The following is a 64,157-nucleotide window of genomic DNA, read 5'->3' on the forward strand; positions in this document are numbered from 1 at the left end:
TGCATATAATTGCAAAAAACCCAAATAACTTTAATCAAGCACAAAGAAAAACTCACTTAAAATTCCACCACCCTAGATATCCCTGTTAGTTTTGGTGAACAGTTTTCTAGACATCTCTGTTTGCATATATCTATATGTTACTTTACCCTAATGAGATGTTACTCTGGGTGTAGTTGAATATGCCTGGATATGCTTGCTTTACTCAATAATATGTCAGTAAATTTTCATATACTGAAGAGTGCATGTCTATTAATGTTTTGAAATTGTTTTAAATGGTTTTACTTTATCTTATTTATGTACAAAAAAAATTGAAGGGGCAAAAGCCATAAAAATGTGCCCTCACCATACTTTGTTTTTCATTCTTTCATTTTTTTCACAAATATTTGTTGAGAAATTACTGCTTTCAAAGTTACCAGGAATAGAGAAGACACCCTAATGGTGAAATTCAGTCATATAAGAACAACAAAACAATAAGAATTTAATATAATAGTGATATGTAGAGTGGCTGCAAAATCTTTATATGTGATATTGCATCCCAAATCTAGTTAAAGACATTGTCAAACAAAGGCACTCCTAAGTTTTGTTGGGATAATTTGCCCCCTGGGAGCAGCAGTCAGCTACAGGTGTGGTTCACAGGTAGCTGTAGGAAGATTCTAGGTAGGAGGCAAACTCTGGAGATATTGGGCAATAAAACTGCAGAATCAGAAAAGCAACGGCCTCTCTCCTGATATGACAGTCTTACCAGGGGGTCCTTGCTCCCAGAGCTCCCAAGATGGTTGTGGGCCACTTCCAAGATGGCGGCAAGCCTCTTGTTCTCTGACCTGGGGTTCGTGGCCTCATGGATTCCAAGGAACGGAATCTTGGGCCATGTGGTGAGTGTTATAGCTCTATTAGAAGCTGTGGGTCAGGCCAGGCATGGTGGCCAGGAGTATGGCGTGAACCCGGGAGGCAGAGCTTGCAGTAAGCTGAGATGGCACCACTGCACTCCAGCCTGGGCAACAGAGCAAGACTCCATCTCAAAAAAAAAAAAAAAAAAAAGAAGCCATGGGTCACAGAAGAGAACCGTGGAACCCAGTGACTAGTGTTCAGCTCGATTAGGATGAACCTGGGCACTTAGCCATGCAGGAACAATGGCAAGCCTTTAGCCCAGTCCAGCACAGCAATGGGTGCCTCACTGGATCAGGAGCACAGCAGACACCCTGTTGGATCCGGAGGGGTGGAAGTCAGTGGTGGGTCTGCAACAGCGACAAACAGCACTGGTGGACGGTGAGCGAAAGCTCAGCTCGAGCCGTAACAAACACGGACCAGAAGAGTGTGCAGTTGCAAGATTTAATAGAGTGAAAACAGAGCTCCCATAAAATGGGAGGGGACCCAAAGGGGGTTACCATGGCCGGCTCAAATGCCTGGGTTTATATCCCAATCATTGTCCCTCCCACTGTGCTCTCAGGTGATAGATGATTGGCTATTTCTTTACCTCCTGTTTTTGCCTAATTAGCATTTTAGTGAGCTCTCTTTACTACCTGATTGGTCGGGTGTGAGCTAAGTTGCAAGCCCCGTGTTTAAAGGTGGATGCAGTCACCTTCCCAGCTGGGCTTAGGGATTCTTAGTTGGCCTAGGAAATCCAGCTAGTCCTGTCTCTCAGTGCCCCCTCTCAACAGGAAAACCCAAGTGCTGTTGGGGAGGTTGGCTGACAACTGCTCTAACTGCTTCCTGTTGAATTGGGGCATAGTAGGGGTCATGCAGTTGAGATTTCCTCGGGAGGGGTGCCTTCGATGTCATCAACATTGGAGCATGGGCTAGCAGGCCAGTCCAGGGGTCCATGGTAGATCTTAGTCATGGACTACATCTGGGGCTCCATTTGAAGAACCATTTGTAGTTTTACATCTTCAGTTCTGGAACAGACAAACTTAACAAGGAGGTTACAGATACAGGAATTGAAATGTATGACCTGCAGTGCAGGGGGTTCTTTCTTTGGCACACTTCATAGGTCCTGACTATCTGCTTGATAGTTTTGAAAAGGCCTGGTCCTGTAAATAATGATTTGGCCATCTGATGGGTGCTATCAATGCCTAAGTGAAAAGTTTGGTGAAGGGTTTTAAGTAATTTTCACTGGTTAGCTGCAGGCAGGAGTATTTTTCCTTCTTTGGTGGCTAGCCTTCCTGAGGGGAGGAAACTATGTCCTCGTGAGTTTCCCCATCCTATTTCTTCTGCTGAGTACTGGGGCTTGGTTTCCCGGAGGGGATTACCCCATGCTAGGGGTCCTTCTATAAGCATTTCTAATGGAGCGTCCTGCCTTGAGGCTGTTTTTGCTTTAATATCCGCTTGGTGATTCTCTTTTATTTCCCTTTCCTTTCCTTTCTGATGACCCCAGCAGTGTAAGACTGCCACCTCTTTAGGTTTCTGTACAGCCAATAATAATCTCCTAATGGCTTCCTGTTGTTTGATAGGTGTTCCCTCAGAAGTTAGGAATTCCCTTTCTCTCCATATTGCTGTGTGGGCATGGAGGACTAGGTAAGCATACTTAGAGTCTTCTCTCTTTTTCTTCTCCTAATTTTAGTGCCTGAGTGAGGGCTATTAGTTCTGCCAGCTGAGCACTAGTTCCTGGAGTGAGGGGATTACTTTCAAGTATTCCATTATCACTGACCACTGCATACCCCGCTTTTCAAAGTCCTTTTTCTACAAAGGAACTTCCATCAGTATACAAGTTGAGGTCAGGATCAGTCAAGGGAACCTCTAGAAGGTCCCCTCGAGTGGCATAGGCTTGAGCAATTACCTGTTGACAGTTATGTTCTATCTTTTCTTCATTGTCTGGAAGAAATGTGGCTGGGTTAAGAGTTGCACAAGTACGCAGTCCCAGCACTGGCCCTTCAAGTAATAGAGCCTGATGTTTAGGTAAACGGTTGTCTGACAGCCACAAGTCTCCTTTAGCAGTGAGTATGCCATTCACATCATGAGATATCCACACAGTAAGATTTCTTCCTTGTATTATTTTAACTGCTTCAGATACTAAGACTGCTACTGCTGCCACTACCTGTAAACAGTGAGGCCAATCCTCTGCCACTACATCAATTTCCTTACTCAGGTATGCCATGGGTTGCAAGCTGGTCCCTCAGACCTGTGTAAGGACTCCTAGAGCTATTCCTGTTTTTTTCTGTGACATATAAAGAAAAGTCTTGCCCTGTTGGCAAGCTTAACACTGGGGCTTGGATTAGGGCCTTCTTTAGGGCCTGGAAAGCCGCTTCTACTTCAGGAGTCCGTCTTACTAAATGGGTGCTGGCTTTTTGAGTTTCCTTAATTTGTGTATATAATGGCCTGGCTATTTCACTGTACCTGGGAATCCATATTCAGCAGAAGCCTGTTATGCCAAGGAATGCTCTTAGTTGCTTTAGGGTTTTGGGATGAGAATAAGCCAGTATAGGCTGGATACATTCCTCACAGAGGGCCCTGGTGCCTTTGGATAATTTTAGCCCTAAGTATTTAACCTGCTGTGAGCAGAGCTGTGCCTTTGGTTTGGAAACCCCTTAGCCACAGGAGGCAAGGAAATTTAAGAGTGTTTGGGTGGCTTGATGGCACAAGGTTTCTGAACAGGCAGCTAAAAGTAAATCATCCACGTACCAAAGGACAAGAGCATCCAGGTATGAGAACTGGCTCAAGTCTTGGCTAATGCCTGGCCAAATAGATGGGGGCTATCTCTGAACCCTTGGGGCAAAACAGTCCAGCTGAGTTGAGACGTTGGGTTTGAAGGATCTTCAAAGGCAAACAAGAATTGAGAGTCAGGATGTACAGGGATGCAGAAAAAGGCATCCTTAAGGTCCAGGACTGGAAACCACTCTGCTTCCTTTGGTATTTGGGAAAGCAGAGTATAAAGGTTAGGTACAGCTGGGTATAGAGGAAAAACGGCCTCATTGATAATCCTGAGATCTTGCACTAACCTCCACTGTCCGTTGGGTTTCTGTACTCCTAAAATTAGAGACTCACAGGGGCTACTGCATGGTTTTACTAGGCCTTGGGCTTTTAGGTCCTTAACAATCTTTTGGAGTCCTTGTTGGGCCTTGGGTCTAAGGGGGTACTGCCTTTGGTAGGGAAAGGAGGTGGAATTCTTTAGTTTAATTTGAACAGGACGGGCATTCTTTGCTTGTCCATATTGTCCTTCTGTTGCCCAGACTTCAGGATTAATTCCTTCCTCAAGCAGGGGACAACAAACAGTGTTCCTTCTCCTATGTTCAGGTGTATAATGGCCCCTGCTTTTGCTAGAATGTCTCTCCCTAACAAGGGAGTGGGGCTTTCAGGCATAATTAGAAAAGCATGTGAAAAGAATAAAGTTCCCCAGTCACAACTTAGTGGCTGGGAGAAGTATCCAGTGACTGGCTGTCCTAGGACCCCTCGGATAGTGACAGATCTGGAGGACAGTTGTCCGGGACAGGAGAGTAAGACTGAGAAGGCCGCACCAGTGTCCAGGAGATAGTTAACCTCCTAGCCCTCCATGGTCAAGCATACCTGGGGCTCTGTGAGGGTGATTGGCATGGGCTGGTGCTTGCCCCAGGCACCCTCAGTCCTGCTCTGCTGGATCAATCTGGTTAGTGGCTTCTGACTAAGAGGACCTTCGTCTCCTGGGGCAGTGGGCCTTCCAGTGATTCCCCTGACATAAGGGGCATGGACAAGGGGGCAACTTATTTATACTTGGACAATCTTTTTTAAAGTGTCCTTGTAGATCGCACTGAAAGCGAGCCCTATTAGGCATTCTATTTGCCCGGCTTTTCCCATTTCCAGAGCCTTCAAAGTCCACTCACCTGAGGGCCATGACTAAGGTGGCCTTTTTGTTAATCCCGTTTTTCCTTTTGCACCTGTTCCTCCTGATCTCTATTATAAAAAACTGAGGTTCCTAAGTTCAATAGGGTTTTTAAGTTTGCTCTGGGCCTAAGGGGGACTTTTGAAGTTTTTTTCTTTTGTCTGCAGCTGACTGAGTGATAAACTTATCCTTTAAGATTAGTTGGCCTTCAAAAGAGTCAGGTGACAGGGAGGTATGCTTCCTCAATGCCTCCCTTAGTCTCTCCAGAAAGGCAGTAGGATTTTCTTCCTTTCCCTGTGTTATAGTGGACATCATTGAATAATTCATAGGCTTCTTTCTAGTTTTCCTTAGTCCTTCTAGCACGCAAGTTAGCAAATGTCTGTGACACCAATTTCCATGTTCTGATTCTGTGTCCCAATGAGGGTCTACACTGGGAACTGCCTGCTGGCCTGTGGGGAATCACTCTCTTTCCTCTGTTGTCATCCTGTCATTGACCTGACTGAGATACCAGAGATCACCAAACTCTCGGGCTGCAGTTATGGTGGCACTTCTCTCATTTGGGGTAAGTGTCTGATCTAGCAGTAACATTATATCTCTCCATGTCAGATCAAAGGATTGTCCTAACCCTTGTAAAACATCAATATAGCCATCAGGGTTATCTGAGAATTTACCTAGGTCTATTTTAATGTGCTTTAAGTCTGAGAGAGAAAAAGGTACATGCACTCTGGCTGGGCTGAATTCTTAGTTATACTTACTGATATAGCAGTCCTGCACCCCTTTTCCCGCCTTTCTTGACCACAAAGAAAGGGGTCCAGGCTGCTGGATTCTAGTGGTCCTTTACCAGCGTGCCCAACATTGCCTTTGTGCTCAGCGGTGAGTCCTAGAGCTGGGCTGGGTTCCTGAGTATTTCATAACAACCCAGTTGTCCCATCAAGATGCATCCCCATAAACAACAGATCTTATGCAAATTCATTCCAGAGACGGTGTAGCTAACTTTTTGAGTCAGGATTGAGATAGAGTTTTTTGATTCTGTAAGTACTTTAAAGCTTGACTGAGTGCAAACAGCTCCAACATTTGAGCAGACCATTTTTTAGGCAATTCTCCTAACTCTGCTTCCACAAGAATCTCCCTATCAATTACTGATACCCATTGTGTTTTTTTTCCTCAATCATTTGGGAGGAACCATCTATGGTCCTGTCCTGAAGGGAGTTCCTCCTATGTCTGGTTGGATCTTTGTATGGTAATTAAGATTTAAATCCCCTGTTAGGAAATCTGCTTGGTTAAGGTAATTTTCAGTGGTTAATGTTAAATCACCTTTTTCTAACAGAATAGCCCCATACTTTAAGATTTTGGAGTTAGTAAGCTACCTTTTTGGTTTTTGACTTAGAATAATTCTTAACTGGTGAGGTGTGCTCACAATGAGGTTTCCTCTAAAAGTTACTTTTCTACTTTCTTCTGTTGGCAAAGCAATTGCCGCTACAGATTGAATGCATTTGGGCCATCCACGGGTTACTGGGTTAAGGATTTTTAATAGGAAGGCTACGGGTTGTCAGTGGTCTCAGTGTTTTCAGGCTACGCCCTTGTTTACACTGACAACAAGGTAGTATTGGAGTGTTATAGAGTCATGGAGAAGACCTTCAATTATCAATTATAGGTTTTAAATTTACCCTAGCTTTTAAAGGAATAGGGCACACTTTTTTTTTTTTACTATTTCTATCTTTCTCCTTCTCTCTTTGACTCCCTGCTTGTCTCTCTGCCTCTTTCTCCTCTCTGTCTCTCTCTCTCCTCTCTGTCTCTCTCCTCTCCATCTCTCTCCTTTGTCTCTCTCCTCTGTCTCTCTGTCTCTGTCTCTCTCTGTTTCTCTCTCTTTCTCTCTCTCTCTCTCTCTCCCCATCTCTCTCTGCCGTTTACAAACTTGGGACCCTGGCAAGAGTGGTGGGGAATGGGTCCCACATAACTGCCCATGTTGAGAGCTGTATACCTAAATCAGGAGGGACACTAAGACTCCCTGGGTTTATAGCCTAGATGCCTGAGGATGCAGCGTAGAGCTTCCCTAGATCCCTTTGGAGATACAACTTGCTAGAGGAAAAAGGAAAGTCTGAACCATTAGTACTTAGGAGGCAGGGATTGGAGGAAGTAGATTCAGAGGTAAGGAGAATTTTGGGGCTACACTTTCAAGAAAGTCATGGTTGGGACCCAGGAAGTATGGGTCAGAAGGAAAGGTAGGGGTGCACACATGTAGAATAGAGACTTCTGGCTGCACCATGATCTCAACCAGCTAATTCAGGGAGTTTGGAACAACAGCTTTCTGCCTCTAGTCTGCCCTTGGCTTCCCCAAGAAAATTGAAAGTGGAAGCTGGTTCCAGGCAGACCACAGAAGGGTTGGGGGTTGTTAGAAAGCCCTTCTCCAGACAGCCTCACACCTGAGTCTTAGCAGCAGCCATGCTAATTGTTTTTAACTGGCTGACAGGTGCCCGGTATTTTCCTCCAATCTAAGGAAGGATAGGACAGAATAGCAAGCAAAAGTGGTCCAATATTACTCACCACTTTGGAGGTCCCTTCATGGTTACCAGAATGTTACCAGGGTTCCTTGCTCCCAGAGCTGCCAAGATGGTGGCAGGCCACTTCCAAGATGGCGGCAAGCCTCTTGTTCTCTGAACTGGGGTTCTTGGCCTCACGGATTCCAAGGAATGGAAAATCTTGGGCCATGTGGTGAGTGTTATAGCTCTATTAGAAACTGTGGGTCATGGAAGAGAACCGTGGAACACAGCGACTAGTGTTCAGCTCGATTAGGATGAACCTGGGCACTTAGCCGTGCAGGAACGATGGCAAGCCTTTAGCCTGATCCGGAGCAGCAACGGGTGCCTCACTGGATCAGAAGCACAGCAGACACCCTGTCAGATCCGGAGGGGTGGAAGTCAGTGGCAGGTCTGCATCAGCGACAAACAGCCGTGGTGGATGGTGAGTGAAAGCTCAGCTCGAGCCGTAACAAACATGTACCAGAAGAGTGTGCAGTTGCAAGATTTAATAGAGTGAAAACAGAGCTCCCATACAAAGGCAGGGGACCCAGAGAGCGTAGCCATTGCCGGCTCAAATGCCTGGGTTTATATCCCAATCATTGTCCCTCCCACTGTGCTCTCAGGTGATAGATGATTGGCTATTTCTTTACCTCCTGTTTTTGCCTAATTAGCATTTTAGTGAGCTCTCTTTACTACCTGATTGGTCGGGTGTGAGCTAAGTTGCAAGCCCCGTGTTTAAAGGTGGATGTGGTCACCTTCCCAGCTAGGCTTAGGGATTCTTAGTTGGCCTAGGAAATCCAGCTAGTCCTGTCTCTCAACAGGACACTGGGTTCCTAGCCTTGTAGTTGTGGCTTCTACGGCATGGAAGGGTCGTGACATGATTCACCAATTCACCACCCCATCTGAGTTTCAACACTTGGCCAGATCACGGCACTGAGCTTCTAACCTTGCAGTTGTAGCTTCTATGGCATGGCAGGGTTCTGGTGTAATTCACCAATTCACCACCCCATCTGAGCTTAAGCACTTGGCCATAGCCATGAGGCTTTGCAGGAGACCAGCCTGTGGAAATCAGTCTTGGACAAGGCAGCTCTTGCAGCTCAAACCTAAACACTTCCTAGGAAATGCTCAACAGCGTCCATCAACATGGAAGTTGATGTCCAGAAGAAAAAAGAAAACTTAAAAATTAAAGCAGATGATAAGTAAAGCAGATAAGTATTTTCCAATTAGATACAGACTTTGTGATCACTGTAGAAAATGGGAAATGCAATGGAATGACGAGTGAGTCTGGGGAAAGGAGTGATGTTACTCATGTTGTCATATGTAGAATAAGTGAGGACACTTCTTTGAGGAAGTTCAATTGAGGTAAGAGATGAATGATACAATGAAGGCAGTCATATAAAGAGCTGGGGAAGTGTTCAGGCAGAGTGGGTGTTTTGGAGGGGATACACCATGGCTATGTGTGGGGACCCTGTGGGGAAACAGTTGCATCGGGGCCGGGATGGTGGTTCCACTGGGGCTGTTGCGGTGCTCACAGGGAGGAGGGGTCACCCTCACGCAGTGCTTCAGGAGAGGAGTCAGCAGGCTTTCTGATGGGCTGGTAGGAAGTGTGCAGGAAAGAGGAGTTGGGCATAGGGTGTAGAGTTTTAGATCTGAGCGAGTAGGGATGCACAGCCCTGTGTGGAAATAAGGAGGGTGAAATGGGGGACAGGCTGAGGCAGGGATGAATGTCGGGGAGTCAAGAATTCTGTTTCAGACTTTTTTGCAGTGGGATTTTCTTCTTTTATTTGTTTATTTTTATTGCTTGGTCCACGTTGCTTCTTGGTGCATTTCCCTACTTATCGGACCCTCAGGAAATGCTGACAGTACGGCAGTTGAGGTAGAAGGAAAAAATTGTCATAACGAAATACCAAGAAAACAAATTAAAAATATTTTAGTGAAACAACATTTCAAAAAAGCATTACTTTCTGATAATTCTATAAGAAAAACAAGTTACTCTATATTGAGCAATCTCATTTTTTAGTTAAGGCACACATATAATTAATTTAATCAGCCGGCTGGCACGGTGGCTTATGTCTGTAATTGCAGGCACTTTGGGAGGCTAAGGCAGGAGGATCATTTGGACTCAGGAGTTCAAGGCCAGCCCGGGCAAGTTAGTGAGACCTGGTCTCTACTAAAAATTAAAAAAAAAAATTAGGTGATTGTGGTGGTGCTCGTCCGTAGTCCCAGCTACTTGAGAGATTGAGGTGAGAGGATCATTTGAGCCCAGGAGGTCAAGGCTGTAGTGAGCTGTGATCACACCAGCACTTCAGCCAAGGTGACAGACTGAGACCCTGCCTCTATTAAAAAAAACTAATTGGTTAAAATAAATCTGAATATATCAAATACTCACTAAATTAGGCAGAGGAGTATAAAAGTTGCAACATAATCTATCTTTAATTTACAAAAAACCTTTGTCTGGAATAAATGTAATTATGTTAACATAAAGCCATGCATTGACATTATGTTCTTCCTGTGGTTGCTTTTTGACAGAGTATTCTAGCTGCCTCCGCCTTTGAGACAGAGCAGGAAGAACCTGTGGATGGTGGGATTCCCTCTTCTTGGAGAAGGGGATGAGCATTTCCCGCTGCCCTCCTGACACGCCCGTGGCTGTCTGCCTTGCTCTGTACCTCCAGACTTCATGGAAAGCATGCTCGACCTTTGACTTCTGGGTGGGTGACTTGGGGCACACCCAAGCAGGAGACCAGCCTGCAGAGAGGGGGCCTATGTCACTCTGGCCACTCTGTGGTTGGGCTGGCTGTGGCCCACAGACCCTCTGCTCCCTCTGTGAGTCCCCTTGGGCCCCTTTCCTCTTTCCTAGGGTGTGAGTGTGGCACCCTTCATGACACTCTTCCTAATCACCCCATAGGGTGTGCCGCTTCCTTCCTGCGGGAACTCTAACTGGCCCTGTGTAATGATCTTTTACACAGAGCTCGTAAAACTAACCCCTGGCCCTGATGAGTCTTTGGAACATGAGGCTTACCGGTGATGAATAACTCCCAGCAATCACTGAAACATCACAAGCTTCTGTCTCTGCTTCCCGCTCCACACCGCCCTCTGCTCTGCTTAGTCTGGTTCATGTTTTGCATTCACATCATTGCTATTGTTGTTTTTTCTCCCGTTCCTCTGGACTCCTTTTTGTTGCCCAGCACTAACAATCATAAAACTTATGTTCTAAAATCATAAAACTGCAATGGAGAGCAAAGACAAAAAACAAATGGTTTTAAGTTAGAGTTGTAACACTACATAATTTACTACCTCGGGAGGATGGGATGAGAATTCTGGTCAAATGAAATTTCTCTGGTCTATAAATCTGCTATTTCCAATTGGTACTTTGGCTTTCCAAAATGTTTAACAAACAGGACTTTGGGGGCTACATGTTTTTCACAAACCTGTTTGGGATATATTAGTTATAGTTTTTGGCTACACAAGAAAGTAAGTCAAAATTTAATTTGTGCAAGAATAATAGACTTGTTTTTTTAATGATAAATGAAAAGAAAATTTGGAAGAGACTGTGTTTCCTCACAGATTCTGCCACCTTGGGACTCCTAACCCTACCAAAAAATCTAGATGGGATGAGGAATTGTTTTCCATATTTTCATGCATTTTAGAACAATTATTTTTTATTTTTAGTTTTAGCTCCACAAATATGACCAATGATATTGCATATTAAAGTAAAAATTTGAAAACAGCTATGCATCCACAGGTTAAATTTTTATTTCTGTGGTTTAAATCTGATTTCACCACATTTTCCCCCAATGAAATGGATGCTTGGTAATGCAGTTAAATATCTGACTTTTCAGGAGCATAAAATAGCAGCTCTTCTTCCTGGGGATGGGGCAGTGGCCACCCCAAGGTGTGGAGGGCTTTCCTGTGGAAGCATCACATGGACTCATCATCTGTGGCTCCAGTGGAGAAACCTGGAGTCAATGGATGTACGCTGGAGGGAGACCAACTTCAACTTCATACGAGGAAACATTTCTAATAATTAGGTTAGCGGAGGTACAAACTGCCTTGAAGGGCTGTGCTTTTTCTGCCTCTGAAATTTCTTCAGGAAAGCCTGAGCTGTATGCTGCAAATGAGAAGCTTAACTTGTTAACCTCAAGCAAGGATTAAATTAAGTTCCAGTGACATATCACTGATCTTCATATAGACCAATGGAACAGAGCAGAGGCCTCAGAAATAATGCCACACATCTGCAACTGTCTGATCTTTGACAAACCTGACAAAAACAAGCAACTGGGAAAGGACTCCCTATTTAATAAATGGTGCTGGGAAAACTGGCTAGCCATATGCAGAAAACTGAAACTGGAGCCCTTCCTTATACCTTATATAAAAATTAACTCAAGATGGGTTAAAGACTTAAATATAACATAAAACCATAAAAACCCTAGAAGAAAACCTAGACAATACCATTCAGGACATAGGCATGGCCAATGACTTCATGACTAAAACATGAAAAGCAATGGCAATGAAAGCCAAAATTGACAAATGGGATCTAATTAAACTAAAGAGCTTCTGCACAGCAAAAGAAACTATCATCAGAGTCAACAGGCAACCTACATGGGAGAAAATATTTGCAATCTATCTATTTGACAAAGGGCTAATATCTAGAATTTACAAGGAACTTAAACAAATTTACAAGAAAAAAACAACCCCATCAAAAAGTGGGCAAAGGATGTGAACAGCCACTTCTCAAAAGAAGACATTTATGCAGACAACAAACATATGTAAAAAAGCTCATCATCACTGGTCATTAGAGAAATGCAAATCAAAACCACAATGAGATACCATCTCGTGCCAGTTAGAATGGCAATCATTAAAAAGTCAGGAAACAACAGATGCTGGAGAGGATGTGGAGAAATAGGAACACTTTTACATTGTTGGTGGGAGTGTAGATTAGTTAAACCATTGTGGAAGTCAGTGTGGCGATTCCTCAAGGATCTAGAACCAGAAATACATTTGACCCAGCAATCCCATTACTGGGTATATACCTGAAGGATTATAAATCATTCTACTATAAAGACACATGCACACATATGTTTATTGCAGCACTATTCACAATAGCAAAGACTTGGAACCAACCCAAATGCCCATCAATGATAGACTGGATAAAGAAAAGATGGCACATATACACCATGGAATACTATGCAGTCATAAAAAAGGATGAGTTTATGTCCTTTGCAGGGACATGGAGGAAGCTAGAAACCATCATTCTCAGAAAACTAACACAGGAACAGAAAATCAAACATCACATGTTCTCACTCATAAGTGGGAGTTGAACAATGAGAACACGTGGAAACAGGGAGGGGAATATCACACACTGGGGCCTGTTGGGAGTTAGGGGTCTAGGGGAGGGATACCATTAGAAGAAATACCTAATGTAGATGACAGGTTGATGGGTGCAGCAAACTACCATGGCACGTGTATACCTGTGTAACAAACCTGCACGTTCTGCACATGTATCCCAGAACTTGAAGTATAATAATAAATAAAAGAAATATAAAAGTCACAGGATGCTTGTGATAGTATCTATTACACTGATGTTGACATCACATGGTTGACTATGTGGATACTCCAAGTGAAATTTCTTGCAGTTCTCAGTGCTAGGAAAATCTGTATTTCTGGATAAAAACTCAAAACTTTTAGAAAAACGTTCAGGTTTTATAGTCTAGAGGTCTAACACTGCAATCTTTTCCAACTTTAAGGTTTAATGATTTACTTAAATCTAAAAATAGTACATTGCAGATGTATTTAAACAGTGTGCCTAGGTAGTATGTTTATATATTAAGATTAAAATGCTCTTCTAAAATTTACTTATTCTAATATAGACTTTATTGTTTCATGTAGATATACCTTTCTGATTCCCAGGATAATTTAAACAATTAATTCAAAGCAACTATTAATTTAGTTCTAGATTGTGATATCTACTTATGCATTTTAAGCTTTAGATATGTATTTCAAATTAGAAACATGTGCTGGTCATGGAAAGTTGTGACTTAGAGCCTCAGGTAAGTTTTTTTTCATGTGAACACACTGCTTCCAATTGATATTATGCCCAGAGCAGACAATTAATAAATACCTTTTGAACTGAATGAGTGATTAACTGCAAATATCACAATACATCTTAGTGGGCATGATAATTAGCTATATCTAGTCTTTGCTGTGGCCTAAGAAAGAAATTTCTTCATTAAATGTTTAATGTCTCACCCTGTTCATACATCTGGAGTTACTGATTCAGTTTGATGTGAATTCAGTCTTATAAAAGACCCATCATTAAAACCTGCACTTATGCTTCCTATAGTATCGGAACTTCCAACTTGTAGGCAAAATAGATATGCTTCATATTCTTAAAAACCACAAGAAATCTCCCTTTATTCAGAATAAACATAGAATTAGGTATTCTATTAAACTGAACAATAGGACTCACTGGGAGTGACCGCATACACTATACCACGAATTGCCCAAGTGTCTGAAAAGGTCACTGGACCATTTCGCTCTATGCTGTGCCACGGGCCAACCACGAGGGCTGTCAGTGACTCACTGCGTGGGCCACCCAGAGCATGTGGTGCTGAGGCTGTCAAAGAGCAAGACGAGGCTGCATTTAAACTCAGGCCTCTGCTAAGTGTCAGAACTTGGGCAAGATGCCAAACACTTTCTTTAGAGCCAGTTTCCTTTCCTATGATTGGGTTATAACACTCACCCTGTCAGGTTCTCGTGTGCATTGACAAGGCTGGCACGTGACACACCAGGGGCAGACCTGGACGAGAACCTTCTTCCTTAGACATCAGGGTCCTCATGAGCATCAAGAAAATAAGGAGAGCAGGGCATCTCCAGCTGTGTCAGGACTACAGCAGGGACTCAGCAACAATCAGTGTCTTCTCTTGTTTCATCCAAATCATACATTTAAAAATTAGATGGGGTTATCATGGATGTTTATATTGATTCCTAGAATCAGACAAATACACCTTTCCTTGTCATGCTGTTTTCTCTTCCCAGATGGTTTGAAGAGCTTCTTTTTGGACTTGATACTCCTGGTGTGCACATAAGAAACAACAGCCAATGATTTGCACATTTCACAGCTGTGTAGCTCTTCATTCACAAAATCAGATACGCAAAAAAAGAAAAACCTTTTCTTTTTTTTTTTTTTTTTCTGATCAGTTCATTCTTGACCCTGAGCCATCGACCCTCAAGAATGGCAGGACATTCCACTCCACCATTGTTGGGGTGCCACAATTACACTACTGATCAAAGGCTCCTTGGTTTCTGAAAAGTGGGAGACACACCTCTAATAATCAGTCTAGATTGTCACTGCTCACTTCCCCATTTTCCAGTTCCGCAGGGGCCCCCAAAGCCCAGAAGGTCTCATTTCGGGGGTCTTATAGACCATGTGAATCTGGTAACACTGGGAACCCTGAGGCCAGCACCAACCTCATTTTCACTCTGTCTCTGTTTCCATCACCCTCTAGGCATTGCTACAGAGCAGTGTTGGGACCCACCGGAGATCTGACTGCTCCCAGCCTGGAAAACTGTCTTCTTTCCCTCCACTGATCTCATGATATTTCTGCTTTCCACCCCACAGAAATCCTTGAATGAAGCACAAAAGGGATTGGTCCTTGCCTGGTGTGAAGCACAGCTGAGCCAAAGGAGGAAGCAATATTGCAATGGACTCTGTCTTTGACATCACTACTTTGCAAATTTGTTACCACTATGGTCAAATTTTTATATTCACTCTTACATTTTAACTCATTCTGCTCATTATATTCAATGCAACATCTGCACTAAAAGATACTCAGGCATTAATTTATGCTTTTCTGTTTACAAATGAGAATTCATAAGCAAATTGAGGTAGCAATTAGATATTTTTTAAAATCGAAGACAAAACAGAAGACACATACACACACATCAGTGGAACACAACAGAGAGCCCAGAAACAGACTGAAATACAGCCGACTAATCTCTGACAAAGGAGCAAAAGCAATTCAATGGAGAAAGGAGAGTCTTTTTAACAAATGGTGCCGGAACAAGTGGGCATCCATATGCAAAAAAGAAAAAAAAAAAGAATCTAAAAACAGACCTTATACTTCTTACAAAAATTAATGCAAAGTAGATATTAGACCAATATATAAAATGTAAAATTTTCAAACTTCTAGAAGATAACATAAGGAAAAAATCTAGTTAACTTTGGATTTGGTGACTTTTTAAAGATACAACACCAAAAGCATGATCCACGAAGACAAAAATTGGTAAGCTGAATTTCATTAACATGAAAAACTTTTGTTTTGCAAAAGATACCATTAAGAGAATAAAAAGACAAATCCCAAACTGTGAGAAAATATTTGCAAAATATATCTAAGGATTCGTATCTGAAATATGCAAAGAACTGTTAAAACTCAACAAGAGGAAAACAAACAACCCAATTAAAAATGGGCAAAAGCTGAACAGATATGCAGATGGAAACTAACTATATGAAAAGATGCTCTGTATGTTATTAGGAACTGCCAATTAAGACAACAATAAGACACCACTACACACCTATTAGAATGGCCAAAATCCACAAGTCTGAAAACACCAAATGCTGGTGAGGATGTGAAGCAACAAGAACTCTCATTCATTGCTGTGGGAATGCAAAATGGCACAGCCACTTTGGAAGACAGTTTGGCAGTTTTTTACAAAGCTCACATAGTCTTATTATAAGATTTAGCAATTGTGCTCTTCATTATTTACCCAGTGGAGTTGAAGAGTTATGTCCACACACAAACTTGCACACAAATGTTTATAAAAGCTTTATTCAGGATTACCAGAAACTGGAGGTGATCAACATGTCCTTCAGTAGGTGAATGGAGAAATAAATTCTGATATCTACAGACAATGGAATATCATTCAGTGAGAAAAGACCTATCAAGTCATGAAAAGGCATACCGGGACCCAAAATGCACATTACTAACGAAAAAAGCCAAAAAGGCTACATACTGTATGATTCCAATTATGTGACATTTTGGAAAAGGGAAAATTACACAGATAGTAAAATGATCGGTGGTTGGTAGGGGTTGAGGAGAGGGAAGGATAGATGGTCAGAGAGTTCCGGATGTTTAGGGCAGTGAGACCATTGTGTGCGATTTCACCACAACGGTGGACCCACGACAGTGTGCAGATGCCAAACCCATTGAATGCAGACCACAAAAAGATAATAATTACATAAACTATGAACTTTCATAATGAAATAAATCATGTTTTAAAAAAGTAGACAGCTTTGTTCAGTTACTGTCTACTTTTTGAAATGGAGAGGGTGGGATGCTTACATGGTTGTGAGGATAAAAATAGCTTAGAGAATGTAATAACTAAAACAGGTGTGTAAACATTGTTAAACTCTTTTATCCTCATTAAAAAACATTGCTTAAATATATTTGTAATTTTTTACAACTGAGCGAGTAGTGCAAACACATTAACATAATTCTCCTCTAGCTCCGCTCAGAAGTCAGGCTTCAGTGCAGGACCACATGGCTCCAAGTGCACCTGCCAAATGCAACAACCTCTTTCAACGTCATTAAAATATTTCAATAGGAGGCTTGATTTTAGACTCAACCTGTGTTTTCTCCCCTGGAAAATGAAGGTTTTATGAAACAAAGAAGGTCTTTACCATTCTCATCCAAAATGCTGAGACATCTGTGATGTCTGCTGTAAGTGCCACCAGGCTCTCCTCTGAAATCTCACAACGGGAAAATAGAGACTGTCAATTCTGCTTTTAGAAAGGGGAGAATCAGATCTAATGTCGAAATGCCATGTCCTCATTCATACACATCTTCTTTTACAAATTCCACAGGTTTAGTTACTTTGGGATTAATATGGGCCTATTTTAAAGTGCATTTATTAATTTAGCATGAAATGTCCAAATGCATTCTGGATCCTGAGCTGACATCCAGCAATGCTGAGTGTGCGCCTGTGTGAGTCACCAGCCCTGATGAGCCTCAGGTTATTGTATTCATAAAATGAAGGGGCTTAGGCTTGCTCCGATTTTTTTAAAACCATTTTTAACAGTAAAAACTTGTTTCTTGTTACATAAAAATGTACAAGAAAAACCCAAACATTACAAATGATAAATTATAATTTTATTAATATAAATATTTTGTGAGCTCAATTTATAGGACTTAGTTATTATAAAAGAAATAAGCAACATGAGGTGGCCATACTTTCCTATTTTGTTCACATGCTATTGATAAATCTTGATGTACACAGAAAATTAGTTTCAAAGAATAATAATTTTAAAAATCTTGACTTGTAATTTCAAGGGACTTTAAAAAAATTCCTGCAATTTCTCTTTAAAGGTTCTAGAACAGTTTTCTATGTCTTAAAGCTAAATAATCACAAAGAACTAACTGTTCTCACATTCTGTATTATAAATATGTAAGTCAGAAAAGGAACAGACAAAAGAATAAAAACACATGCGTGAACAAATGGGCCTTGGTTTACATTGAATTGGATCTGGCAATGAACATGGGTTATAGTAGTATTTTTGTGTGTAATTTTACACGAGTGGACTGTTGACAAAATAAAAATTGTCTGCAATCACTATTTGGTGGTATATTTGCACAAATGGTAAACATATACATAGAGGTCGTGGGAGAAATTTATTTCATGGCTTACCAGAAGACAGGTTAAGTTGGGACATTTAATTGTTTCATTACTGCTACATTTTATAATGCACTTGTATGGGCAAGGTATTTAAATGTATTATAATAACTTTTAAATGCTCAATGTTACAGAGGAATTATTAGACAAAGTACTGATACCTTCTTTGTGTGTGCTTTGAAGGCACGAGGAAATAATAAAGCGGCCCTTTTCCCTTTTCCCATCTATTTCCTGAAGGCCAAGCTGTGCTTCTGCAGATTAGACCTCTGTAACACACACACACACGCACACGCGCACACACACACACACACACACACACATTATAGCCTTTAGGGGTTTAAAGGAGGGAGAGAATTTGCCTGGATAACTCTCACCTAGGTATTTTCTGGGGAGATCTAGAATCGTCTAAGGGGTTAAGCTGGACTAGCCAATGGGAAAACAAAATGAAGATACTGGGGAGATGTTCCCAGAAGAGGAGCATTCCTATTGGGCTAGGCCCTAGTCACATGCAATTCCCCAGATGTGGTTGGTGTGGCCAAGGTTCCAGTGTTTGACTGCTGCCTTCTTGGCACTTCTCGTGCTGTGAGGAGCATCCCCTCCCCAGTAGCAGGGGCAGTGGTCCTCTCACCCACTTCAGAGTAAAGGGCCAGCAATTGGCAGTCACAAGAAAAGTAGTGAGACAGGAAGGTGAGGAGCATGAAGTCCCACCATACCAGCCTCCAGTGTCTGGCACAGAATCTGACGAGGAACCTCCGTGAATTGGAATCTTCCACATCTTGATACATGGGAGTTTCTGTTAGATATAATTTGACTTATAAAAAGAAAGAAATATGGCCAGGTGCGGTGGCTCACACCTGTAATCCCAGCAATTTGGGAGGCCGAGGGGGACGGATCACGAGGTCAGGAGATCGAGACCATCCTGGCTAACACGGTGAAACCCCATCTCTACTAAAAATACAAAAAATTAGCCGGGTGTGGTGGCGGGCGCCTGTAGTCCCAGCTACTCGGGAGGCTGAGGCAGGAGAATGGTGTGAACCCGGGAAGCGGAGCTTGCAGTGAGCCGAGATCGCGCCACTGCACTCCAGCCTGGGCGACAGAGCGAGACGCCATCTCAAAAAAAAAAAAAAGAAAGAAAGAAAGAAATATGACCTTCTTGCATCTAAATATTGTAGAAGAATTAATGATCGCAACCTGGATGTTTTACATTCTGAGATGCTATTAAATCAATATTAATCATGAATGTATTGATAATTTTTTAGAAGAATAGAAGAGATCTCATCATATTAAATGAAGTATATCAATTATAAGACGCATGCTAACTCCAGAAAAAGCAAAACATGAAAAAAATGTGTCTTAGAATGGAAAAATGCAGTAGTTAAACTATTTTTAACTAGAATTTAAATGCAACATTTTAGGATATGAAGCCCTCAACTCATTTCGAAAACTACTGGCTCAGATGACCTCAGCGATAGGAAACCTCTAAAAGATCATGAGTCTAATCAGATAATTTTCTGTGCCTTTGCCTGAGAGTCTAGCTGAAAGTGGTGCCGTTTTTACAGAAAAGGAATAACGTGTCCTGAACTGGGAACCCTTCACCGGCCACCATTCCTGGAGGCGCTTCACTGTGGAGTTTTGGTCACCAGAGGGCTCCAGGGGACTACTGGGGAAGGCCAGGACATGGAAGAGGGCCTAGAGCCAGGGTTACCCGGGAGGGGGTGGACCCATTTTGCCAAGCACCTGAGGACCAGGCCATACAGAATCCTCTCAAAACCACCCGCACACTAGGTGGGAATAAAGGATAAGAGAAATTAATGTGTGCTTAGCATGTGAGAGCCGACATTCATAGTCAGGCTGAGCAAAGAAATTCATACAGAAGGATGAAGCGCACGTTATGAGACAAAGAACACCCAATTATAAGACAGAAAACCTCGGTTCTGGGAAATTCCTGAACTGTTTGCCCGTCCATGAAAGAGTAATAGTGATACCACCTTCTCCACTTTTTCTTGTAACAGAACTGCCCGTTTCTTTCATGCTCACAGCTAAGTGTTTAGTAGAAATAATTGACAAATATAAGGTCATTTCTCTTACACAAAAGGTTCAAGAAAACTGAGAAAGATTTAAAAATTCCCAAATGAATGATTTTTCAAGGCACAATATCTTAATTTACATAAAGAGAAATAATACATTTTGTCTTAAATAAAGATTTGCCCACATCCTAAGTGTGGCATTGTAGAGTAGTTAAGATATTTCTTCAAAAAAAAATTATATCAAAAAATCTGTACTTTTTGAGTGGGGATTATAACACACAAACCTGGTGCAATATATTTAAAACAAAGCAGAGATTAATTAATAATTAATGATTCCCCATCACCATTTTCAGAAAACCCAGTAACTTAGTGCCTTAAGATGTTCAAATCATCCCAAAAAGTTGAGTTATGAAATATTTTCAAAACCCTTTCTCAAGCTTTGCTATTCTAGCTTTAGCTGGAAGAAGAAGCTTCCAAGTTAAAGATGGTAGATGAAATACTGACCCAGTTGTTTCCTTTCCCTCCCAAGAAACCATGATGGTTATCCATCATGGAGAGAGAACAGCAAAGACAAAAATTGATTTGGTGGCCTCGCATCCGCGAGAAGGAGCATCATCTGTGCACCTTCCTGGGGGTGAGGGGCGGAGAAGTGAGGCAGGCGTCAGAAAACAGGAGGGTCGATTAAAATCTGTACATTGACAGTCAACCCTCATTATCCTCCCTCACCGATGCCTGCACCCCACCCCTCGGGTAACCAGTGAGTAGAACACCAACAACCAACAAGCAAGCAGCTGCCTTCCAGAGAGGAGAGGAGAAGGTTTTCTCCAGAGAAAGGAAACCATTGAGACCAAACGCATCACTTACTAACATGTGGAAACCCCATCGACTCCCTGAAGCAAAACCTCTAGATGAGCCTTTCACTAATGATAACACAGACTCATTCTCCTTCTTCACATGTCACTATTAAATGTGAACAGTGAAGAATCACCTCGAGATGAGCCTTTCACTAATGATAACACAGACTCATTCTCCTTCTTCATGTGTCACTATTAAAGGTGAACAATGAAGAATCACCTCTAGATGAGCCTTTCAGTAATGATAACACAGACTCATTCTCCTTCTTCATGTGTCACTATTAAAGGTGAACAGTGAAGAATCACCTCTAGATGAGCCTTTCACTAATGATAACACAGACTCATTCTCCTTCTTCATGTGTCACTATTAAATGTGAACAGTGAAGAATCACCTCTAGACGAGCCTTTCACTAATGATAACACAGACTCATTCTCCTTCTTCATGTGTCACTATTAAATGTGAACAGTGAAGAATCACCTCTAGATGAGCCTTTCACTAATGATAACACAGACTCATTCTCCTTCTTCATGTGTCACTATTAAATGTGAACAGTGAAGAATCACCTCTAGATGAGCCTTTCACTAATGATAACACAGACTCATTCTCCTTCTTCATGTGTCACTATTAAATGTGAACAATGAAGAATCACCAGACATTTCAGGGAAACCAATCCCAATGGGAAAAAAGACCAAGGTAAACTGGGAGGCAGAATGATTGTTGAGAACCTAACATTGTAGCAAAATAAGAAATAAGAGTTTTATATCATCATTCACTTAGTGGTAGTGTCTGGGGTTTCACTATACAAATATATCACTTTGATATATATATATATATATATATATATATATATATACATATACACACACACACACACACACACAGACACACACACACACACACACACACACATATATATATATATATTTTTTTTTTTTTTGGCGGAGTCTCAATCTGTTACCCAGGCTGGAGTACAGTGGTGTGATCTTGGCTCACTGCAACCTCTGTCTCTTGGGTTCAAGTGATTCTCCTGCCAACTTTTGTATTTTAAGTAAAGACGGGGTTTCACCATGTTGGCCAGGCGTGTCTTGAAATCCTGACCTCAGGTGATCTGCCTGCCTTGATCTCCCAAAGTGCTGGGATTGTAGGCATGAGCCACCATGCCTGACCTGACATAGTTTTAACTATTAGAAGAAACCACAGGAAGCTACCATTTGAATAGATCAAACATTAGCAATATATTAAAATATCAGCAATTTCATATGCTCAAGATTATTTTTTAAAAAATAAAAAGAGAAGAGAATTGATTCAATTTCTAGGCCAGCAACCAAAGAAAAAGCAAGAAATGGAAGATTTTACAATTATATAGTAATAGCAAGATCTTACATTTCTATTGAGTTTTAAAGATTACAAAACACATCAATATACATTGCCTTGTTTGATCTTTAAACAACTCTATAATTGTAATTAATATATCTAAAAATTGTAACTCTTGAGAAATCCAGGACGAAACAAATGAAGCCTAAACACAGCTTTAATTTGCCAAGTAATGGGTGGAGAAGGGATCAGAAGCTGGGCTGACTGACCCCACGTCCTCTTCTTCCATTACTTAAAAGAAGTCAGCCAGCACAAAACCTTGGGAAGGACCTGAGATAAAGGCAGTGGGAAAAGAGCAGAGTCAAGGATGATCTATAAACAGAGGTAAAAGAAGGAATGCCTTAAATACAAAAACATATGTCCACAGAGCTGGGAGTTGTACAAAGCCATGTAATTAGAGAACATCATGTTGACAGCAGACTCTTGACCTGGGGGAAAAACGTTCACGACACTGACTCCAAGAAGGATAAACTTGAAGGATTCCAGATGTGAGGCAGTCAAAGCCTCACTTGGAAGCACTGTACAAATGTTCATGTCAAGAACTGAAATGAATTTATACCCACATAAAACTACATGTAGGGGAAGGCTTACTTTGTAAGATGTTTCCGGACACTACATTAGCAGCTGTACCGCACACACTTACACAACACAAACACAGGCAAGCTTGTCACCTGCACAGCTGGAGGGTTAGCCTGGACAGGGCGATTACAGTCTCTCCTGAACCTCTTCCTTCTCGTCCGTGACTGAATCCTATTCACATGCTATAAGGACCATGGGCTTGTGGAATCCAACTTAGCTTCCTTTAGAACCAAAGGATGCCTCTGTGACACATGCAGAAATGACTTCCTTTTATTTTTCATTCAGTCCGTAGGAAGAGAACAGCTGCAAGAGAGAGAAAGAAAATGTACACGGTGGCTAGGTGGAGACGGCACCTGAAGAGTGAGTTTCATGTTTAGCCCCAACAGTTTATAAACATTCATGTGGTGATTAAAGATATTCCCCAAAACCAGAAAACACAACTGAGTCAGCTTCTGTTAGTGAGCATCACGCTGCAACCCAGGGGCCAGATGTCCTTGGAAAAGATCAGAGACATAACACAAATGAGTCAGCTTCTGTTAGTGAGCATTGCGCTGCAACCCAGAGGCCAGATGTCCTTGGAAAAGATCAGAGACATAAAACATCGCCGCCTCTGTTTATGCAACTTACTGAAGTTTACATGGAACCCCCGTGCCCTCCCTGCGTTTAACCTTCTATGCAAATGACAGAGACTGTCACTAGAGAAGGAGCAGTAGATTCTCATCCAGTTCCACAAGTCAACACGAGCATTGTCTCACTCCCCATGTTGACAGCTGCAGAGGATTTTCCATTCCCTGCCCCTACTGCTTCCAAAAACATCGGTTTTACATTGCCATAGCTAATGTTAACACCTCCTAGAATAAAGGGGGAATCACCACCGAGTGTCAGTTCTGGTTCAGACTGTGGAGTGAGGGTGTTATTCTTCTTGCATAAAATGTAGTGACTCCACATTGCACCAGTGGCTTGGTAAAAAAGACAAAATTTCTAGGGAATTAGTATCGATTATTTTTAACTATCATAACCTTGGCTTTATTGACACTTTGTATTAAACAGATCTCACTTGCCAAACGCCACAGGATGCAAGCCAACAGACGGGCCCAGAGAGCTCTCGTGAGCCGGAACTGTCACATAAGAAGCAAAACCACGAGAGAGAGAACACCACCCACATCCAACACAGCATAGCCACCCTGAAAGCCTCAGCATGTAAACTTTCGTGGCACCACCCTTTCTTTTAGAAATGTGTTTAGATTTTATAGACTTTTGCTAGACTTTGTTATGTAAGCTTTATGTACTGAAAGGTCTTAATTAAAGATTTTTAAATGTTGAGTAAAATGTTCACCAGTATAGTTTGTAATATATATATAACAAACCTGTCATATAATTTATTTTCTTTAAAAACAAGGCCCTTATACAAATTGCCCATGGAACTTTTATTTAGAATTTAAGGTCATTTGGGGCTTAGTGTCATATAAACAAAATTCTCCCAATTGCTAGGGTCCTCTTGGGGTGCTGCATTCCTGCGAACCATGATCATGCCAGGCTTTGTCAGTGATTGGAAAAACAGATCCTTCTCTGTCTGGGAGCTCAAATGCCTAGGGTGATGCCAGATCAAGTTTTCATTACTGAGTCATACATTCCTAAATTCAGTGTATCTCAGAAAAACAGACATACCTTTAACTCACAACAGTTTAACCTGACAAAGGTCTCAAATACTTCTATTGCAATAAAAATTGTGAAAAGGCTATCTTGCTAGAGATCTCTGACTCAGAGAAGAAAGTGAAGGTTGGGCATGGTAGCTCATGTCTGTAATCCCAGCACTTTGGGAGGTTGAGGCAGGTGGATCACTTGATGTCAGGAGTTTGAGAGCAGCTTGGGAAACACAGTGAAACCATCTCTGCTAAAAATACAAAAATTAGCTTGGCGTAGTGGTGCTTGCCTGCAGTACCAGCTGCTTGGGAGGCTCAGGCAGAATTGCTTGAACCTGGAAGGTGGAGGTTGCAGTGAGCCAAGATTGAGCCACCACATTCCAGCCTGGGTGACAGAATGAGACTCTGTCTCAAAAAAATAAAAAAATAAAAAATAGGCCAAATAAATAAGAGAGAGAGAAAAGAAAGTGAAGAATCTCAGTGACTGCAGCATTTTGGAACAGAATTTCTTTCAGGGAGGAATAGGGCACTGAGTATAAAAAGCAGCAGTGGAAAGAATTGCACAAACCCCTTTTCCATGCACTAGGTCTCTGGGTATAACTTTTATGAAGTTTAATTTCCTTCTAGTTGAATAAAGGTAGCAATGTGTTGCCTTTTACGTTGTGTATGAAGAGCCTAGAATGATGATCGACACCAAAAAGGAGTCAGTAATTTGATCCATTCACTCTTGGGTGCTGAGCTCCTCAGGGCATAGGCAGGAGGCACAGCTGGAAAGCCACCTGTGGGTGCACAGGTGCTGCTGGAGAGCAGAGTGAAGGAGGAAATAGGACAGGTGCTAAGGAACATGCAGGTGGAGCTGGAACACAGAGTGCAAGAGGGAATAGGCCAGGTGCTAAGGAACATGCAGGTGGAGCTGGAGAGCAGAGTGCAGAAGGGAGTAGGTCAGGGGCTAAGGAGAACACAGGGGCAGCTAGAGAGCAGAGTGCAGGAGGGAATAGGACAGGTGCTCATGAAAACACAGGGGAACCTGGGGTTCAGAGTAAAGGAGGGAATAGGACAGGTGCTAAGCATAATGCAGGTGCAGCTAGAAAGTAGAGTGCATGAGGAAACTAGAAGAGATGCTAGAGGAACACACTGAGATAGGTCCTGAGGGCTCCACTGAACCATACTTATCACTGCGTTTCAGAGTTCTTTCTTCTCATGCATCTATTTAAAAGGTGATCATTTGTGCACACTTTCTATCCTGCAGTGTAGCCATTTTAAGTATTCCTAACTAAATTGAGAGCAATTTAAGAACAGATGTCTTCTTGCACACACATGTTTATAGCAGCAAAATTCACAATTACAAAAATATGGAACCAGACTAAATGCCCATCAACCAACGAGTGAATAAATAAAATATTATATATATTATATATATATATGTATACACACACACACACACACACACACACACACACACACCATGGAATACTACTCAGCCATAAAAAGTAAAAAAATAATGGCATTTGCAGCAACCTGGATGGAGTTGCAGACCATTATTCTAGTGAAGTAACTCAGAAATGGAAAAGCAAATACTATATGTTCTCACTTATAGGTGGGACCTAAGCTATGAGGATTCGAAGGCATAAGAATGATAAAATGGACTTTGGAGACTTAGGGGGAAAGGTGAGAGGGGGTGAGGGATAAGAGACTACACATTGGGTACAGTGTACACTGTTTGGGTGATGGGTGCACCAAAATCTCAGAAACCATCACTAAAGAACCTACGCAAGTAACCAAAACCACCTGTTCCCCAGAACTATTGAAATAAAATAAAATAAAAATAACAGATATCTTATTCCTTTGGTAGTCCCCAGGGCCTAGCTCAAGAATTTACTAAATGCTTGTAAAATATAAGAATAAATGGAACAACTGGGTAAGCACAGCTCATGCAGAGACATCCAGCCGTTTCAGAAGTGTTAAGGTTCAGAGCAGTGGGCCCTGCGTAGGTCCTGGGTCATGGCATTTCCAGGAGGCACAGCCGTTTCAGAAGTGTTAAGGTTCAGAGCAGTGGGCCCTGCGTAGGTCCTGGGGTATGGCATTTCCGGGGAGGCACAGCCATTTCAGAAGTGTTAAGGTTCAGAGCAGTGGGCCTTGGGTAGGTCCTGGGTCATGGCATTTCCAGGAGGTACAGCCATTTAAGAAGTGTTAAGATTCAGAGCAGTGGGCCCTGCGTAGGTCCTGGGTCATGGCATTTCCGGGGAGGCACAGCCATTTCAGAAGCATTAAGGTTCAGAGCAGTGGGCCCTGCGTAGGTCCTGGGTCATGGCATTTCCAGGAGGCACAGCCATTTCAGAAGCGTTAAGGTTCAGAGCAGTGGGCCCTGCGTAGGTCCTGGGTCATGGCATTTCCAGGAGGCACAGCCATTTCAGAAGCGTTAAGATTCAGAGCAGTGGGCCCTGCGTAGGTCCTGGGTCATGGCATTTCCGGAAGGCACAGCCATCTCAAGCCTCCTTATTTATGGTGCGTGCTCTAAACCTCACACAGCACAGGCTTTTCTTTAAAAACATCAAGGTGAAATAAACCACATATTAATCTAGGTGGGCAATTAGAGAACCCACACAATTTAGTTGTATAATAGTAAACTTCTGCTGCATATTTAAAGGAAAATAGATAATATACTTTTTTTAAAAAAAGTGCAAATTATTCCACTATTTCTGAATACTCACTGCTTCCCATTGGAGAAGATGTAACCTAAATTACCACCCCATCTTGAGAAACAATTGTTCTCCTTTTATTTCCTTTTTATTTTCCCTTTTTTCTATTCTGGGCTTTTAATAATGCTTAGTCATATGATTTACTTAGATAACTTCAGGAACCAGCCTTAAAAAACTAAGCATAGAATCAAGGTTGCAGATTACCCCACCCTGGGAAGAATTCTGAGCAGTGAGTCTGCATTCCTGTTGCAGTCAAGCTGATGCCAGGGAGACCATCAGGTGACCATTGCTCAAGACAGTCATTGAGACCACACACACTGACCCACACATGGTCAAGCCCTGCACATAATTTCTCTACATCCTCCCCCCACAAAAACCTTCCAGCCAGCCTGAGAAACTTGAGATGTTCTTTGCAACACTGGTCTGCCATCTTCTCAGATTGTCAGATTTTGGGTAAACCCACTTTTGTTCCCACCAACTCTTGTCTCTTGAGTTTGGTTTTCAAGCAGCAAGCAGCCAAACCTGGGTTCAATTACAATTTGTGGCACCCAGCATGGTGCTGTGCACCTCAGGTGATCTAGCCTGCCTAGTTTTCAGTGGGTGGAGAAGTTGTCCTAAGCAGCATGTCAGAACTTACCCATTCACGCTACTGGGCAGAGCAACAACTTGCTCAAGAGTGCCAGCTGATCATGGCTATCTGACCCTGTGGCTGGGGCCAGGATTCCAGGAACGTCCCAGCAGCTACCAACAACTCTTTTTCTTGGAGATTTTCCCTTTTCACCCCTACGAGGCATCAGCTGCCTGCAACTCTCAGCTGGTGCAAGAAAAAGTGGTATCTGAGGAGTTGATGGCTTCAAGACTGGGTAAGTCAAGCAAATGTGCACAGTGGGATTCTCTCTCTCTGACATTTGGGCTTTAGTGCCATTTGGACCTAGCACAGGTCGTTTGTGGTACCAGATTGTGTGAGATAATATTCTAAAAACAAATACCTAATGTTAAATGACGAGTTACTGGGTGCAGCACACCAATATGGCACATGTATACATAGGTAACTAACTGGCACATTGTGCACATGTACCCTAAAACTTAAAGTATAATAATAAAAAAAAATCTCTCCTGTCTCCCTTTTTGAGTATTAGTTTGGGAGTCCTCCATTTGTGTCAGTTTCCATTTGTTTGTTATTTAATGGTTTAAAAACACGGGCAAATTCAAAGGCATGCCAGGTTTTTTCTTTTTGCACATGTTTTAAAACGAAAGGACAAATTACAGTAAGAAAAATTTAGAACTGAAATGATTAACCTGCAACTTTAGAGTTAAATAGAGTCCTCTGAAGCTCTCTATGTCTATTTCTTCATTTTCTTTTCTGCCTGCTTTGAATATGCTATATAGTTATTAAGCTACTGGTGTTGAGATAAAGCTCACTACAGTACTACTAATTCAAGGTTATTTGGATTTTTTAAATACATTTATCCAGTTCAAGCTAAAATGTAAACATTAAAAGCTCATTTAAAACAGAAAGAAGAGTTAAAAAGATTTTAAAAAATTGAACTGCCATGAAAACTGCTTTACCCAAAATTGTGGTCCATAGCTTTTATTGGATTTACCCACTGGGGCAAACAAAATGTAGCCATTTGGACAGGTCCCAATTTTGTCAAAAATAATTTGGGTTCATATATCTTTTATATGTTCATGAGTTTGTGATGCTATCTAATGGCTAGAGTTTCAAGGTAAAAGCTATTGGATCTTTGCTAGTGTGTGTATACATGTTTAATGTGTTGATGTATATGTATGTGTATTATGTTGTGTGTTGTGTCTAGCATGCTACCAAATTAGATTATAAATAAATGCTCATAAATCAAATGAATAAGTTCAAATGCTTTTCAAGTTCATAAGACTTAAGAAAATCTTTAATAAATAAAATGCTTTTTAAATTATTGGTACAGTAAAAATAGAACTGTATTTAGAATTGTCAGCATATGTTTTTGCCTGGGTTTAATGGTTATTTTGTATTTGCCTCTGCTGGACATTTTAGGGTGTCAATGTTTGGCATGTGAGTTATAGGACTGGAAACCCAGCCAAAAACAGAATAATCTTTGTTTCTGTGATTGTTTTTTGACAAATGAGATTGATTTAAAATTGTTGGCTCAATAAAAACAGCTGAATCTTCTGAGTTATCAGCAAAATACCTATCTCCTTTAACTTTAGAATTCTTACTTTGGTAAAAACTTGATGTTCACAGGTTTTAAAAATGGCTAACAGAAATAACTTTAAATAATGACTAGATTTTTTTCTGATATCTTAATTTTCAGAAGTAATCTAGATAGGCTGTTAAAAATGAAAGAATTGAGTACACATAAATGAGATAAATGCTTGTAGGTAAACTTTTTGCATAACTTAAAATCTTAAAATTATTTTCAATTAAATAATGGATGCTCATTGGATGTCTGGATCATGTTCAGTTAAGAAAGGGTTACAATATAGAGACATAATTTCTAAAAATTGTAGAGTGGTTTCATCTATAAAATCCTAACATCTTATAGACAGTTCAGGATTTCTTGCTTCCTGGTTTGAACTAAAATTTAAAGTTACTAAAATAAGAAGTATAGTTAATATATAATTATGCAAGTTGTGTTCTTATTACAAATAATAATTTTATGCAATTTGGAGGTTAAGAATTATTTATAAAAAAGATAAAAAGAAATCAGTAGGTAGAAGAGACAGTTGTGAAAAAATTATAGATATGAAGATATATTTTTGGTAAGGAAGGTTATTAAAAAGAGAATAATTTTGTGTGAAAAAGAATCTTATATGGCAAATTTTTGTTCTGAAGTAAAATCACTGATTATTTTTAAAAGAGGGACATATAGAACACATCAAGAAGTCCAAGCATGTTGTCAATGGTCTCCATAAGTCATAATGAGGTTTGTAAAAGAAAATTTACAAAACAAATTTTATATGTAATTAAGTTGGCTACAACAAAAAGAAAATTATTTATAGTAGTCTTTCTAAGATTGGTCCCCTACTGTTAAAACATAGTTTTCTTAAGTTATTAACTTACTCTTAATAAAATTACAAGAGGTTTTGATTTTAATTATATAACCTGTTTCCTTTTGAAAACTTCTCAGATTCATATCTCAGATTCATATCTCAACTGTTATTGTGTCTTGCTGCTTTCAGTTTTTTCTCCCTTTGAGAAGCCCTAACATGATAACTCTTTCCTAAAACTTTTTCATTAGCACCAGTAACTTTTCCTCCAGTTCTGACTGTTGTTGTGGCCTAATGTTGAAATACTTTATCTTAAATGTCTAAGAAAGTGATGTTTTACTGCAGTATAACTTGCTTTTGTACTTTTGGCTTTTCTTGATATGTCTGAATTGTTCCATGTAACCAGAAAACTCCTCCTACAGTTACTAAGAGTCATGTATTTCTCTGCTATACTCATAACTTTGAACACTCTCTTCCTGTGTTTTATTAAATTCAAGTACTCTTTTTATCACATTTGACTTCCAGGTTATCTAAATGGGCTTCCCATAAAGAGAAGCAATCACACTGCAGGTTTTTCTTTGCCTTTTTGGTAACTGGCCTAAATGATAAAGATTTTACATTTTATCAAAATAATTTCTATATTATATTTGAAAGTTTTTTTATTGCTTAAGAAAATTGAGATTTAAAAGGATTAAAGTTTTTACATCCATGAAACTTTCTGTCTTGTTTTTAAAATATTTTGATTATCACTCTTGGCTAAAAGAATAACTATTATTCTGTTTTGACAAAATGTTTTGAGCCTTTTAACATCTGTGATAAATGTCCTCAAAATAAAAATTCTAAACTAATTATTTGACCTAGACTTATTACTTGGGACTTACCAAAGCTACAAAAATTAATCACCACAACATTGTAGAATCTTTTTACACCTTCCAGTCAGGTCATGGACTCCAGTATCATTACCTCCAGCCCCTTGAAAGGGTCCCTACCAGGTGCTATTGACTAATCCTTGTCCTGTTAAGTAACAGGGTTTTGATTCCTGGGCATAACTATCTCATCTAAAAAGGTACCAACTATTGCTAAATCTTAAATGTTGACACCAGTGTCTGACACCAGACTCATTAACCAAAGCTTTTTCTCCAGACCTGGGAAAAGTATACTGCTTTTATGAGATGCAGAGAGTGGCCTGTTTTCAAAGATATTAAGACTCATTTAATAATTTTGCCTCTATCTGAATGCTTGATACTAGATAGTTTAAATGTTTAGCTACCTATGAGCTTTCTTCTGTCTTTTTCAAAACTAGAGCTTATGACCTTTTTTATTTGAAATGTTGCCATTCTTTATGTTTTGTTTTTCCAGAGGCATGAAAACTTATTGTTTTCTTTTTGAGCTATTTGAGAGTTTTTTTTTTTTATTCTCATCTGGGCTAGAATGTTTCATTGGCTATAAGTCTTTTGACTCTAAGTCCCTTGGCCAAAGGGGTCCCACTGAGGGACTTGATGGACCTGGGGCAGGTAGCATATCACCCTCATATCAACATGGGACAAAATAAAAGTTTGGCTATCTATACTACCTCTGGCATATCTTAACAGAAAAGGGGAAATGCAAACTAAAAAACAAAATGCTAAGCGCCCCCTCACTGAGTGAATAAACCCCCTCTTGGCCAAGAGAACTCCAGAGAAGGAATCTTAAAAACTTAGTTCCCAGCCATGATGAGACAAAAGGTCAGACATGTCTCATTATATCCTCTTCCTTTTATGGTTTAGACACAACTGAACAACATTAATGTTAAAATTAGATCATAAGACTGACAGAAACAACTCTTTGTGGTAATAAGATACCAAATTGTAAATGGGACTTATGGCCATTCCAGGCAAGGATTAAGTCACTGATTCAGTTTGGCTATGTCTGCACTCAAATCTTATCTTCTATTATAGTTCCCACAATCCCCACATGTTGTGGGAGGGACCTGCTGGAGGTGTAATTGCATGATGGGGGTGGTTTCTTCCATGCTGTTCTTGTGATAGAGAGTTCTCATGAGATCTGATGGTTTTATAAGGGACTTTCCCTGCTTTGCTCAGCACTTATCCTTCCTGCCACCATATGAAGAAGGATGTGTTGCTTCTCCTTCTGCCATGATTGTATGTTTCCTGAGGCATCCCCAGCTATGCTAAACTGTGAGTCAATTAAACCTTTTTCTTTTATAAATTACTCAGTCTCAAGTATGTCTTTATTAGCAGCATGAGAATGGACTAATACAGTCACCCTAAACTGCCACTATATATTTCTTTTTCTTCAGCAGCTAAACAAGAACCTGTCTTGAGATAAGCAGTATTAAAACAATTTGCAGCTCCACCAGATGCTAATTTACTGATTTCCAGACCCTGTTCTACCAGCTGTAACTAAAACTTTGATTGGACAAGAGCTGATTTTAGTAACTTTCCCCTGATAATAGACCACTGACCATAGACTGGTTCTGGTCAGTTTACAGATTGTGTACTTGCATGCCTCTTTGTCCTGAAAATCCCTTTTAGCACATACAGCCTAATTATAGTACATTGAAATGTGAAGTCTCCATGCCAAAAGTGAACATGAGTCATATGTTACCTGACTTGTTCAATACATGAGTCAGGACCACCTTCATGAATATTCATAGCTCCTCCTATAACTCGTTAAAAACATATGTTTAGCCAACCTGTCATCATGTATCACAGGAGCCCCATTACAACTGACAGTGGGTAATTAACTTATTGCCTTTCTTATTGATATAGGAGCCATATAGTTTATAGTTAATATTCATCTAGCCCCTGATTTTAAAAAGACTGTGAAGGTTGCAGGAATGTTCAGGAAAGCTTTGACTTGCCTCTTCCTGCAGCCTTTAAATTGGCATCTTGGAGACTACAATTGACAGAAAGAAACTAAAAGATAAACCATACTAAAAAAAAAAGCATTACCAAAATCTGTCAAGAAGCCAATTTGACTTGAGATAAGGTGTTGCTGGTCGCCCTGTTATAGATTAAAATAGATCCTCAAAATAGGAAGAAATTGGGTCCCTTTAAAATGTTATATGGTAGGCCATTCCACGTTTCTGCACTGTTGGGAAAACCAACTGATAACTTTAAGAAATTCACCAATTGCCAAATATGTTAAGACTGTAGGCACTATACTAGTTTCTGTTCATGAGTCTGCTTCTAAAAAGACCACTCATCCTAAGATGTGTCCCTACATCCTTTGCAATTGGGAATTCAGGTCCTCCTAAAGACTAAAAAAAAAAGTCAGCTCAGAGCCAGGTCAAATGGTTTCATTCCCAAGTTCCCAATCAACAGCCCCATCCAGCAGGAAGTAGCCAGATTGTAATTGACAACCAATTTTCCATAGAAATTGAATTAAAAATCAACAGTAGGGAATTTGTAGCAGAAACTGCCACTCTGTCTTGAAAAATTATTCTCTTTTTTCTTTTTTTCACCCTTCTTTCCATGCTGGGCTTTTGATAATGCTTAACTCATGTGCTTCGCCTAAAGAACTCCAGGAACTGTCCTTGAAAAACTAAGCATGGAATCAAGGTTGCAGAACATCCCGTCCTGGGAAGAATTCTAAGCAGTTAATCTGTATTCCTGTTGGAATCAGGCTGACGCCCACCAGACCACCAGATGGCCATCACTCAAGACAGTCACTGAGACCAAACATATTGACATACATAGTCAACCCCTGTGTTTAGCTTCTCCATATCCCCCTCCCATAAAAACCCTCCAGCCAGCCTGAAAAACTCAAGATGGTCTCTGCAACACTAGTTCACAATGTTCTCAGGTTGCCAGCTTTTGAATAAACCTGCTTTTCCTCCCATTAACTCTCATCTCTTGAGCTTGGTTTTTCAGTGGCAAGCAGCGAAACCTGGGCTCAGTTACAAAGAGAAACTGTGATGAGTATGATTTGTATTCCCCTTCCTCCGTGAACCTGAATGTGGGCTATTCTAAGGGAGATTAATGTTACAGTTAAATAATTCATTGATAGAGATGTGTCTCTATCATAAATATTTAAAATTATTATTAGTTTTTGTTCTGGTTGCTTTTTGTAACATAAAGCTCACATAATAAAAACAGTTTGGGTGGATATGCACTAGCCAAAACTAGTTGTTTAACTTTTATTGGAAGCTTTGCAGAGATCGGGAGCAGAGTTGATTGACTCTTTCTTATGGTAAGTAACCATGCCCTCATGGAAACTTCTTCCCTGAGGGTGGGTTGAGCTAGTGACTTACTTCTAATAAATACAATATGACAAAAGTGATTATGTTTCTTCCAAGGTGAGGTTACAAAAGTCTCTGGGTTCCATCTTGTGCTCTGTGGTTCTCTTCCTTGCCCATTGAAATGGAGGCAGCTGTGTGTTGTGAGCTGCCCTGTGGGGGCTCCTGTGTGGCCAGGAGCTGAGAAGGGTCTCTGTGAACAGCCGGGAGGACAGGCCCCACGGTGATGGTGTATGTGTGGCTGAATCCTGCCAACAGCCATGTAGGTGAACCCGAAAGCAGTTCCTTCCTCAGTCTTTAGATGAGGCCACAGTCCTAGCAGATGATTTGATTGCAAATTTGCACAAAATCTTGAGGCAGAAGCACCCAGCTACATGTCATGGCCAGATTCCTAAAGCACAGAGATGTTTGTTGTTTTAATTCACTAAGTTTAGGATAATTTGTTATACAGTATTTGATAAAGATAAAAACAAAAACAAAAACAAAAACATTTCTCCATCCTGAACTTTTAAGAAACATCCAGTTAAGTACCTAAGGGTAAAGTGGCCTGATGGCTCCAACTGACTCTCAAATAGTCAGAAAAAATAATATGCACATGTACGAAAAGACACGAAGAGAGATGGACTGAGGAGGCAAACAGGTCAAAATGTAAACAACTGCTGTGCAAAGGTGAAGGGCAGTGGGAGACATTCACACTATTCTTACAACCCTTCAACCTACCTCAAAATGAAAAATTACCCATAAGCCTGAGCAAAAAGATCAGTTTAAGAAGGAATGAGTTAAAAATGGCAAAAATGGAGATCAGAAAATATGTATGAACAAACAAAACTACAAAAACAAGTAGTTTTTGCCAGGTCTGACCCACAGACTCTGGCAGAGTGACGGATGAAAAAATGTCCACAGACACAGGTTTTTTAGTCTGGTCACATGGCTAGGGGACCAGGCCACTCACAGACACCAAGGGGGTGCCATAAGGAGTCACAGCAGCTGCAGAGCTGACAAGCTGGCCCTGTGGGCATTTATTTAGTACAGATTTAATGACAAAGGCTTTGAGTCAACACAACTTGTGGGTAATTAACGTGGTTGCTGCACCCCACCCTCAATGCCCTCAGAGAGAGCAGTCCTGGGTGCAGATGATTAAAGGCCAGGTTCTGAGGCCTAAGTAAACTAACTTATCTAGATTAATTCCCCTACACTTACTTATCTACGTTTTGTTCTCAGCCTCTGGATAAGAGAACTTGGCTGCCTTCAGCCAAATTATCTTTCAAAGCTTTTGCAAAACCTCCTGGCCTTCCAAGAAGGTTTGCATCTTTTCCTATAATTTCTTCCTATAATTTATTCTACCACCCTGACCCAACTCCTACAAGCTTTTATTTCCTCTTTAGATGTGTGCATGGAATCATGTTGGTCAACTTATCAAAGTTATAGGATGTTGAAAACACTGCCATCATCTCATCCAGGGTAACAATATCTACTAAAAAAGAAGCCTGGCCAGGCATGGTGGCTCACGTCTGTAATCCCAGCATTTTGAGAGAGGCAGAGGCAGGCGGATTGCTTGAGCCCATGAGTTTGAGACTAGCCTGGGCAACATGTGAAACAAAGAGAAAGAGAAAGAAACCCAATTGACATAAATAAAGAAAAATCATAGAAGACATAAGCATTAGGCAGTATTATGTTATAAACTGAGTTATTAGTTTTAGTTTGGAAAATCTAAAATAGTCCTGGTTCAATGGCTTCTTTGTTGAACAGACCATTGTTATGAGCCATAATGTGTTCATCTTTTTACCCCTATCTATAGAATTCCAAAGACAGCTTTCCTCTTTGTGATGTTTTGGAAACACGTCACATTGGGAATGTTTATTTCTACTGGTGAACAAATTTGTATAACTTATTAGAGAAACAATTTGGTAATATATATAAAAAGCTTTAAAATATGGCTTTTGATTTATTATTTTAGAAATCTGTCTGGACACCTTAAGTGCTACAAGAAAACTGAAGCACAAACAGGTTTATAAGGGTGAAAATTTCAAATAATCCATATATACAAAACCAAGAAATGGTTTAGCAAACAGAGGAAAACGGAAAATCATGCAATAGTTAAAATTATGTTTATGGATAATTTTTTAAACAGGAAAAAGATAAAATTTTAAAAGTAATATATAAAATGTATTGCACAATATAATTGTAATCACCTTAATTTGTAAAAAGACTTTAGGAAACATCATGTTTTTCTTTATACTATGATATATTTCCAAATCAGCCTGTCAAAGAATGATAGACACATATATATACTAAGAATATACAATAATACATAACACTCCACTATCTAGTAGGAAAAGTGACAATGGCTTATCTGATATTTTCTTTAATAATTAAGACAAGAAGAAGTTGTGTTAAAAAGTATTTGGTAAACTATAGACAATTTGCTAAAGTAAGCACCAGAGAAAAATTGAAAAGAGAGTTTTTGTTGTCATTTTTAAAGAATATGTGTTCATGCCAAAATTCTAAAGCAACTACCTAGTGTTCGTTTTTTAAAGGGTATTTATAAATGGTCTAGAGAGAGATATTTTATTTTTATATTCTTAGAGTACAGCACACATGTGAAATAGAATCAAAATAATATCAAGCTAGTTGTTTTGTGAAAAAAATTGTATCTGCATGTGGGTAGGCTTTGAATAACGTCTTGATAAGATTTTTACAGCAGAAATAACATTTAAAGTCATCTAAAATATCAACATTTTCCCCTAAAGCCATTTGTATCCCAGAAATTTAACCAACAGCGAATCTTCAGAAGGCGATTTAGCACACAAGATCACCTTCGCTCTATTGTGCAGTATTGTTTGGGTGGTAAAGGAGAAGCCTGACAGTGCTGGATAACATCCAGAATAACAAGACCAAGACTTTGGTGACACAACTACTCCTGGTCCTTGCACAAAACCGTAAAGTCAGTGGTTTTCCACCACAGGCAATTCTGCCTATCTTAGAACATGCGGCAATGACCAGAGCTGGGGCATCTGGTGGCTGGACTGCCATTTGTAATCTCACAGACACCTCTCAGCACACAGAAAAGCCCCCACCACAAAGAACTGTTCTCTTTCAAATGTTGGTTGTACTGAGGTTGAGAAATCCCATATTAAATAAAACTTCAAAATACCCCTTTTATTCTTTTCTACTAGTACATACTCCCTAACTTCAGCCCCCAGATTTTAGGCGTATGTATCAATCACTTAAGGGGAAAAAGATCACCAGATTTCTCCATTAACTTATGTTCTTTGTGTCATTTCAAAGCACACATGTGTCAACAATCACAAAATAGCAACCTGATTAGAAAATGGGCAAACAGCTTGAATAGACAATTTTCCAAAGATGACCTAAAACTGGCCAACAAACCACATTAAAAGATGCTCAACATCACTAATTATTAGAGAAATGCAAATCACAACCACAATGAGATACTACGTCACACTCATTAGTACCGTGTCTGGAAATGGTGGGTTCTTGGTCTCACCGACTTCAAGAATGAAGTTGCAGACCCTCGCCGTGAGTGTTACAGTTCTTAAAGACAGCATATCCAGAGCTTGTTCCTTCTGATGTTCGGACCTGTTCAAAGGTTCTTCCTTCTGGTGGGTTTGTGGTCTTGCTAGCTTCAGGAGTAAAGCTGCAGACCTTCCCATTAAGTGTTACAGCTCTTAAGGCGGCCCCTCTGGAGTTGTTTGCTCTGCCCGTCTGAAGTTGTTCATTCCTCCCAGCGGGGGTGGGTTTGTGGTTTGAAGCTGCAGACCTTCACAGTGAGTGTTACAGCCCGTAAAGGTAAAGCACACCTAAAAAGTGAGCAGCAGCAAGATTTATTGCAAAGAACAAAACTTCCAGGAAAGGACTGCAGCAGGTTACCTCTACTAGCTGGGGCAGCCTGCTTTTATTCCCTTATCTGGCCCCACCCACATCCTGCTGATTGGTCCATTTTACAGAAAGCTGATTGGTCCATTTTACAGAGAGCTAATTGGTCCGTCTTGACAGGGTGCTGATTGGTGCGTTTACAAACCTTGAGCTAGACTCAGAGTGCTAATTGGTGCATTTACGATCCTCTAGCTAGACATAAAAGTTCTCCAAGTCCTCACCAGATTAGCTAGATACAGAGTGCTAATTGGTGCATCCAGAAACTCGAGCTAGACACAGAGTGCTGATTGGTGCATTTACAATCCTCTACCTAGACATAAAAGTTCTCCAAGTCCCCACCGGACTCAGGAACCCAGCTGGTTTCGCCTGGTGGTTCCCGTGCCTGGGCCGCTGGCAGAGCTGCCCGCCAGTTCCCAGCCATGCGCCCAGCACTCCTCAGCCTTTGGGCGGTTGATGAGAGCAGGCGCCACGGAGCAGGGGGCGGTGCCCGTTGGGGAGGCTTCGGCAGCGCGGGAGCCCACGGTGGGGCGGGGGGTGTCAGGCATGGCAGACCACAGTTCTAGAGCCCTGCCCCGCAGGGAGGTGGCTGAGACCCGCAAGAATTTGAGCGTGGTGCGGGAGGGCCGGCAGTGCTGGGGGACCCAGTGCACCCTCTGCAGCTGCAGGCCCAGATGCTAAGCCCCTCACTGCCCGGGCTGGCGGTGCTGGCTGGCCACTCCCAGTGTGGGGCCCGCCGAGCCTGTGCCCACCTCCCACCAGCACTGTGCACAGCCCTGGTTCCCGCCTGCGCCTCTCCCTCCACACCTCAAGGCAAGCAGAGGGAGCCGGCTCTGGCCTCTGCCAGCCCAGAGAGGGGCTTCCACAGTGCAGCAGCGGGCTGAAGGGCTCCTCAATCGCGGCCAGAGTGGAGGCCCAGGCCGAGGAGGCACTGAGAGCCAGCAAGGGCTGCTAGCATGTTGTCACCTCTCAGTATGGCCATTATCAAAATAACAGAAGGTGCTATATGATTCCACTAATATGAGGTATCTCAAGTAGTCAAAGTTGTAGAAACAGAAAATAGAGAGGTGAAGGGCTGGGGGGTTGGGAAAAGAAAAGGAATTAGTTCTTAGTGGGCATAAAGTTTCACTTCTGCAAAATGAAAAAGTCTAGGTACCTGTTGCACAACAGTGTAAATATACTTGACAGTGCCAACCTGTTCACTTGAAAAGTTTAAAATGATAAAGTTCATGTTATATGATTGTGACTACCATTAAAAATAAAATAAAAAATTTAAAAGCACATGTATGCTTGCCAACTTTGGGACATAATTACCCAGAATAGTAGAAGCTTTATGACATCAGGTTAAAAAAATAATAGCGAAACTGAGGGTCCTCTGGTTTCCGTCCCAGGACTGCCCTCATCAGTTTCAAGTTGCTACCTGCATTGCCCGGTGACAGCCACTCGTCTTTCTGTTCCACTGCACTTGTTTCTTTTTCTTTCTTTCTTTCTTTTTTTTTTTTTTTTTAAGACAGAGTCTCCTGGGTTCAAGCAATTCTCCTGCCTCAGCCTCCCAAGTAGCTGGGACTACAGGCACACACCACCACACCTGGCTAATTTTTGTGTTTTTAGTAGAGACAGGGTTTTACCATGTTGGTCAGGCTGGTCTCAAACTCCTGACCTCGTGATCCACCCCTCTTGGCCTCCCAAAGTGCTGGGATTACAGTTATGAGCCACTGCGCCTGGCCTACTGCACCCATTTCTATCGGCCTCCTCCCCAATCCCCATCCCATACCCTGATCAGCCACTGCTACGCTGCCGTAACTGATAGAGGCAAAGTCACTCGATGAGGGCAGACAGCTGTGTACTCTGCCAGGCTACCCAGGGGAAAGTTGGGTGGGCTTGAGGATGGAGCGTAGTGGCCAGATCTGTGATTGGTGAAGATATTAGAGAACTAAGCTGGAGAGAATTTGTGTTGTTGTAACTATGATGGAAGAAAAATAAAGAAAATTCGGCATGTTTTCTTGGCCAGGGACTAACACAGAAAGAAGAACACATATCTAACACCTCCCTTTAAATTTTTTAATGCACCTTCCTTCCCTGTGAAGAAACCCGGTGATCTATTATAGAACGAGATTTGCTGGAGGCCACCTGGCTGCTGTCAATGGGGCAGTCAAGTCTTCCCAAATCTGAAAACTGCGCTTTTTACATGTTACCACACCAAGGGTCTTTAGCCCTTTGAACACCTTAGCAAGTTCTCCATTTTAACCTAATGGTGCAAAACCAGGGAGGATGCCGTGATGTTAACACTTTTACCACAGAGTATGTTGCAGCCGACGTCTGTTCATTCCGTGGTGAAGCTTGGGGTTTTCCAGTTCTCGGTCCACGAAAATTAGCTGTAAAGGTTTTCTTGCTTGTGGAGGCAGCCGCAGGCCATGTCCGACTTGTCAGCCAGACACAGAAACTAACTTGCACCTCATCCGGCAGCGCTGTGTGGGGCACCCTCCAGTCTGTTTTCGGCCCTGAAACCCGTTAGTCATCCCTGCATTTTTGCCAGTCCTTTGTGGGCCAGCAGAGGCCTGTGAAGAATTTAAATCCTTAACCGTGCATACTAATGCCTGGAGGCTTCCAGAAGCCCCGTCCAGCTGCGTCTCACCCGGAGCCCAAGGCAACTATAAACAGGCCACAGAGGCAAAGTTCTGCTGCTCAAAATTACAGCTCCTCCCGGGGACACTATTTCCCTTCTGAAAACATCTGGCTCCCAACGTTTTCTAGCTTTGAGGGAGGCAAAGAGAGGGTTATTTTAGAAAATTTTTGTAACTTTCCAGTTTTACATGGTCTTGGCCCTTCTGTGGCCTGTATAGACATTTTCCCATAACTAAGAACATACCATAAGCCTGAGGAGAAGGTCGCTTTTTATAAAAAAAAAAAAAGTCACTAAGCCTCCAAAAGTATCTTGTTTCTTGCTAGCTCACAACCTGTGTTTAACGGATAACAAAACACATAGAAATTAATTCTTAACCATTGCCCCTGTGGGTGTTTCGTTTGGCTCTGGGTACACAGGGAAGGGAGAGCTGGGCAAAGATGGAGCCGGCGGTTCCTGGACCACCAAACCAAGCACGCTGGAGACCACATCTGCCAAAAGTGTCCCCGTCACACTACAGCAGGAGCAGTGTCTTCCCGGGTTAGGGAGCTTGAAAAGGAAGAACCTTCTGTTGTCGACATGGGCAAATGTGTGACTGTAAATGTCCCAGGAGCCTGTATTGTTATTGTTTGTTATTGCCTGTCTCTGTGATATTGCACTGCACGTCACACGCTCCTTTAATCAGTCTAGAGGCTACATGTTTAGAACTTTACAAATCATCTAGTGCAGAAACAATAATGAAAACCGAACCCAAACCTCAGAATTCTTTTTTAAAAAAATCAATGTTAACATTCTTTCTACACTAAGACCATGTACCTGTATTTTCCCACACACGCGTTCAGTTTGTGATCATATGTGTGACATGTTTTCCTTCATTCTGATCATAGTTTAGGAATATATTCGGGTATGTAATTTATTTCACTTTCTATTATAAGCATGTTAATGTGTTGCTACATAATCAACATTTTATTTTGATTATTGAACAATACCCTAAAGCTTGACTGCAAGACTTACATTTACTACTGTTGTTTGATATTTTTATCACTGCAATAAACACCTTTTATTATAGTTTTCTCCTTCTCTTTAGATTATTTTTTTGAGATACATTTTCATATGTCCATATATTTAGGCAAGTAATATTAGAGACAGGTATTGTGTTTTTACTAACTACTGTTTACTTGGAAGGCTTGAAATAGTGTGAGTTGAACCATCCTCATTCCTGAGTTAGAGGAAAAACTGTCCCCCAAGGTATCTGTGTCTTCACACATTCTTTACCCTTCGCAACTCTTAGTGGCACCATGTCTCTCCGGTGAAAGGGCAAAGGCCCTCTGTCTCTCCTCTCAAAGCACCCCCACCCATGCTGGTCCTTCCCCACAGCCGTCTGCTTCCAAGCTCCTTGCTGCATTCCTTGTGAGGGGAAATGGCCCCTGCAGGGTAAAGGCACGATGCTTTGCAAATAATAAACCAAAAAATCACCTCTGACTTGGGTCAAGCAATTTGACAATGCTAAGAATAAATGATGCACTTTTCAGAGCCTCCTGTTAATCATCGGGAACCTTTCTGGGCTCAGGGTCGGCCCTCACTGCAGTTCCTGCAGGAGTTACTGGCCAGGCCCAACCAGGCACCAGCTCTCCTCTAACTTCTTGACTCAGCTCTCAGAGGCTGGTCAGAAAGGCACGACCTTCCCCCAGAACCACCTTCCCAGGCTCCACGACTGGAGCAAATCAGATCCCACTTTCCTAGGAGAGTCTCCTAAAGGCCTGGAACGTGGCCCAGGCCTTCTTTAAAGTGTTTTGCCCCAGAGAGGAGTGTTTTTGCTTCTACCTGGTACCAATCTTTCCATTCTAGAATTAGGGCTTGCTGGGCCACAGAGACAGCATGAATTGAACCCCAAATCAAAGCACTGAGTTGAGGAAGACTCTGGAGTGATATTTTTGGTCTCATTTCCCCTCCACCAGAATTCAAACAGAGTGATTATCCTGAGGGTCTGTCCCCTTTTCTCATGCTGTAATTGTCCCCTTTGCAGGACTCAAACTTACAAAGGCCATTTCCACCGCCCTCAGGTGAAACCTATGAACCCCCATGCCTCGGCCACATTTTCCTTCTGGGAAAATCACAGCCTCAGCCAATCAAGGCTGCCTGTTCTTACAGATTCATACCTCTAAGACTCACCTTATTTTTCTACTTACACAGTCATAAATTTTAAAATGTTCTGTTTGTTTTTATTTTCCTGGCACTTTCTGTGCTGGGAGGGCTTCCCTAGTTCACAGGTTCGCCATGTTGCCAGAACGTGGGGCCCTCTCTCTTGTTCATTGTTCATTGTTATTAAGGACGTATGGTAGTTCTCAGCCAGTGTAGTGTCCTCTCTGTCTTCTCTGTGTTTCAGTGAAACACAAATCCAGACTCGCTTAAGCAGAGAGTTTACCTGAAGTTCTCATTTTGAGAGAGGGAGGGGACTTCATGACACAGGGTGAATGCTCTGACCCCAAAGAACTTCAAGCATCTCAGGCAGAAAAGCACTTTTGTTTTAGGAGGAGGGAGTAACCAAGCCTAGAACACCTGGGTGAGGCATGGAGGGGCCCGTGGCGCAGTGGACAGTGGGCAGGAAATGGGTCAGCCCACTGGGAAGAGATGGAGGGGAGGGTGGGGTCCCCATCGCAGCATTCATGGGTGGGCTTGGCCGAGAGGAGAAGCTGAGTCGAAGTTCGGCTAACAAGTATTTTTTTAAGATAGATCAGTGGAGTCAAAGCAGTTCAGCTACACATCTGTGGGACAAAAATGGGAATGCAGAGGGTCTGATTCTGGCCCTGTCACTGGTGAGTCTTGTCTGTGTCATGTGGGGAAGGTGGTTCTTTTCAGTGGCTGCTGGAGCTCAAAGTTGTGGGAGGGTGGCTCTTAACTTGCCCTCTTTTCCCCATCACAGGGCAGGGGAAAGTCCGATGTTGGCAGTAGTTACTGAAACAGATTTTTGTCCCTGGTGGATTTCATTTGGTGTCCAGAGTTTAACTGTTACGGAGTTCTCTATGCTACAATTTTGTTGAGTTCATATTTCAGGGGCCCTGCTGCTGTGTACGGTGGCCTTCAGCCAGGACGTGTCTTGGCCCTGGCCGTGAGAGCCATCTGGGCTGGGTGAGGCTGTGCCCACCTCAGAGGTGGGGCCAAGGACCTCTGTCTTCTCTGGTGGAAAGAGCCCTTCTCAGGGTCTAAACAGAAACATGGGAGCTTTTGTGAAACCATTATAATCTCCTGGGAACAGAAGCTTAAGGGTTTTAGTCTCTTGATTTTTAGTATTAAGGAGTTTGGGATTGTATGCATACATCAAAACTCAGTCTTTCTTGGCTATATATTTTATAGCTTTAAAACTCCTATATTAAATAACCCTTCCAATACTGCTACAAATTAAAAACCTGGACCAAGTGGACCTCAACTAACTACTGCAGCCACCCCTGCTGGGGGCAAGCCAGAGCCCACTAAAACAGGACATTTGGCTACATTTACAGGGCTGTTTAAATGATTTGAAGCAACAGATGTGTATATTGACTTGGAAGGTTTTGCAGGAAACTGTGTTTCAGTACTTAAATAGCATACTGTAAGGGCTGACCTTGATCCAAGGGGTCACAAATGTCACCTCGTTGGGAGGTGTCTTTTCCAGGATCTACGTTATAATTATGATCTCCTTGGAAGCACCAGGGGAGAAATTCCAGATGGTTTTGCAAGGATAAAGTGAGAGCAAATGAACATCCAGGTTATGTATTCTTACTCTATTAATTTCTACTTGAACTCATTTTTAATGTGTTTTTACTAATATTAAGAAAATAAGCCATGATATAAAGTGTTGGAAAGGAAAACCCTGACTGCACACCCCAGCCCCGTAACAGAACACAGAAACGCGCAGGGCCTTTTCCCTTCTGTCTGCCTTTCCGGCCTCTGGACACAGAAACGCGCGGGGCCTTTTCCCTTCTGTCTGCCTTTCCGGCCTCTTGACATGGAAACACGCGGAGCGTTTTCCCTTCTGTCTTCCTTTCCGGCCTGTTGACATGGAAACGCGCGGAGCCTTTTCCCTTCTGTCTGCCTTTCCGGCCTGTTGACGTGGAAACGCGCGGGGCCTTTTCCCTTCTGTCTGCCTTTCCGGCCTGTTGACGTGGAGACGCGCGGGGCCTTTTCCCTTCTGTCTGCCTTTCCGGCCTGTTGACGTGGAGACGCGCGGGGCCTTTTCCCTTCTGTCTGCCTTTCCGGCCTGTTGACGTGGAGACGCGCGGGGCGTTTTCCCTTCTGTCTGCCTTTCCGGCCTGTTGACGTGGAGACGCGCGGGGCCTTTTCCCTTCTGTCTGCCTTTCCGGCCTGTTGACGTGGAGACGCGCGGGGCCTTTTCCCTTCTGTCTGCCTTTCCGGCCTGTTGACGTGGAGACGCGCGGGGCCTTTTCCCTTCTGTCTGCCTTTCCGGCCTGTTGACGTGGAGACGCGCGGGGCCTTTTCCCTTCTGTCTGCCTTTCCGGCCTGTTGACGTGGAGACGCGCGGGGCCTTTTCCCTTCTGTCTGCCTTTCCGGCCTGTTGACGTGGAGACGCGCGGGGCGTTTTCCCTTCTGTCTGCCTTTCCGGCCTGTTGACGTGGAGACGCGCGGGGCGTTTTCCCTTCTGTCTGCCTTTCCGGCCTGTTGACGTGGAGACGCGCGGGGCCTTTTCCCTTCTGTCTGCCTTTCCGGCCTGTTGACGTGGAGACGCGCGGGGCCTTTTCCCTTCTGTCTGCCTTTCCGGCCTGTTGACGTGGAGACGCGCGGGGCCTTTTCCCTTCTGTCTGCCTTTCCGGCCTGTTGACGTGGAGACGCGCGGGGCCTTTTCCCTTCTGTCTGCCTTTCCGGCCTGTTGACGTGGAGACGCGCGGGGCCTTTTCCCTTCTGTCTGCCTTTCCGGCCTGTTGACGTGGAGACGCGCGGGGCCTTTTCCCTTCTGTCTGCCTTTCCGGCCTGTTGACACGGAGACGCGCGGGGCCTTTTCCCTTCTGTCTTCCTTTCCGGCCTCTTGACGTAGTCTACTTTTACTCAGCTCCTGTCATAGTGCTTGTAAGGTCGTGTATCCTAAATTTTCTCTAAATGATATATCATAAGCACTTTTCTATGTTGTCATTTAGTTGTAGTAATCAACATTTTAATGACTAAGTGATATTTCAGAGCATTTCAACATTCCTGAATAAAATGATAATATGGCCGTAAAAACAATGAGGTTGTACCACAATAGAAGAAATATAACTCTAGTCTTTAAGAAAGAAACGTTACTACCTGTGTGGCTAACAGTTGCTGGCTTTTCTCTATGTTTCTCATACTTTGGAATGAATTAGCTCTAGAATAAAGTCAGCATATTGTGTGTCTGAGTCCTGAACTTCTGGCTGGTGGACACAGATCTCTGTTGTATGCAGCCTTCTTGCTGGCCAAGTAGATCAGCACAGAGACACTGAGCTCACTCTGGCTTTCTCTGTTCTCCAGCCTGGCCCCCTGCATTCCCACAGCTTAAAGTTTATTTTAAGCTTTATTCTTTCCCACGTCCTTTGTTTTTTTTAGATAACGTTCATGTAATTATGAAAATAAATTCAGAGCAAGGCTGTCTTTCTGAGGGCAGGGGTGCGTTGCCGGCAGCCGAGGCCTGCTGGGGATAGTGTTCCTCGTCTGCCAGTGCTTGTTCTGTGGGAATAAAGCAACAGGATCATTTTAGAATAATTAGGGAAAAAATACAAAACACTGAGGGTGAATTAGCCCTGCCAATCTGGTGGTCGTTCCTGAGTTCAGCAAATTTGCATCCATATGTATCTGTGTCTTGTGACTGCATTGATTTGGTTTTCAACTTCTTTGCAAGAATACAAGCTACGGGGAGGCTGCCGCCTCAGTAGAGCCTGTGTTCACTGATGTGGCCCTGTGGTAACAGCGAGGACAGCAAGGTGACGGGTGCAGCTCCTGCCCGTCAGGCACTCACAGTCCTGAAGAAGACAGAGGAAGAAAAGCCCGTTGTCCAGCAAGCTTGTGAGGTGGCTGAAGCCTGTCTCCACTGTATCCAGGGCAGAAAAATACCGGCGAGACTTCAGCGGGGCTGAGGCCTAACTGAAACCAAGATGAGCTTTGGTTTTATTTCTTAGTATAATGTCACCTAGTGAGTTTCACCAAATATTGCATTTGCATAATGCATTTTTGTGCTACTTTTCTAGACCCCAGAAGTGACAAGAGGGCAGGAAACTTCTGGCTCACGCCAGCACGGTAACCACTGCTTCTGTCCGTCTCCTCGACAGTCCGCACACCACTGCACAAGGCAGCGGTTTATCTTTTTAATTCTCTGCTTCATTGGCATAGCCTTGACTGGCAAACAGTAGGTATTCAATAAATATGGTACTTATATTGATGGAATAGATTATTATATTATCATTTAACATAGTAGATTTTTGTATTAGACTTTTAATATACAGTGGTCTTAATATATACATAGGTGAAACAAAATGGGAATTAGAAGGCTTACCTAACTTCCATTTGTCAACGGCATTTATTCAATAAAAGTGTATTTTAGTGCTTACGACACACCAGTTAGCAGGCTCAGCTCTGAAGACACCGTGACACAGTTTTTGTCTTTTCAGGGAGTTGATTGCTATCTGGTGGGAGATACAGAGTGGAGGCAGGCATGGGAAATACAGTGCGTTAAAGGTAGGTTCAGATTGAGTGGAGCAGCTTTAAAGGACTAAGTGTCTGGCCAGTCTTCAATAAACATGAAACTGAAGTTAGAACCAAGAAGTATCCAAGAAATCACCTGGTACAGCAACTCCGGAACTAACAGCCTGTAGGACACTCAGTGGGCTCCTGGTTTCATATTCCATAATGCAAACATCTACTGAGGACCATGCTAGACAGCGGCAAAGGCCAAAAAAAGCACCAGGACTTGACTTCAGCTACGATCCAAGCAATCAGATGTGCTTTTACATGTCAATTGCATGCAAACCACCAGTGCAAGTTTGAAGTGTTACGTGACAAGAGTAGTAAGAATCGCCTTCAATGATGCATAGGGAGCATTCACTATGGGCCCAGCACCCCACAAGACCACCTCTATGCATTATCTTGTTTTATGCCATTAGACATTTGAGAAACCTGAAATTCAAAGACGGCAGCCACTCAGACAAGGTCAGGGAGCTGGTAGCAGCAGATCCAGGGTCCAGCCCCGACAGCCGAGCTCCAGCTCTGGCGTTTGACCACCCTGCGAATCCTATTATACCACTTGACCTAAAATTCATGTGCAAATATAGAAATTACTTCACGCTCAGGACTTGGAGGATTATTATCAAAGGCCCCTGCGGGTAGGTGATTGGGAGTCATGGCTGGGAAGAGCTGAACTCCTCATGTTCTCATGGCTGATCCGAGAGCCCTGGGTTTGGAAGCAGAACACCCACCTGTTTAGAGCTGTGATTCTGTCACTTCCTAGGGGTGTGATGGTGGGAATTAACCAAGTTTCTTCACCAGTAATATTTGCACAATAACACCGTCCTCATTCTGCTGTCTATAGTATTTAAAACTCCTATATTAAATAACCCTTCCAATACTGCTGCAAATTAAAAACCTGGACCAAGGGGACCCCAACTAACTACTGCAGCCACCCCTGCTGGGGGCAAGCCAGAGCCCACTAAAACAGGACATTTGGCTACATTTACAGGGCGGTTTAAATGATTTGAAGCAACAGATGTGTATATTGACTTGGAAGGTTTTGCAGGAAACTGTGTTTCAGTACTTAAATAGCATACTGTAAGGGCTGACCTTGATCCAAGGGGTCACAAATGTCACCTCGTTGGGAGGTGTCTTTTCCAGGATCTACGTTATAATTATGATCTCCTTGGAAGCACCAGGGGAGAAATTCCAGATGGTTTTGCAAGGATAAAGTGAGAGCAAATGAACATCCAGGTTATGTATGGATGTTCATGGAGGATTAAGTGAGAGAATGGTGTGGAAAGTACCAGGTAAACCAGGAGGCCTGAAGCACACGTGTAATATGTTTATTATTTGACTTAAATGAAAGCATGGATATTTTTAAAGGTTAAAGAAAAAGGTTCACCATTTTAAACTCATGTAAAATCATTATATAAAATTATTATTGCTTTTAACTGAGTTCTTGAATCATTTCTTCTTAATTCAAACAAGTCATTATTCTGTGACCAGTAGGAGTTTTTGAGATCAGTCTGTTTGCTACTAAATTTGTCTGCACTTGGGACTTCACTCAAGAGGAATGCCAGCTTTCTTGTGTGGAACCAGAGGCAGTCGGGGCCTGAGCCAGCAGCACTACCTGATCGAGGAACAGGTGCACTGAGAAAACAGAGAAGCCACTCAAGACTGTTAACTTTTTGTTTGAAAGCTGCATCAAAGTCTGGGTAGCCTTCCCAGAAATACTATTCAGTACATGAGCACAGCAGCCTGGGACCTGCAGGGCTCCGCAGGTGACCCTGGCTAACTCCACTGGAAGGGCCCCGCCTCCAGCAACATCTTCCTCAGTTTCCACCTTCTGTCCTTTGCTGATTTAGTCCCACAAGAACTTGAGTCTGAAGACAGCTTTGTTTTCACTGCTGTGATAACAAAAACACAATTATGAAATAATGTAAACGCTCATGCAAAAACACACAGAAAAGCCAAACACAACAGTGGCCCAGCCAAGCTCTGCGAGCTTAGTCCTGTGTGCTGTGAATGCCCTGGGCCCCTCTGGATGCCAAGTGCCATGGACTCAGGCCTTAAAGGAATTTTCAAGCAACACTTTAAATATACGCATTTCAAAAAGTGACTTATACACAAAATTCAAGTGCGATGGTGTACTTTTTGTTATTTTTACTAACTAGAATATAGGGCTCGTGTACATTTTACAAATTTGTTTTGCTTTAGCCTTTTGTTATCCCATCAAATCGCTGTCAGGGTCACCAGGCCAGTCCTTTTCCTCCTGCCTGCTGTGGGTGTGATATGCATTCTGTAAAACAGGTGTCTGGCATGGTTTTTGCTCTCATTTTGTTGCTTTTATGTTCTTTGATATGGTTAAACCTATCTTTTATTTACAAGGTGGCTGACATGGCTTGGTTCTGTGTTCCTGCTCAAATCTCGTGTCAAATTGTAATCCCTAGAGTTGGAGGAGGGTCCTGGTGGGAAGTGACTGAACCATGGGGTGAATTTCCCCCTCGCTGTTCTCGTGATAGAGCTCTCAGGAAATGCGGTTGTTTGAAAGTACGCAGCACCTTCCCCGTTGCTCTCTCCCTCTCTCCCTCTTCGCCATGTGAAGAAGGTGCAGCTTCCCCTTCCTTCTGCAATGATTATAAGTTCCCTGAGGCCTCCCCTACCATGCTTCCTTTACAACCTGTTTCTTCATAGACTACCCGGTATCAGGTAGCTCTTCGTAGCAGGGTGAGAATGGACCGATGCAGCGGCTCTCCAAGGACTGCAGGTGACTGTAGAGGCAAATCATTCTTTGCAGCTGCATGTCACAGTCACAGCACCTTAGATGTGCATGAGGTCCTGGTGTGATGTGGAGGCACTTCCCAAACACTGCAGCCAAGACCAGACTGTAGCAGACAGCCCTGCGTCACTCGAGACACACAGCCAGACACCATCATAGCCTCCCAGCTGTTTCCAGAAATGCCTAACGCACCCACTACGTTTGGTCATTACTGCTATATAAAGAAATTCACTTGTATTGGTCTTTTTTTTCTTACTATTCCCTGGATGTTTCATTAGTAATTTCACAATTGAGGATCTCTGTGAACAGTGTGCAGTAGCTTCACATTCCTAGGGAGACATGAAGGATACAATTCTGGGTCCAGGGTCAGGCGTGCCAGGTGAGCCAGCTTCTCATGTTTTGTGAATTTGAGTTTCCTCCTGCTCAGCTCCGTGCACACGAGAGCCTCCCAGAGCGCCAGGGACAATGTGGGAGGTTATCAAAGTTCTGTTTCACTCCCCAGAGTTCACTTCCAAATTTTCATCTTGTCTATTGTCAGGCTACCCGGAATCTCAGCCTCAGCAGCTGTGACCCTGCCATGCACCAGGCATGGGCTTTTCTGTGCAGCCTCCTGTCAGCTTGCCGCATGCCTTCGGTTAATTGTCAGAGTTCTGAAATGGTTGTTTTTGGCACTTCTGTCAAGCTTTTGCATTGCTTTCTGAAGCAGGGATTGGCCGAACTTCTTACTCTGCCATTTTGGGAATCCCCAGACAGCACAATGACCCTTCCCCGACCTAAGATGGATATTTCACTGAAGATTCGCCATGAGTTAGGGCACGGAAATCCTCAAAGCCCTACATTTTGCTATTTTAAAAGATTCCTTTCTCACTTGTATGTATTCAATTTGGGCAGTGGGTTGTGGGGAGGGGAAATGCTGACTTGTCTATTCTGATTGAATTATATTAGATCTGTGCCTTTGTTTTAATTTATAGAGACATTTAGAATTGCCATTTTACATAACTATAATCCCTGACAAATTTGCCTAATCTAAAAATATGATAATCAGGACTTTAGCATGTTGAAACCCAACATGCTAATGAAAATCTAGAGCAAGAGTAATCCCTGAAGGACCAAATATTATTCTAACCTTTTATAGCATTTGATATGTTGGAATCTGTGTCCCCACCCAACTTTCATGTCCAGTTGTTATCCTCAGTGTTGGAGGAGGGACCTGGTGGGAGGTGACTGGCTCATGGGCACAGATTTCTCCCTTGCTGTCTCGTGATAGTGAGTGAGTTATCACAAGATCTGGTTGCTTAAAAGCATGTAGCACCTTCCCCTTCTATCTCTTCCTCCTGCTCCGGCCATGTGAGGATGTGCCTGCTTCCCCTTTGCCTTCCACCATGATTGTAAGTTTCCTGAGGCCTCCCCAGCTATGCTTCCTGTACAGCCTGTGGAACTGTGAGCCAATTAACTCTCTTTTCTTTATAAATTACCAGTCTCAGATGTTTATAGCAGTGCAAGAACAAACTAATACACATTAGAATAGAATCAGTAGCAATGCATTTCTCAGATCATGCTTATTTTATAAGCCCCCCAAATTTAATATAAGTGAAATTCAATCAGTAACATGTTTCATTAATTTTAGACATAGCATCATTTATTTTATAGCTTATAAAAGCTCAAACCACAGAACTTGACTTTCAAATTGTTCTATGTCAATTTTTACAGAATTGTCTAAAACAATTCTTCTACTGCCTGTATTAGCATTTCTCTTCCATAATGCTGGCTTTAAGAATCTCATGAATCACAGATATTTGGCATATTTTCTTAAAAACAGGTGCCAAGCTCTCTTATAGTGCTGCTTTTCAAACATCAGTCATTCATGTATAATTTCACATTTTTTCCATATGAGAAAATCACATTCTCTTCATCTTTTTCAAAAGGAAATCTTATCTTATATTGGTAACTTAAATGAAATATTGGTATAATTTGAAATAAATAAAAACTAACTAAAATATTTACATGTAACTGGGGGCTTACATGTGTCATTTTAAAAAAATAAATAGAAGTGTAAACCAAAAATAAAATTATAAGGCCCCCAACCATCTGAAGGAACCCTTTCTCTCGGTAAAAGGCATTCCAAAGTTAACCTGGAAAACTAGTTCAGGCCATCATGGGAAGGTGGGAGTCAGACATGCTTCATTATGCTCTCCTCCCTTTTGGAATTCAGGAAAAGCTGACCAGCATTAACATCAACACAGATCTTAAGTCTGATTAAAAACCTTTACAATCTATTCTCTCTGAAGCCTGCTACTGGTTTTATCATCTGCATGATAAAACCTTGGTCTCCACAACCCGTTATCTTAACCCAGACATTCCTTTCTATTGATTCTAAGTCTTTAGATAATAGCTTAATTATTTCAATGAATTGCCAGTCAGAAAATCTTTTAATCTACCTGTAATCTGGAAGCCCCCGCTTCTAGTTGTCCCACCCTTCTGGACCGAACCAATGTACATCTCACATGTATCGACTGACATCTCACGTCTCCCTAAAATGTATAAAACCAAGTTGTAGCCTGACCACCATGGGTGCAAGTTCTCAGGATCTCCTGTGGGCTGTGTTACAGGCCATTGGTCACTTACTTGGCTCAGGATAAATCTCTTAAAATATTTTAGAGTTTGACTCTTTTCACTGACAGAAGAATGGAACATACCTTAATATACATGTTGGATTTTACAAAATGAAACTTTAAAGATAGTTTCTGAATGATTAAAAAATGGAGATTTATAACGAGTTAGCAACAAATGGGTATTTGAGTAGATGTCATTTAGGCTAGGATGAGGATAAATTTGTTTCCATTTCAGAAGACAAGTTAGTGTTTTGGTTTTTTATGCTAAGCCCTTCTCCAAATACCACCTCCTATATTTGAAAAATCACAATTATTTCACTATTTTCTCATGCTAATTTCTTGACAAAATTAAGAAAGTAACTATTTTTTTCAAGATACTTTTGTTTCCAAAAGCCTTCATGAGCAATATGCTGTTCTCTTGCTGGGTGTTATTTCACCATGTACAGAAAGAGCACAACTAGGTTTGTTTTCCGTCACTCCACCACCTGTTCTGAAAAAAAATTTACAGAGTCCCAATTTCAAATGTTTCATGTGACTTTCTATAAAACTGAGAATGCAGTACTCTGTCCTTAAACATAATTGGCAATTTTCACTGTCATACGAAAAATTCAGCATAATTTCAATGGCAAAGGTATCTCTATGTAGCAACGGTAAGGAGATTTTTATTGTGAAACAACTTGAATATTTATAATAAAAACCGTCCACATCCAGATTTGATGTTCCACATATTATAGTGTAGATCTCAATTGTGGGCACGGAACTGAATCTTGGAAAATATACATTTTTAATTTATTTCATTCACATTACCCCAAATTCGAAACATATGTAGCAGCCAATTCAGTTGCTGAAGTTTTGAAATATTCACATGTATTCTTAAATGTACTTGCTTATAGTTTGTATAATGTACATAAAATACAATTAAAATTACTAGGTTTTATCTTACTCTAACTAACTCTATTCAGGAAACAATGGGTTTGATGTGACAGTTGTATATGTTTTCTAAGTCACACAAAAATGTCGCCATGTTAAAATTTGAACAGATCAATGTAGACTTGCAGAATGAACGTTGCTGAAGAAGTTGGCATTCTCTTCGCTATTCCCAGAAATCACTGAAAAGCCACCATGATAATACAGTTTTTTAAGTGTAAAACTTAAAAACCCCATTATCAGCAAAACAAGGAACAGGTGTTAATATAATCCTCAGACTACACATGAATTCTAAGGACTGTCAGACCCAGTTGAGGTCAGGCACGAGCTGTGTGGGAAGAATCAGAAACCAGAGAAACCCCAGTGACCAGAGACCCAGGGCCGTGAGGGTGCCGCATGCTGAGGGCCAAACCACATCCCTTGCATGGGAAAGAGAGGGAAACTGGGGTGGGGGGGGAAGGGAGGAAGGTAGGAAGGAAGGGAGGAAGGGAGGGAGGAAGGGAGGGAGGAAGGGAGGGAGGAAGGGAGGGAGGAAGGGAGGAAGGGAGGGAGGGAGGAAGGGAGGGAGGAAGGGAGGGAGGAAGGGAGGGAGGGAGGGAGGAAGGGAGGGAGGGAGGAAGGGAGGGAGGGAGGGAGGGAGGGAGGGAGGGAGGGAGGGAGGAAGGGAGGGAGGGAGGAAGGGAGGGAGGGAGGGAGGGAGGGAGGAAGGGAGGAAGGGAGGGAGGAAGGGAGGGAGGAAGGGAGGAAGGAAGGGAGGAAGGAAGGGAGGGAGGGAGGGAGGGAGGGAGGAAGGGAGGGAGGGAGGAAGGAAGGGAGGGAGGGAGGAAGGGAGGGAGGAAGGGAGGGAGGAAGGAAGGGAGGGAGGGAGGAAGGGAGGGAGGAAGGGAGGGAGGAAAGGAGGGAGGGAGGGAGGGAGGGAGGGAGGAAGGGAGGGAGGAAGGGAGGAAGGAAGGGAGGAAGGAAGGGAGGGAGGGAGGGAGGGAGGGAGGAAGGGAGGGAGGGAGGAAGGAAGGGAGGGAGGGAGGAAGGGAGGGAGGGAGGGAGGGAGGAAGGAAGGGAGGGAGGGAGGAAGGGAGGGAGGAAGGGAGGGAGGAAAGGAGGGAGGGAGGGAGGGAGGGAGGGAGGAAGGGAGGGAGGAAGGGAGGAAGGAAGGGAGGGAGGAAGGGAGGGAGGAAGGGAGGGAGAGAGGGAGGGAGGAAGAAATGAAGGAAAGTTGTAGAACTAAGTAACATCCAAAATTGTTTCCACAAAATAAATAATGCAGTTAAATATTTCATCAACCACAAAAATTAATGCAGCCATTACTACTATAAAGGAAGATCACAAATCCAGAACGCAACATTTCAAGGGAGAGATGATGAGACACCAGAAGACAATGACCATGAACTGATAGAAGTCAGAAAATAAATAGAAAAGCAGACTTATCTCCAAAAGGGTAGCAAACACAGATGCAGCCCCATGAAGAGCCATTGCAAGGAACCCCTTAGAAAACAGAAAATGAAAACAAAGCAAACTAACAAAACTTAAATAAAGGGTCTGTTGTGAGCTGAATGTTTGTCTTCCCCCAAACTCCTAAGTTGAAATCTACTCCCCAGTTTGACGGGGTTAGGAGGGGTGTTGAGGAGGTGACGAGGTCTGGAGGGGAGCCCCATGGATGAGATTAGAGCCCTTATAAAAGAGGCCCCAGAGATACCTCACACCTTACACCACGTGAGGGAACAGCAGGAAGGCACCACCTGCAACCCAGAACAGGTGCTCATCAGAACACGACCATGCTGGCACCTTGATCTTGGACCTCCAGCCTCCACAACTGTGAGAAATGCGTATCTATTGTTTACAAGCCACCTAGTCTATGGCACTTTGCTGTAGCAGCTTGAACTAAGAGTTAAAAAGACTGTTTCCAACAGTAAGCCAGATTTTATACTTTTAGTAACCATGTCCATTAAAGTACAGGAGGAAATAGATATTTTTAAAAGCAATGCTGAGCTGGCACAAAAAATAGGAATGCAGAGAGCAAAAACAAAGTGAAGGCAGGAATCCTGTAAGGTAATGCCTAACCCAGATTGGGTGCAGATTGCAGACTGGACTCTGAAGGCTGCACTGGATACAAAATTCAGGAGAAGAAGTCAAGGGCTGTGTAAGGTGGGAAGATGAATCAGAGATCCCCAAATAATCTGAGACTCCAAAGGCCATGCACTCTGTGTAAGAATAAAAAGAAATAAACTCTACACACAAAAGAAAAAATTGGAAATTGTCCTACATCAGTGCTGGCATAGGTCACACACACAGACTCGTGGTCCAAAACCCAATTAGATGCCCCAACATGAAGCAGTTCTGGGTTACTTGAGCCCCAAAGCAACCGGCAGAAACAAGTTTCATCTGGAAATCTGCAACATTAAGCCCAGATATAATTATAGTACTGAGGAAATTGATCAGTTTCCTATAAAAATGACAACAAATAAAGAAGCAAGTCACCAGGAGAGAGAAACAGCAAAGAAACATTCAGGCTCTCAAGGGCGCAGGATGGGGTTACCAGACATGAAATACAAAATGATTGTGTTTGATATGGCTACAGAAATAACAGAAAATAACTGAAAATATAGCAAGAACAAGAGACAATAAAGGGATAATATTTGAAAAAGACACTAGAACTTTCACAAATAAAAGCTGTAATAACTGACATTTAAAACCCAATGAATATTAAAAAGCAAATTAGAGACACTTGAAGGTGAATCAGAAAACGGGAAGATACATCTAAATAAATCCAGAATATAGTCCCATGAGACAAAAAGACAGAAGATATAAAAGAGTGTGAAGATTATGATGGTCAAAGTGAGAGGGCATCATAAATGTTTAATCAGAGTTTAAAAGGAATAAAAGAGAGAAAGTGGGAAGATGCATAGAATCCAGTCAATTCTCACCATCTCCATCCTTTCTTCTTACAGCTGATTTTCATCACTGCAGCCAGGAAGAGCCTCCTGAAAGATAAATCAGACAGCAACACTTCTCAGCTCAAAACCTCAACAGTTGTAGCTCATTTGGAGTAACACTCAGAGCCCTCCAGCCGCCTCACGTGCTCTCCCTTCCTCTCCCCTCTTACCTCTCTGCCCCTCCCTGCCCCTCCCTGCCCCAGGCACAGGGCAGGGAAGGCTCAGCTGATCCCTGCACTGCAGAGTGGCCTGAGGGTGGGCTCCTGCTGCTTGAGATGTCTCCTGATGACCCCATTTTAAACAGCAAGCCTCCCTCCACACATCTTCCTCCCCCTCCAATTTATGTTTCTCCAGAGCACTTCTCAGATCTTGATATGCTGTAATCAGACTTTTGTTTGTTGTGTATTAAGCTCTGCAATAACATGTCGTTGTCTCCTTTGTTCACTTCTGTATTCCCAGCACCCAAAACAGGGCTTGGCGCAGTTGATACTAATGGGATATCTGCTGAGAGATGGGTGGATGGATGAGGACAAATTCCAAAAGGTAGGGCAGAAAGTTGGAATATGCCTGGGTTTCTGCTCCATCTGTGCCAGCCTCCCAGCTTTGGGTTTTGTATCTCCCTACTTCTTGTTATACAAGAAAAAGAAATTTCTGATATGTTTAGTCCAATATCTTCATGTCTTCTATTACTTACTACTATTTGCAATGGCAGACTTATTAAAGTACACTTCTCTCTCATTTCACAAGGATTATCTGTGCCCGTGTGCCTGGGAGGGGTGCAGCAGGTCAGAACAGCCCAGGAGTAGGGAGTGACCAGGCCAGGGCCCTCCCCACACTCAGTGCAGGACTGTGCCCTCATTTCTCACATACACTCACCTCCCAGGGTGCAAATCTGGCATTAGCCTTTAGGGTGTGAGGACAGAGCATAATCTCATAGTGTCTTCTATTTGTTCCTAACTTGTTCTCAATTCACTAACATGCATTTCTGTTTCCTCAGTTTCCCTCTGAGATACACAGCTAACATTTTGTACTGGCTCTTCTAACGGACAAATCTGGAAGCATTCCAAGTTTCTAGATCTTCTGTCCTGAGAGCAGGGTCGTTTCCTCAAAAGCCAATGAGCACCCCACTCCCAGAGCTCTGCCCCTAAAGATGAGGCTTCATCTCCCCCCATCCAGCCCTCCCAGTCTACGTGGGACAGTAGTGACAGCCCACAGAACAGGGACCACCAGCAGGTGTTTACGTTCTGAGCTGGAGGCAGCTCTGTTTAGACAGGTCTCTGTGGTGGAGCTGGATCCCTGCACACATGCACACTGGGCAAGAGGAATGCAGGCAGTGGGACTTGTAATTGATGATGTCCCAGATGACAGGTGAGAGTGCTCTGGAGGCAGCTCTGCACTCCACGTCAGCCAGGCCTCCGCTCCCTCCTGCTCCACCTTCCCCTTCATCTGCTAACTAACTCATCAGATGCCTTGTGAGTGAGGCAGCCCCTGACTCAGAGGACAAGGTGTCGCCCTTTCTGTGGAACTTCAAGACTGTTTTGAGCATTAGACCTGGAATCCTGAGGAGATGCTAAAGGAATCCATCTGAGCTGCCAGTGGGGCAGAGCATTTGACAGATTTGGGTCAGGGCTGCTGCTGTGCCGTCCCCAGCCGTGTGGTCCGTCTCCCAGGACCACCTGTGCAGAACTAAGACAGCAAGGATATGCCAGCCTCACTGCCATCAGCCCCTCGGGCACTCTGTGACCAGCAAATCTGTTTTCTTCTCTCCTTCATAGGATCCTGGATAGGAGACCTGGTCCCCTGTTTGTTCGTGGGTGACTTGTCAAACAGATTTCTATTTTTAATAACTATTTTTATTAATAAATATTCAGTTATAGTTGATTAATACCATACACATTAACTAGCTCTAACCCTTTTAGCAGTTTGAGTTCATGCTTTCCATTCTTTCTGTTATATGTACATTTTAAAAATAAATCATTTTGACATATTTGGAATTCTGATTTTTAAAATTCTGTAACATATAATACCATCTTTCCAAATTATTATTTTTCTTCATCTTAATATGTAAACTTTCCTGTGTCAAGCATTGCACATATTTGATCATATTTAATCATCACCACAGTACCCGGAGGCACTTCTTAGGGCCCCTGTTTTTAAATTGAGGAAGGTGAGCTCAGATATGTTATGTTGGCTGAAGTCACCCAACTGATCCTTGGCACAAGCAGGGTTTACGTCCAGACTACCTGGTCTACAGCAAACACTTTTCCATAGTAACTTGGGTTATTTTTATAATTTATTGTTATATACAAGGGGCACTAAAATAGGTAATCAATATGATTTCTAACCAGTCTTATACCTTTCAAAGTCCTACATGTTTTTCAATTGCTGAACATAAAATGAAAATGCTTTCTTGAGATTATAGTGAAAGCTTTAAAAGTTGTGTGGTTTCACCTGCTGACTTCCCACTAAGATTTCTTTTAAGGAACTAATCTGAATGTAAACACAAAGGTGGTACACAGATTCTGACCTGCTCCACACACTTCTACAGAGGGTTTTCTCCCAGCTGCCTCCGTCTCAGGCTCAGCCAAGGACCCCACTTCTAAATTCATGGAATTCCCACATCTTCCTCCAGATCCGCCTCCATCAGTGCCGCCTGTTTTCCATCCTCTTGGGACTTTGGTGCCTACACTTGGTGCTATTTCTGATGTCTTTTTTGACATGGGAAACTGCTTCCTCTCTCTTGGGTCACTCCCCTTGGCACTAAGAGGTTCCTTCCAGCTCTTCCCCTGACTTTCAGGCAGACTCTTCTCAAGGTCGGGAGGTGCTGCTCCACCCTCACATCAGAGCTTCCCCTCCCCTCTCTTCATGTTTCACCACAAACAACCTGCACAGCAACTATTCCCAAAACTGCTCCCAAACTTCTGTTCATGTTGATATTGTGACCTCTTCCCATGAGTCATGAATGTTCTGAATGGCATCTAGAAGAGTGAATCCTTTCCAGAAGGTTTTCAATTGACTTGCCCAGATCCATCAGAGGAATCACTATCTATGGCAGATGTAGCCTAATGAAATACATTTCGTAAATAATAAGACTAAAAAGTCATAATTACTCCTTGATCCATGGGCTGCAGAGTGGATGTTGTGTTAGCAGACATGAGAACAACATTTATCTTCTTGTACATCACCATCAGTGTTGTCAATGAGCAATATTTTGGAAGGATTTTTTCCCCCAAGCAGTAGATCTCAACATTAGGCTTAAAATATTCAATAAACCATGCCATAAACAGATGTGCTGTTATCCAGGCTTTGTTGTTCCATTTACAGAGCACAGGCAGAGTGCATTTAGCACAATTCTTAAGGACTCTGGGATTTGGGGAATAGCAAGTGGGTATTGACTTTAACAAAATGTCACCAGCTGCACTAGCCCCTAATAAGAGAGTCAGCCTGTCCTTTGAAGCTTTGAAGCCAGGCATTGACTTCTCTTCTCCAGCTATGAAAGTCCTAGATGGCATCTTCTTTCCAATAGAAGCCTGTTTCATCTACATGGAAATTCTTTGTTTACTGTAGCCACCTTCATCAATGATAGCTGGATCTTCTGCAGAACTTGCTACAGCTTCTCCATCAGCACTTGCTGCTTCTCCTTGCACTTTTATCCTATGGAGCTGGTTTCTTTCCTTAAACCTCATGAATCAACTTCTGCCAGCTTCAAACTTCTTCTTCAGCTGCCCACTTCATAGAATGGAAGAAAATTAGGATCTTGCTCTGGATTAGGTTTTGGCTTAAGGGAATATTACGGCTGGTTTGAGCTTCTATCCAGCCACTAAAACTTTCTGCCCCAGAGAGTAGCTAACTATAGGTAGCTCTGCAAGTCATCCTTAGAGCATTCTCAGCCTGTTACTTGTAATTTTCTTGAGAAGTTTAAATTACATGACATAAATATGAAGGTTTGAATCTTGAAAACAGAGGCCACTGCTGTCATATGAAAGTGGAAACTATATTTTTTCTTTAATGATAAACATTTTATTTATAAGTGGATTAAATTATAAGATCAAATGGTGGTTTCAGCTAATATTTTTTAATTAATAGGCTTCATTTTTTGAATAGTTGCAGGTTTACAGAAAGAACTGAGCTGCAAGTACAAGGAGTCCCGATATCCTCTGTCATCATCTCAAATTTCCCTTATTTTTAACATTTCACATTAGTGGTGACATATTTGTTAACAATTTTATTTTATGGCTGTGAATAGACTGGATTTTCTCCGTAGTGCTGTAAAATTCGTTCATTTTTATTTTCTAACCAGGAAATGAGTTGTTATATCCATAGTAAAAGGCACGACAGTTATTTCATTTGGGATCACTCTGACAGCAGGGAGGGTCTGCAGTGTGAGACCTGCTTTTATTAAGGGACAACCTTCTGTCGTTAAATGTGAGGCTTTTCCTTAGGTAATGTGAGAATTATTTAGTCAGTTTCTAACTTAGCTTAAAAAAAATGTCCAGGTTACCTTTTCATGGAAATTGGTATGCACCCTGTGGGCATCAAGCTCGCGTGGAAACGTTCGTGTTACCCAGGGAAGAATTAGGAGCACGCACAAAGCGGGGACGCTCGGCCTCCTTCCCCCCGAGGCCCCTGGGAATCCCAGCATGTGGGTGCTTTACAGACGAGGCTGGGGTTGAGGCAGCGTGAATCTCCCCGTTTGCGCAGCGGGAGCCGAACGGGCCTCGGACTGACCGCTCCAGATCCCGTGGTCCGCCCACGACGCCACGCCAAAAGTAAGCGGGAAACTGACTCAAGGCCGGGATTCACATTTCAGACTTTTCGGAAGTGTGGACCGCCCAACACACTCTCTGTAGCAGTGGATTTAAAACTGCCCCATTTCCAGGCAGCGTATCTGACGTTTGCTGTGCAAAGTCAGTGGCTCTTCGGAGAGCGCATAGTGCAGCTGCTCGGCCTGCGCTGGGCTGCCCCTGCCAACAGGCACCGGGCTGCCCCTGCCAACAGGCACCGGGCTGCCCCTGCCAACAGGCACCGGGCTGCCCCTGCCAACAGGCACCGGGCTGCCCCTGCCAACAGGCACCGGGCTGCCCCTGCCAACAGACACCGGGCTGCTTCTGCCAACAGGCACCGGGCTGCTCGGCCTGCACTGAGCTGCCCCTGCGAACAGGCACCGGGCTGCTCCTGCTAACAACAGCTTTCCTCTGTTGGAGATGTCAGAAAATCCCTGTGGCCTCATTTTAACTTTCTTGGAAGCAGTTAGGAAATACCACATTTAAACAAAATTAAGACATCTGTGGAAGGAAGTGGTTTGGTGATATTAGAAACATTTGGGGAGTCGTTGTTAAAATTTAATCGGCATCTTTGTGAACGTCCGTGGCTCTGCCCCACTGCACTCCAGCCTGGGCCACAGAGCAAGACTCCATCTCAAAAAAAAAAAAAAAATGGGGTTTGAATTTTGTCAGATGCCTCTTCAGGATAGATGGGGATGATCTTATTTTTATTGTGAGACCATTTAAGAGGATGAGTGATCATAGATGTCCTAATACTGAACAAGCCTAGAGTTTACACCTGGTCTCTATCACGTCACTGTGTTGCTAGGATTTTTGTAACAATGTTTAGGAATGAGATTGGACTTTTGTTTTTTAAAAGATTTAATCTGAGATGTGTTTTGTTATTAGTAGTAGGCTCAGATCATTGAAGTATTTGGAAATTATTTTGCTATCCTCTGAAACAATTTTAATATTACGAAGCTGACTTTTTATATTTTTGAATTTAATTGAAAAGGATTAAGCAACATAGTCATTTCTATTTTATTTGATTAGGATTTTTTGTGTGTTGTGTGTGTATACACACAAACTCACTCTACACACACACACACACACACACACACATATATACCCTGAGTTACTAAGAGTTTGAAGTTTTCAAGCTAGTACGGATTTTCTTATTTGTAGTACAGAGCCAGGAAATGTTATCTATACTATTTCTTATCATGGCATAAAAGAAGTTTTCTTTGTGGCATTATGGTCAACTTTTGGGAGTGTTCTGTGGATACTTGATATAAATAGGCAGTCTAATTTCAGGGTACAGTCTCAAATCATTAGATACCTTTTATTTTTATATAGTATATATATTTATGTTTTTATATGCTTGATCTACAGTATGCTGAGGGGTGTGTTAATCTGTTTTTTTAATATTTCTTTGTTTGTCTAATATACTTTAGCTTGCTAAATATTAACAGGCCCACTGACAGCCACATGCATTATGTATTTGTTTTAGATTTATTAAATTTAACATCATAAGATGTGCCCTTGTCAACCTTGGCAGTCAAGCTCTTCCTTCAACCTCTGGCGCCTGGCAAATATTTATCTGCTTTTCATTATTATAATTTTGCCTTTTCAACAATTTTATGTAAGTGGATTTATGTCTTCAGTGTCTGACTTCCGACACGAAGCAAAATGCTCTGAAGATGCACCATGTTGTTGATGTATCAAGATCCATTCCTTATGCTGAGTAGTGTTCCACGGTATAGATGGAACATGATGCTTTTCATCCACTCAACAGATGATGGACATTTGGAGTGTTTCCAGTCTGGGGTCATTATGAATCAAGCTCTTATGAACATCATATAATACTTTATGTGGACATGTATTGTTATTTCTCCTGGACAAATACCCAGGAATGAAATCTCTGGGCTAGAAGTTAAACTGCCACACCAAAGTAACCATGCAATTTTGCATTTCCAGCCACACTGCATGGGAGTTTCCAGAGCTCCATATCCTCATTCACACTTGATAGCGTCAGTTGTTTTCATTTTAGCCATTTAGAGGTTGGTGGCAACATCTCACTCTCAGTTCCCGTTTGCTTTCCTTAATTGTTAAAGATAATTGGGCATCTTTTCCTGTCCTTACTTGGTATCCGTATATTTTCATTGGTGAAATCAATGAAATCTTTGGTCCATTTTTTGATTGTTATCATTTTAGTGATTTATAACAGTTCTCATCTACATTTAAAAATTGATATTTAATAGATGTACATGTTTTTGATATACATGTGATAATCTGATGCATTTGTATAATCAAATCAGGGTCACTGGGATATTCAACACCTTGAATATTTATCTTTCCTTTATACTAAGAACATTCAAATTATTCTCTTCTAGCTGTTTTGAAATGTATAATCCATTAATGTCAACTGTAGTCACCCTAATGATCTATAAGACACCTGGTCTTATTTTTTTCTAAGTGTGCATTTTTACCCATTAATCAACCTCTCATCTACTTCTTAGATTTATCTTTGCAGTTTTTGGCAGTTTTATAATGATGTGCCCATATGTGACTCTCCTTGTGTT

General features: G+C 42.3%; 1 long non-coding RNA gene across 3 annotated transcripts, besides 2 other annotated features; it reads right to left on the reverse strand.

The window, feature by feature from the left end:
• Positions 1-8,066: 8,066 nt before the first annotated feature.
• LOC105373324 (uncharacterized) lies at positions 8,067-37,887 on the reverse strand. 3 transcript variants are annotated; one of them, XR_922689.3, is made up of 4 exons: positions 37,852-37,887; positions 22,901-23,111; positions 14,048-14,378; positions 8,067-10,532 (listed from the first exon to the last, which is right to left on the reverse strand). It is a non-coding gene; the product is annotated as an uncharacterized LOC105373324 (long non-coding RNA). The 3 variants fall into 3 exon arrangements; XR_001739241.2 differs by lacking the exon at positions 37,852-37,887 and having other exon boundaries at positions 9,628-10,053; positions 10,328-10,532; positions 22,901-23,257; XR_922688.3 differs by lacking the exon at positions 37,852-37,887 and having other exon boundaries at positions 22,901-23,257.
• Positions 9,392-10,591: an enhancer, noted in NCBI's record as "CDK7 strongly-dependent group 2 enhancer chr2:162049-163248 (GRCh37/hg19 assembly coordinates)". NCBI's record gives its function as "activates an origin of replication core promoter dependent on BRD2, BRD4, P300/CBP, MED14 and CDK7 cofactors, with strong dependence on CDK7, by STARR-seq in HCT116 cells {active_cell/tissue: HCT116}" and the evidence as "EXISTENCE:reporter gene assay evidence [ECO:0000049][PMID:35650434]".
• Positions 44,945-46,144: an enhancer, noted in NCBI's record as "MED14-independent group 3 enhancer chr2:197602-198801 (GRCh37/hg19 assembly coordinates)". NCBI's record gives its function as "activates an origin of replication core promoter dependent on BRD2, BRD4, P300/CBP and CDK7 cofactors, and independent of MED14, by STARR-seq in HCT116 cells {active_cell/tissue: HCT116}" and the evidence as "EXISTENCE:reporter gene assay evidence [ECO:0000049][PMID:35650434]".

This window comes from Homo sapiens, chromosome 2 (genome assembly GCF_000001405.40).
Source record: "Homo sapiens chromosome 2, GRCh38.p14 Primary Assembly".
In the NCBI taxonomy this organism is placed as follows: Eukaryota; Metazoa; Chordata; class Mammalia; order Primates; family Hominidae; genus Homo; species Homo sapiens.